General features: G+C 39.7%; 7 protein-coding genes and 2 non-coding genes across 14 annotated transcripts in view; 6 read left to right on the top strand and 3 right to left on the bottom strand.

Annotated features, from left to right (window-relative positions):
• The first annotated feature begins 939 nt into the window (after window positions 1-939).
• LOC121990548 (pectin acetylesterase 2-like) lies at window positions 940-6,281 on the top strand. The gene is made up of 12 exons (XM_042544665.1): window positions 940-955; window positions 4,432-4,514; window positions 4,585-4,714; window positions 4,804-4,877; window positions 4,949-5,035; window positions 5,103-5,227; window positions 5,319-5,379; window positions 5,454-5,507; window positions 5,585-5,662; window positions 5,742-5,847; window positions 5,929-6,074; window positions 6,180-6,281. Coding segments are annotated over exons 1-12 (1,047 nt in total). The 5' UTR covers window positions 940-954.
• Window positions 6,282-8,613: 2,332 nt separating this feature from the next.
• TRNAP-CGG lies at window positions 8,614-8,685 on the top strand. Its single transcript has one exon. It is a non-coding gene; the product is annotated as a tRNA-Pro (tRNA).
• A 516-nt stretch (window positions 8,686-9,201) lies between these two features.
• Window positions 9,202-9,804, top strand: LOC121991404. The gene has a single exon (XM_042545411.1). It carries the CDS (start codon window positions 9,202-9,204, stop codon window positions 9,802-9,804), a length of 603 nt encoding a protein of 200 aa, XP_042401345.1.
• Window positions 9,805-21,898: 12,094 nt separating this feature from the next.
• Window positions 21,899-28,577, top strand: LOC121989009 (kinesin-like protein KIN-14F). The gene is made up of 21 exons (XM_042542782.1): window positions 21,899-22,309; window positions 22,560-22,726; window positions 22,838-22,984; window positions 23,288-23,533; window positions 23,612-23,683; window positions 23,790-23,858; window positions 24,101-24,187; window positions 24,258-24,338; window positions 24,409-24,489; window positions 25,207-25,341; window positions 25,427-25,508; window positions 25,597-25,692; window positions 25,763-25,942; window positions 26,021-26,127; window positions 26,228-26,403; window positions 26,570-26,731; window positions 26,838-27,091; window positions 27,169-27,332; window positions 27,424-27,576; window positions 27,814-28,139; window positions 28,226-28,577. The coding sequence occupies exons 1-21, from the start codon at window positions 22,201-22,203 to the stop codon at window positions 28,374-28,376; spliced, it is 3,045 nt and encodes a 1,014-aa protein (XP_042398716.1). The 5' UTR covers window positions 21,899-22,200; the 3' UTR covers window positions 28,377-28,577.
• A 134-nt stretch (window positions 28,578-28,711) lies between these two features.
• LOC121989007 (wax ester synthase/diacylglycerol acyltransferase 11-like) lies at window positions 28,712-32,115 on the bottom strand. The gene is made up of 7 exons (XM_042542780.1): window positions 31,756-32,115; window positions 30,580-31,170; window positions 30,440-30,506; window positions 29,650-29,750; window positions 29,366-29,578; window positions 29,145-29,282; window positions 28,712-29,041 (listed from the first exon to the last, which is right to left on the bottom strand). The coding sequence occupies exons 1-7, from the start codon at window positions 32,008-32,010 to the stop codon at window positions 28,892-28,894; spliced, it is 1,515 nt and encodes a 504-aa protein (XP_042398714.1). The 5' UTR covers window positions 32,011-32,115; the 3' UTR covers window positions 28,712-28,891.
• A 489-nt stretch (window positions 32,116-32,604) lies between these two features.
• On the bottom strand, window positions 32,605-35,944 carry LOC121989008 (stem-specific protein TSJT1-like). Its single transcript, XM_042542781.1, has 4 exons — window positions 35,661-35,944; window positions 34,564-34,804; window positions 33,124-33,244; window positions 32,605-33,040 (listed from the first exon to the last, which is right to left on the bottom strand). The coding sequence occupies exons 1-4, from the start codon at window positions 35,852-35,854 to the stop codon at window positions 32,853-32,855; spliced, it is 744 nt and encodes a 247-aa protein (XP_042398715.1). The 5' UTR covers window positions 35,855-35,944; the 3' UTR covers window positions 32,605-32,852.
• A 1,833-nt stretch (window positions 35,945-37,777) lies between these two features.
• LOC121989006 lies at window positions 37,778-45,295 on the top strand. The gene is made up of 11 exons (XM_042542779.1): window positions 37,778-37,927; window positions 38,961-39,269; window positions 39,416-39,493; window positions 39,579-40,153; window positions 41,539-42,144; window positions 42,260-42,414; window positions 42,934-43,139; window positions 43,226-43,359; window positions 43,447-43,793; window positions 43,864-43,967; window positions 44,921-45,295. Exons 2-11 carry the CDS (start codon window positions 38,978-38,980, stop codon window positions 44,989-44,991), a joined length of 2,568 nt encoding a protein of 855 aa, XP_042398713.1. The 5' UTR covers window positions 37,778-37,927; window positions 38,961-38,977; the 3' UTR covers window positions 44,992-45,295.
• Window positions 45,296-61,853: 16,558 nt separating this feature from the next.
• Window positions 61,854-61,985, bottom strand: LOC121993468. Its single transcript, XR_006115310.1, has one exon. It is a non-coding gene; the product is annotated as a small nucleolar RNA snoR74 (small nucleolar RNA).
• Window positions 61,986-66,839: 4,854 nt separating this feature from the next.
• Window positions 66,840-70,385, top strand: part of LOC121989010 (AT-rich interactive domain-containing protein 4-like) — a 17,304-nt gene continuing 13,758 nt past the window's right edge. The window contains exons 1-4 of one of the 6 annotated variants that reach the window (XM_042542786.1): window positions 66,840-66,983; window positions 67,078-67,566; window positions 67,642-67,957; window positions 68,051-68,239. In XM_042542786.1, the coding sequence (XP_042398720.1) occupies window positions 67,820-67,957; window positions 68,051-68,239 (327 nt within the window). In that variant the 5' untranslated portion in view covers window positions 66,840-66,983; window positions 67,078-67,566; window positions 67,642-67,819. Of the gene's footprint in view, window positions 66,984-67,018; window positions 67,567-67,641; window positions 67,958-68,029; window positions 68,240-70,385 lie in introns of those variants that run through there. The other 5 variants (XM_042542783.1, XM_042542785.1, XM_042542787.1 and 2 more) reach the window with 5 other exon arrangements.

Consider the following 70,385-nt stretch of genomic DNA (forward strand, 5'->3'; position numbering starts at 1 on the left):
TGGATTCCGGCAGCTGCCGCCTACCCACCATCGAGCTGAGAGGAAGTCTCGGCGGCGAGGGGATCTAGTTGCGCTGGATTTCGGCCACGATTGTGCCGGAATCCTGTTGCTATCTCGCCAGAGTCTGGCGCGATCGCGTCCAGTCATGATAGCGTCTGGAATCCAGCCGCGATCGCACCAGATTGGGACGCGGCGAGAGAGAGATGCAGGCGCGCGAGGAGGATCGCGAGGCTTCGGCCGGGATGAGAAGAAATGAAAATAAGGAAAAATAGGATGACGCAATAAGAAATAATGAGAAAGAGTTTGTCCGTATGATTCCGTAGATAAAGGTCCGTAGGATAACAATTCTATATATATAATTTCCATTTATTTGCATTAAATTTTTTCATTTTGACAAAAGAAAAAATAATAATCATAATGCAGGTGATTTATTGGCAAAAAAACATTTAAAATTCATGTGTGAATAATCTAGATGTAACTTAATTGTTAAAAATCTAAATCTTAGTTGTTTAAAATTAATATGGCATGACAGTCTCAGATTGGAAAGCCATCAAACCATTTAACTACCTTCTTCAACCAATGCAACCCTAAAGGCAATGCATTTCGTGTACGTATCTTCTGTTTCCATCCATAAAAAATTGCAAAATTCTTGCAAGTTTTGACGTATATGTATTTATATACGGTTGTCTTCTCCTTCGATAATCTTCTCAATTCTCCTTCCTTTCACTTAGCAGCGCAGGAAGAAGACGCGGCAAGAGTGATGAAGAAGACAGCATGGAGCTCCTGTCGGAAATCTATCTCCTCGTGCTTTGCTCCCCACTAATGATCATCCGTGGTCAAGGTTTCGAGCTTTCGGACGGTTCATATCTCGACACAGAAGCCACAATTTCTGCCTCAGTCAATCCTCTTCTTGTTGATCTGACGCTCATTCCTTCTGCTGCTGCCCGAGGAGCAAGTAATCCGTCTACCAAAGTAATTAAACATGACTTTTCTTAATGGCTACGGCTACGCACTTGATTCCTTCACCATACCGAATTTTTCGGTATACCAAAAATTTTGATATATACCGTATTTTTCAATATGATTTTTCGGTATTTTGATATTTTGATATTTTTTTTTTCAACCCTACTGCCTCTAATCCCATAGGACAACAATTAGGGGGCACCTAAAAAATATATAGGTCTGTGTCTCCAAAAAGTACAACTCTCTTCCAGAGAGTCCTATCTATCAATCCTTAATGTAACTATATGTTTCGATTGAATATACAGCTTCCACACTACCATGTGCACTAAGCCTCCTTAAAACTATGATGCCTAAAAAAAGTTGTAGGCACGGCTTCTTGAACTTTTGTATATGAGTTTGGAGTAATTTATGAAAAAAAAAATAGGAATTAGAAATACAATTAAATATGGTTAGTCGACACATATTTTAGAAAGTAATGTAGTAAAAAAAATATCTACAAGCATATAGACTTCAATCCCTACTTAAAATACCATAAATTCATCCAAAAAACAAAAGCTAAAACTTAGCAGAAAATCGGACAAGAACTTGTGCAAGCACAACTCTTAGAATAGAGCTCGGTGATCAAATTTCTTCAGATTCAATGAAAGGAAAAATTATTAGGGTTGGAGAAGAAGTTTCTAAGTTGTTGTGCATCTTCTCCAGCGACTACGTGCGGTGGTCGACTGCGGAAGGAGAATAATCACGACGTGAGTGTCGGCTGTGCAAGGAGAGAATCGTGACGTGACGTGAGCGTCGACTGTACAAGGAGAAGAATCGCGACGTGAGCGTCGGCTGCACAAGGAGAGAATCACGAGTCGCGACGTGTGAGTCAGCTGCGCAAGGAGAGAACGTGGTTTGTGGAAGAATTTAACCGTTTAAGGTTTGGTTTAGGCTTTAGGGGAATCTAAATTAATCATTTAATATATGATTACTCGGTATTTCGGTATACCGAAATATTTTAAATCGTTATCGTTACCGTTACCGACAAATTCGGTACGGTATGATACTGTACCGAATTTTTCGATATATCGAAAATTTTGATATATATGATTATTTTTCGATACGATTTTTTGATATTTTGATATTTCAATTTTTTTTTTCAGCTCTACTGCTTCTAATATCATAAGACAACAATTAGGGGCACCTAAAGAATATATAGATCTATGTCTCCATTACTTATTTATAAAAAGTACAATCTCTCTTCCAGAGAGTCCTATCTATCAATTCTTAATGTAACTATATGTTTCGATTGAATATATAGCTTCCACGTCATGTGCACTAAGCCTTCTTAAAACTATGATGTCTAAAAAAAGTTGTATAGGTACGACTTCTTGAACTTTTGTATATGAGTTTGGAGTAATTTATGAAAAAAAAAAATAGAAATTAGAAATACAATTAAATATGTTTGTGGACACGTATTTTAGAAAGTAATGTAGTAAAAAAAATATCTACCTATATTCCATTTGAAATGTTTATGAAAGAAAGAATTATAAAAGGAGCATTTATTTAATCATGAAAATATTATCATTTTGGAAAAAATAATGAGTAATTTAAAAGAGCACCTCTTAGTGTCATTTTTATTAACAATTAAGAATACCTCAAATTTAAAAAATATTAAAACAATATTTCATCCTATTTTTCATCTTAAAATATCTTTATTCAACATTATTAGAACTAAAACTATGTGTAATAATTTTATTTAAAACTATCACAACATAAAACAATTTGATTTAAAAGTATTTGTAGTAGTTTTAGTCAAGATTATTATACATTATCATAATTTTAAGTAATAAAATGAATTTGATCCAGTCAAAAGTAATTTTGACCAAGTTAAAAAATATATATTTTGATATGATTGTGCTTTATCTTACTATCTAGAGTAATTTTATTTTATATTATAGTAGTTTTGGTAAAACTATGATAATAATATTAAAACAAAGATATTTTTAGATAAAAAAAATGGAAAAAATCTTTCGGCCGCTAACAGTGCAGTAGAGATTTTTTTAATAAAAAAATATTTTGGAAAAATATACTCTTTAATAATTTCCGAAACCTGTGTGCCCTTATATTAATTAGGGATGTCAATTCAGATGGATCGAATCGGATTGGGTCAGGTTGATTTTTTTTTAACCCAACCCCAATCCGACCCGAATCCAAGTTCAACCCAAAACACCTAAATCTGAATCCGAACCCGACCCATATAACCCGAAAATCCGATTTAAAACGATTTTTTTGGACTATTTTCCCTATAATTCTTCACTTTTATCTCAATACTCCATCATTATCATACAAACATGATATTAATATACATAAAAGCATCTAAATTTGTAAAATAAAATTTGATTTAACTTCAAAAAACTCACAAAACCCTATATTTAAATCAACCCGGGTCAACCTGAACCCGACCCGACCCAACCCGAAAATTTTTAACTCTCCAACCCTCCAACTCGAACCCGAAAATGCCCAATCCGAACCTGATTTTTTTCGGGTTGATTCGGATTGGGTCGTCGGGTCGGATTCATTTTTGATATCCCTATATTAATGTTATAGACTTTTAGTAAACTCATAACTAAAAGATATATTTTTTAATTAGTTAACTTATTGATAGTAAATATTTTTTAATTGCAATAAATGAAATCACTATATAGGTTATTTCCATTTAATTGCAAAAATATAACTATATATATATATATTATTTCCATTTATTTGCATTAAATGTTTTCATTTTGACAAAAGAAAAAATAATAATCATAATGCAGGTGATTTATTGGCAAAAAAACATTTAAAATTCACATTTGAATAATCTAGATGTAATTTAAAGCTTTTGCATAAATCTTAATTGTTTAAAATCTAAATCTTTTCCTTGTAATCCTTCTTATGGCATGACAGTCTCAGATTGTAAAGCCATCAAACCATTTAACTACCTTCTTCAACCAATGCAACCCTAAAGGCAATGCATTTCGTGTACGTATCTTCTGTTTCCATCCATAAAATATTGCAAAATTCTTGCAAGTTTTGACGTATATATACGGTTGTCTTCTCCTTGGATCATCTTCTCAATTCCCCTTCCTTTCACTTAGCAGGAAGAAGAGGCAGAAGACAGCATGGAGCTCTTGCCGGCGATCTATCTCCTCGTGCTTTGCTCTCCATTAATGATCATCCGTGGTCGAGGTTACGAGCTTTTGGACGGTTCATATCTCGACACAAAAGAAGTCATTTCTGCCTCAGGCAATCCTCTTCTTGTTGACCTGACGCTCATTCCTTCTGCTGCTGCCCGAGGAGCAGGTAATCCATCTACCAAAGTAATTAAACATGACTTTTCTTAATGGCTACGCACTTGATTCCTTCACCATCTCATAGTTTACAGTAATTGCCAAACGAGTTAGTAAGCATGCCTGTCACCATCTAGTTTTGTACTTTCATTTGCAGTGTGTTTGGATGGAACTGTTCCTGGATACCATTTCGATCCGGGATTTGGATCAGGTGCCAACAATTGGCTTGTGGACTTGGAGGTGAGATGGCTACTCTTAAGAAAAAGATGAACAAAATCTGTCAGTCTATCCGTAAATTAATTGATTGCAGGGTGGAGCTTGGTGCAACAACGTCCGGACTTGTGTCTATCGCAAGAAGACTAATCGCGGTTCCTCAAACTACATGGAGAAGCAAATTGAGTTTTCTGCCAAATTGAGCAATAAAGTCGAAGAAAATCCTGGTGATTTCTGATTTTATATATATATATCTTAAAAAATGTTTCTCTAGAATACTGTAAACTAATGGCGTCGTTCTTCGATTGATCAACAGACTTCTACAACTGGAACAGAGTTCGCGTCCGCTACTGCGACAGTGGATCCTTTGCTGGAGAGGGCTACGATGAGGTCAGCCGGATTACAACTAGTCACTTGAGACATTGTCATAAACTGGAGAATTAGTGTTGTAACAATTACAGGCGAATGGCCTTTACTTTCGAGGCCAAAGGATCTGGACAGTCGTTATGGAGGAGCTCATGTCCAAAGGAATGCGTTCTGCTGAGAAGGTTCCTCCTCAACTCTGTTTCTGTACGTAGTTTCTATATATTTACTAACTTAACTTGTAACCAATAGGCACTTCTTAGTGGCTGTTCAGCTGGAGGTTTATCGAGTCTATTACATTGCGATCAGTTCCGAGCACTTTTCCCATCTAGCACGGTGGTCAAGTGCTTTTCTGACGCTGGGTTCTTCCTTGACGCGTAAGTCAAATTCATGCACTAGATTAAAAAGTGTCTTCTTAATGGTGCGTTGAGTAACTCATGCATAACTGTCTTCTACTTGGGAATTCAGTGTCGATGTATCTGGTGGTCGTTCACTAAGATCTGTGTTCCAAGGAGTGGTGTCTATTCAGGTAAATTAGTAAGAATTAAGGTTAATTCTGAGGGAAGTTCTTAATGAACTTATTCTTGTTCTGTCGACGCAAAGGGGGTGACCAAGAACTTGCCTGCTTCCTGTACATCGAGAATGGAAGCCTCTTTGGTACGCTTGTTTTCTCGCAGCTTATATATTGTGTGTTTATTCGATATCTTTTTTGTTAAGTTTTTGTGCTCTTGCAGTGCTTCTTTCCACAGAACATTGTGGATGGCATCAAGACTCCAACTTTCATTCTGAATGCAGCATACGACGTGTGGCAGGTGAATGAATATGCTAATTTTGAAATGTTTTAGGTAGTTAAATCCATTTGATCAAGCCTGAATGCTGATTGTTACTTAGCTTCAAGAAAGCTTAGCTCCCAAGAATGCAGACCCACAAGGTTACTGGAAAGACTGTAAGTTCAACCATTCCAAGTGCAATGCAAGCCAAATCCAGTTCTTGCAAGGTATTCGATTGGATGAATCTTGAATGCGAAATTTTCACAAATAATAAATAATAAACAAAATGAAGCTTATGGTGCATATAGGATTCAGGGATGAAATGATTAATGACCTGCAAGGATTCTCTGCAATAAAACAGAGTGGATTGTTCATAAATTCATGTTTCGACCACTGTCAATCAGAGAGACAGGAAAGGTGGCTTGGAGACAATTCACCTGCTATTGGAAACAAGGTGAGTGATTCATACAAGTTTGTATTTGCTTGTATTTCAGAGAGTAAGAAAAATAATCAAACAATTGATGATTGTGGGAACTGAAATTCCTCTGTTTGCCTGTAGGGAATTGCAAAATCGGTCGGCGACTGGTACTTTGAACGATCAGAAGTGAAGGCCATAGATTGCCCATACCCTTGTGATAACACTTGCCATCATCTGTTTTAACTGGAGATCACAGCTACAAGATTGTGTTGGGAAATTGGTTTATGTAATCAATAAAATAAATAGAAACATGAATGGCTATTTTACAAGTAGACAATCATAAATTATTTTTTTAGTGAGTGAGAAAATAATATTTAAGATTACTTAGCAATGGATGATTATCTTGAGTTTTTTTTTTTTTTTAGTTTTAGATCTCTGAAAGTTTAAATTTTAAAATTTGGAGGGTTTTTATTTCAAATTTAGGAGACACGAATGTTAATAAACCATCAATACTTAGAATACATTTGGTTCAAGTTATCATGTATAATTTTAGTTATGTGATTATCAGTAATCACATAATCAAGATTATGAGGAATAAAACATAACCAAATGTTATTTGGTTTAATCTAAGTAATGCAACAACAGGTTTTAACGAATAACTTACTTTAATATTTTATTATATTACCCTTAGTTATAAAATCAACTATAATAATAATAATAATAATATATTATTATTATTATTGATCCTGCCCTGAAGCTGAATAGATGGCCATCGGGGAACAACGTTGAAGTGACTCTTCGTCTACACTGATGCTCCCTCGCTCCTGCAACCACAAGTCATTAGTGTCAAGCCGGGAGGGGGTTCCCGGCGACGGCCCTCCGATGCTCAAGTCACACACTGGCAAGTGAAGAGAATAGAGGAAACAAAGAAGTGAATGGTGGTACCAAAAGACGTATGCGCGTACCTCCGCGGATGGCTGCTTCCCTCCTTATATAGAGCTTTGATGGGCTGACTATACGCTTCCCGGGCGAATGCGCATCCCCAAACTTTCCCCAAAAGCTAACATCGAGAAAGGATCCCTGACATCTTACCATAACGGGACGAACGCATCTCTGCTAAGGCGGCGAAATCTTCTTCCGTACGATTTTCTATCCATCCGCGCCGTCAGCCGACAACATCGACTCCCAAAAGGATGTTGGCACGTATCCTCCATCTTAGTTGTCGATTGTTAGTTTGATTGGACTTCCCTTGATCGATGCGGCTGGCCAACTCTTTGACCTCTTACGAGTATATCTAGACCGATCGGCGTGAGTGCCCTTGGTCTCGAGGCATTGCAGGCTCAGCCAACCCTCTTCTTCTTCTGACCGATCGGGTTGTAGGCTTGGCCCACCTCCTCTGAACTCTTCCGACCGATCGGGTTGTGGGGAATTCGGCTCGGCTAGTCTCTTAGCTGACTACCTCTTGACTATAACGACCACCCAAGCATTAAACTTCCTTGGAGGTGGGCCCTCGTGGGTTATCACTGGATCAATTATTATTATTATTTAAACTATAAGTTTTTTTTACTTTTTCTTTTTTATGTTTTTCTTTATTTTTATATATATTTTTTATTTTATTTGTTTTTTTTATATTTTATATTTTTTTAAATTTTTTTTACTTTTTAAATTTCTAATTTTTTAAGTTTTTTTTCTTTTTTTATTTTTATTTTTATTTTTTAAATTTTTATGTTTTTTGTATTTTTTTTTTATTTTTTTATGGGTTTTTAACGTTTTTATTATTATTTTTTAATTTGTTTACGTTTTTTTTTTTTTTATGTTTTTTCAATTTTTCAATGTTTTTTTTATTTTTTTAAAGTTTTTTCTAATTTTTTTTTTTTTTTAAATTTTTTATTTTTTTAAAAAAATTTATGTTTTTAAAATTTTTAAATTTTATTTTTAAAATTTTTCATTTTTTCCCTTTACGTTTTTCTTTTTTGTCACATTTTTTTCTTATCCGAGGGTATTTTGGGTAAAATAAATTTGTTAACCCCGGAATCAAGAAAAACCTTAGTTTTTTGATTACTGGTTGCATGCTCCTTTTGCTGACTTATTGGGCATGGAACATTATTCGAGAATATCGATTACCTAAATTAAATAGTATTTTTGTTGATAATTTTAAATAAATAATTAAGATTATAAAAAATAATCCAAATTAAACTCACCGTATTAATATCTAGAGATAATAATTTAACAGCTGACGAGATTAAATGGATGATAATGCTGAGGATACTAAAAAGAATACATTTATTATCAGAAACGAGTGTCTTGATGCTACATCGTCATATTTATTTAAACCGTCGATTTATCAACAACTGGCCGAACCTAAGCCGTTGAATCAACACCGACAATGTTCAACAATAGATTACCCTTGTGACATTCCCAAGAAACTTTGTCAATGTTGTAATAGATAATAGATTTAAACTATAAAGGGCGGCGATGGTGTCAGGTGTCGTCCATAACTGCAACGTGTGTTTGGGTGTTTACCCCCTAGTTAGAAATTATTCTAGAAATATGGATCCAAAGATGGAATGTCACCGGGTGTTTGGTCTAGTGGTATGATTCTCGCTTCGGGTGCGAGAGGTCGCGAGTTCGATTCTCGCAACACCCCATTTTTTTAAAAATTATTTTTTAATAAAAGAACATATTAAAAATTAAAAGTTTAAAGAAAAAAATGATCGCTCCTTATTCAATAACTTCACTTTTGAACGAATTTGCGAGAGACCGGCGCAAATCAATGGACATCCACTCAGTTAGTTCTCCACGAATCGACCTACGCCCACAAGATCGCCACCATATTAAAATAGACCGCGCAACGCCTCTTCCCCAACGCACCTTCCTCTGTTTCCTGTTCAGGTTTACTCGATCGACCTTCCATTAATGGCAAAAAATTGACAGGTACCTCCGTACCTTTAGCTTTTCATTCCAACCACAGACGCACGCATCCATCTTTTTCTAGCCATTAGCGAGTCTTCGCGCGCGTATAAAGCTCTCTTTCTCCTTCAGAACCACAGGGCTGAAAGGACAAACAAGCCTCTGCGAGGTTGAGTACGCTACTCATACAGAGGGCGAGGATCTCCTCGCCCTTCAGCTATTTATATATATATATAGAGAGAGAGAGATCGATATGGAGAAGGATGGCGACAATGTTATGGTGGTGGTTGCTGCTGCCGCCGCCACTACCATCTCTCCGGCGAAATCTGAATTAGGGAAGAAGAATAAGAAGAAGGCGAAGAAGAAGTTTAGCATCATCCGCGCCACCTTCATCGCCGTCCGTCGTTTCTTCTCCAAGAACAAGCCCCGCATCGGCAAGGAGATTGCCATCCTGAAACCCAGCAACGGCGGCGACGGCGTGCTGAAGGGCCTCGGCTTCGTCGGGACGGTTCGCCCTCTGTGTCTCCAGGGTGATCATCGCAGCCAGAGTTTGCCGCCTCTTCTGCCCCCGCCGCCGCCCTCCGGGCACGAGGCGTTCCACGACGTGTGCTCCCCGCCGCACGCCGCTTCCCCCTCCAACGAAGATTGTATCAGCCGCTACGCGTCTGCGGAGGACCTGCACGCGCTTGACGATCCAGCGGTGGAGGAGGGAAGCGGCGGCGGAGGCGATGGGGCTCCGAAAGTGGTCGACGAGTGGGCTGAGGAGTTCATCGCCAAGTTCTACCACCAGATGTGTCTTCAGCGTCAGAATTCCGTGGATGATCGCGAAGAGGCCCAGGAAGACAAGACCATCTGATCATGATCGTTGTTCTATGCGTGCGCTGAATCAAAGAACGATCGAGAGCATAAATTGTTGAATGTGTCCCAATCTCTGATCCTCAACTTGAAATCAAAGAAGAACTTTCATTAACGTATGCATTCTTTAATTTGTTGTGCAGTGGTTAATTAAATCAAGAGAACGTATGCATTCTTTAATAATAAAAAAAGAAATTTATTTATTTATCGTAACTTAAACCTTCTTTACTACACGGAGTAATTAAGCTAGAGAATCACTATATGAAAACTGATTATATCTACAGAATTAGCGACGAATGAACATTATTTGCATCACTAATTCTGTCTCTAAATCATTCACGTAAATTAATTCCGTCTCTAAATTAGTGATAGAAATAAATATCAGATGCTAAATTAGTGATGAAATTAAATTTTCATCACTAATTTAACAACGAATATTTAATTTTTTCCTCTAATTTAGTAACAAAAATAATTATTCGTCGTTAGAATAATGACAGAATTAAATATTCATTGCTAAATAATAACGAAAATTTAATTCTGTCACCATTTAGGATCATATTAGGGTTTCTCGATTTTTTTATCTCCTGTCGCTCTGTCTATCCTCTTCTTCCAACCAATCCCTGATCTCTAGTGTCCAGTATGATCTCCTCTTCAGCACAATTCTTTCTCTAGCATGTAGATAAACCTTTCCCCTCTCCTCTCCGGTGCTGTTCTCTCAAGGCCGGTCATGACCTCGCCCTATGCTCATGATGATGGCCGCATGCTCAGCCATGACCTCTCACCCTTGGCCGATTGCAAGCTTTGCCCTAGCATGGGTGACTGAGAAGTTATGGGAGGTCGAGCAGTCATAGATGGCCAGGCGGCCCAATGGACGGGTGACCCAATAGTCGTGGGTGTTTACTATGTAACTTCTCTTTAAAGTGAAGAAGAAGCTACCTTTAATTTCAGACTATAAGGAAAGAAATTACTTGTTTATTTGAATTTAATGACAAACAATCCTAGTGTTCAGAAACAATCTAATTTGGTCCCTTTGAATAGGTCAAGTGGTTAGAGCATGGGGTGTTATCATCATAAGGTCTGAGGTTCGAATCTCGATAAAGTCGAGATAAATGCCTCCCTTGTTGGGATTTTCGGACCGCGAAAACCGCTTTTCGCGTCGCGGAAACCCTGAATCTCCCTAGCCAACGGATCCGTGCGAAGAATAAAATTTTTCGAAAAACTACGAGTACGAGTTTACCTAGATCTACACTTAGATCTACAAGGGAAAAAGGTTATACCTTTGAAGCGAAGCCCTTCGCGATCCCGCTCGTCCAAATGGTGCCGGATCTCGAAGTTGTCAACGTAGACAACTCTCTATATGTATCCACACAAACAACTCAATGGAGAGAGAGCCTTAGAGTGTGCTAGCACTCCAAAGGATCTCGGCAATGGTAGAGGAGGAGAGGGAGAGAGAGAGCTTGAGGAAGAGGATGAAGTGAATGTGCCTTGAATGAAAAATTCATTCCATCCCCTCACAATAGTGGCCGGCCACTTTCAAAAAAGTGTAACCCCCATTTCCACATTAAGTGCAATTAATGTGGAGCCATTAAAGTGAAGAATTATAACCTCCATGAGGTGGCATCTCACTTAAGTAACCATGATGATGTGGAGCATCATCATTGGTCCACATCTTGCCAACTCACTAATGATGTGGCAAAAAGTCAAGTCAAACTTGACTTTTCCTCTTCCTCTCAAGTCAAGTCAAACTTGACTTAATCTCTCTCATGGTTGATCTAATCCAACCATTTAATTCAAGCTAATTTAATATAATGAATCTAATTCATTTAATTAAATTGATTCAATGAGTCATAATCTAAATTAGACTCATTGAACACATGAATCAACTTGAGTCAAATTCAATTAGCCCAATTAGAATTACTCTTAATCCAATTTGATTCATCAAATGAATCTAATCCTCTTGGTTCATCATATGAACCTAATCTCCATCTAATTATCCTTAATGTGTGACCCTATAGGTTCTTGTAACGTTGGCAATGCCCTAAACCCATTTAGGAGCATAAGTAATGTCATTACTACCCAAGTTACAAGAATGTTGAGATCCAACATCACCTTGTGACTACTAATTGTGACTTCTCACAAAATATGACAAGTGTCCTTCTATCCTAGACATCTAGATTGATCAATGTGAGGCATAGACCGTGTAATCCTCTGATCAATCTAAATCCTGAACTCCAAGTAGACTCACTAAATCAAATGAGCTAAATATCTCATATTGACTCATTTGGGCATGACCATGCACTTCGTGGTCTCACTCTATCAAGAATACCGATGTCTCTCCCGTCATATAGGAGGGATAGATCTCATCTACATCACTCACATCCCTCCGCATAATTTGTTACATACTCAGTAATCGCCTTTATAGTCCACCCAGTTACGGGTGACATTTGACGAAACCAAAGTACATAACTCCTTATGTAGGGAACCATGGTGACTTCAGGTCTAAGGACTAGTAGTTATACTAATAGCCACATGAGAAAGTATATGACACTCATATAACGATCCATGATATTTTCTCATGGCGGGTCATTCAGTATACATTCTCCAATGCATACTCATGTGTCAACTTGATATCTCCATATCCATGACTTGTGAGATCGAGTCATCGAGTTGACCTACATGCTAGTCTTATTGCATTAACATTGTCCCTGAATGTTAATACTTGATTAGGAATGATTAAGAGTAGTGTTCCCTATATCATCTCACTATCGGTTCAACTAACTGATTGATATAGGTGAGAACCTTCTACTCAAGGACGTTATTATACTTAGTTTATTTGGCACCAATACAAGTAAGTATAATAACCAAAACAAATGCCTTTTATTTATATAGAATATGATACAATAAGTCCATAATACAATCATCAAATGATTGGCTCTAGGGCTCTAGCTAACAATCTCCCACTAGCACTAGTGCAATCAGTGTAGGCTCTAAGCCCCAATGACCTAGTGTGACCATCATGCTTCCTCTGTGCCAAAGCCTTGGTCAAGGGATCTGCGATGTTAGCCTCTGTGGGTACTCTGCAAATCTTCACATCTCCTCTCTCGATAATCTCTCGAATGAGATGGAAGCGCCGTAGTATGTGTTTGGTCCGCTGGTGTGAGCGAGGTCCTTCGCCTGTGCTATAGCTCCATTGTTGTCACAATAGAGCTCAATGGGGTCAGCGATACTGGGAACCACCCCAAGTTCAGTGATGAACTTGCGGATCCAATCGCCTTCCTTTGCGCCTCGATGCGGAATGTACTCGTCAGAATCACCATCGTGTCTCGCTTCGAACTCTTCCAGCTCACAGCACCACCATTAATGCAAAATACGAACCCTGACTGCGATCGATAATCATCCTGGTCGGTCTGGAAACTAGCATCACTGTAACCCTTTACAGCTAGCTCATCATTGCCTCCATATATCAAGAAATATTCTTTAGTCCTTCTTAAGTACTTAAGAATATTCTTGACCGCTATCTAGTGACTTTCACCTGGATCTGACTGGTATCTGCTCGTCATGCTCAAAGCATACGAGACATCAGGTCGAGTACATAGCATGGCGTACATGATAGATCCTATGACTGAGGCATAAGGGATCTGATCCATGCGGTCTCTCTCCTCTCTAGAAGAGGGACCTTGAGTCTTCGAAAGACTCACGCCATGTGGCATCGGCAGAAATCCCTTCTTGGAGTTCTGCATGGCAAACCGAAGGAGTACCTTGTCAATATATGTACTCTGACTTAGGCCAAGCAATCTCTTAGATTTATCTCTATATATCTGTATCCCTAGAATGCGGTATGCCTCACCTAAGTCCTTCATTGAGAAACATGTCCCTAGCCAAGTCTTAACAGACTGTAGCAAATGGATGTCTTTCCCAATGAGTAGTATGTCATCCACATACAATATGAGGAAGACAACTATGTCCCCTACAACCTTCTTGTAGACACAAGGTTCATCTTCGTTCTTGATGAAACCAAACTGTTTGATTGCATCATTGAATCGAAGATTCCAGCTCCGAGAAGCTTGCTTTAGTCCATAAATGGACCTATGCAGCTTGCATACTCTGCTAGTATGCTTTGGATCTACAAAACCCTCAGGTTATGTCATGTACACATCCTCGAGTAAGTTTCCATTCAGAAACACGGTTTTGACATCCATCTGCCAGATCTCGTAATCGTGGTAAGCTGCAATAGCAAGCATGATCCGAATGGACTTAAACATCGCTACTGGAGAAAAGGTTTCATCATAGTCAATACCATGAATCTGCTTGAAACCTTTAGCTACCAAGCGACCCTTATAGATAAGTCCATCCATGTCAGTCTTTCTCTTAAAGACCCATTTACACCCTATGGGTTTTACCCCTTCAGGTGGATCAACCAAAGTTCATACTTGGTTGGTGTACATGGATTCCATTTCGGATCTCATGGCCTCTAGCCATTTCTCGGAATCTGGTCTCATCACAGCTTCCTGATAGGTGATAGGCTCCTCCTCTATGAGCACAACGTCATCATGGTCAGACAAGAGAAATGAGTATCTCTCAGACTGACGACGTACCCTATCAGACCTGCGAAGAGGTAGGTCTACTTGAAATGGTTGTTGTTCCTCAACTCTTTGTGGAACAATATCATCCACAACACTTTGTGGTTCCAATTCAACTTCCATCGAGGCTTCAGTGCTATGGTCCGCATCTTGAACTTCTTCAAGATCGAATGTACTCCCACTAGTCTTTCTAGAAACAAAGTCCCTTTCTAGAAAGACTCCAGTCTTTGATTGACTGGGAATGTAGAAGTAATATCCCTTAGTTTCCTTGGGATATCTTATAAAGTAGCACTTGTCGGATTTGGGTCATAATTTATCTGAGACTTGACGTCTAACGTAAGCCTCACAACCCCAAATCCTCATGAAAGACACCTGGGCATCTCTCCCAGTCCATATCCTATATGGTGTCTTTATCACGGCCTTAGATGGAACTCGGTTGAGTACAAAAGCTGCCGTGTCTAGAGCATAGCCCCAAAGGAATGTCGGAAGATCTGTGTGACTCATCATAGACCATACTATATCTAATAAGGTACGATTCCTCCTTTCGGATACACCATTCCACTGTGGTGTTCCAAGAGGAGTGAGTTGGGATAAGATCTCACACTTAGCTAGATAGTCACGAAACTCATGGCTAAAGTATTCTCCACCTCGATCTGATCGAAGTATCTTAATACTTTTGCCAATCTGATTCTGTACTTCATTCTTGAATTCTTTGAACTTTTCAAAGGATTCAGACTTATGTGTCATCAAGTACACATAATCATATCTACTGAAGTCATCAGTAAATGTGATGAAGTACCTATAACCGCCTCTAGCAGCGACATTGAAAGGGCCACGTACATCACTATGTATAAGTCCTAACAAATCAGTGGCTCTTTCGCTGTGCCCACTAAAAGGTGTCTTGGTCATCTTGCCTAGTAGGCATGACTCGCACGTCTCATAAGATTCAAAATCAAATGAGTCCAGCAAACCATCCTTATGGAGCTGGGATAAGCGCTTGTCATTTATATGACCTAAGCGACAGTGCCATAGATAGGTTTGGTTCAGGTCATTTGACTTGAACCTCTTGGTATTTATGTTATAAATAGGGCTTTCAAGATCTAGAATATAGAGTCCGTTTATCAGAGGTGCACTACAATAGAACATATCGTTTAAATAAACGGAACAACATTTGTTCTTTATTGTAAACGAAAATCCTTTCTTGTCCAAACAAGAAACTGAAATTATATTCTTAGTCAAGGCAGACACATAACAACAATCATCTAATTCTAGTACAAGCCCAGAGGGTAGAGTTAGATGGTAAGTTCTTACAACAATAGCAGCAACCCGTGCTCCATTGCCTACTCGTAGGTCTATCTCACCCTTCATCAATGCCCTGCTATTTTTCAGCGCTTGTACATTAGTACAAATGTGCGAAGCACATCTGATATCTAATACCCACGATGAAGAAATAGAGAGGTTGACTTCTATAACATGTATACCTGAAGTAGAAATCTTATTTCTCTTCTTCTTAAGATCTTCCAGGTATTCTTTGGAGTTCCTCTTCCAATGCCTTGCTTGTCCTTGATATAGGTGACAAAGATGTTCAACCATATCATAAGCACTCATCAACTCATGTTGCTTCTGAAGCTCAGAGTTCATGGTCGCGAGCATGAGACAGGACACATCTAATGCGTCTTCTTGATGCTTCTTATAAGCATCTTGGTCAGCTCACGTGGCAGTGGCAGGAGGTGCCTCCGGAATGGGCTGCTCCAGAACGTACAGTTTACGTTCTTGAGTGAGAACTATTCTCAGGTTCCTGTACCAGTCCAGGAAATTTGCTCTGTTGAGCTTGTCCTTCTTAAGGACAGAACGCAGAGAGAAGTTGTTCGTGTTTGACGTCATGGAAATTCTACAACAGAAATAAATGTAGAAATAAATATCATATTCTTTCAAATTATTTAATTAGGCCTTCAACTAAATGATACTCTCACTAAATTCTATAATTCATGTGGGACAAGTTCCACATCATACTAACCCTTGAGTTAGCTTTGGCTAATACGCCCAAGATTTAGTATGATCGGTAGGTAACGATTACCAATTACATCTCTATGCAACTCTTGTTTATAGGATCATTATCCGCAGTTATATTAAAACTTGAGTTAGCTTTGGCTAATACGCCCAATAATTAATATAAACGTGATTTATGTCCTATCTTTCCAACCGTTGGAAGAATGTCTATAGTTGTACTCGATCCAACCGAGTTAACTAGTTACTCAATCTAATTGAGTTATACTCACCCATGCGTTGATAGGCGGGACCAAGATTGTCCCTCCGTACCCTACCAAGATAATATGTGTTGCTCTGCTTTGACAGATTCAACAACACATGTGATCGAGGTAGTGATAGGTATCACGGCACGGTAGGCATTAGAGTTGGCGTGATTTAGATATAATCTAAACGTCGATGTTGTATCATATACTCGATATAGATCTAATCTAATCGATAGGGTGCATCTTGTATACGATGTAGATCTAATCTAATCATAAGGGTGCATCTTGTGCATGATTTAGATCTAATCTTAATCATTAGGCACTAATTAATTACTTAATTAAACATGCATCACATACACAAGTAGTTAACTAAATTTTGTGATTATGTCATGGCCCTACTACGATCTTCTCAAGCCAATGAGAAGATCGGATGGTCAACCTAAGGTCAACAGCTTCTCAAGCTCCTTCCTTTGACCACCTCGTGTTGCTCGCGCCCTCCTCGTAACTCCGTCTCGAGTGAACCTTCCACCGCTTCAAAATTTACATTACAATTTTGAAACTCGAGTTACATTCGAGTCCAAATCTAATTTACAACCAGGATATAAATAGGGAGGCACGACGCGCAGGTCGCGTATCAAATACAGCACACACAAACACATGACGGCACGCAGGCCGTACTATAAATTACAACACAAATCCAATCATATTGGGTCTTTTTGGGCCATGACTATCACAAAAATAATATATAATTCAAAATTATATATTTTCATAATTTTCTGTAATTTTTCATATTTTTTTTTTTTTACAATTTTACGAGTAAATTTTTCCCGGCGGTCCCGATTAGCGATTTCGGGCGCAATCGCTGAGCAAATCCCCTTGCGGGGTTAGGGGCAGTACCCCTACCCGCGATCTAACCATCGCGAGTTGCTCCTAAGTGATCCTACAGCGCCTTAGCCCGCTGTCCCAAAAGGTTTTGGGTCGAAACATTGCCGTTACGGAAAAATCTTCTCGGTAGTCGAAGCCTACAAGTGTCTAAACACTTGTGCTTCGTTTCTACGAGAAAAATGCCCTTTAAAACTATAAAAATCATGAAATTACAGAAATTCACAGAATGTTTATTTTTCATAAAAACCAAAATAAACTCGTACACGCCTTCGCACGTGGCTCTGATACCACTATTGGGATTTTCGGGCCGCGAAAACCGCTTTTCGCGTCGCGGAAACCCCGAATCTCCCTAGCCAACGGATCCGTGCGAAGAATAAAATTTTTCAAAAAACTATGAGAACGAGTTTACCTAGATCTACACTTAGATCTACAAGGGAAAAAGGTTATACCTTTGAAGCGAAGCCCTTCGCGTTCCCGCTCATCCAAATGGTGCCAGATCTCGAAGTTGTCAACGTAGACAACTCTCTATATATATCCACACAAACAACTCAATGGAGAGAGAGCCTTAGAGTGTGCTAGCACTCCAAAGGGTCTCGGCAATGGTAGAGGAGGAGAGGGAGAGAGAGAGCTTGAGGAAGAGGATGAAGTGAATGTGCCTTGAATGAAAAATGCATTCCATCCCCTCACAATAGTGGCCGACCACTTTCAAAAAAGTGTAACCCCTATTTCCACATTAAGTGCAATTAATGTGGAGCCATTAAAGTGAAGAATTGTAACCTCCATGAGGTGGCATCTCACTTAAGTAATCATGATGATGTGGAGCATTATCATTGGTCCACATCTTGCCAACTCACTAATGATGTGACAAAAAATCAAGTCAAACTTGACTTTTCCTCTTCCTCTCAAGTCAAGTCAAACTTGACTTAATCTCTCTCATGGTTGATCTAATCCAACCATTTAATTCAAGCTAATTTAATATAATGAATCTAATTCATTTAATTAAATTGATTCAATGAGTCATAATCTAAATTAGACTCATTGAACACATGAATCAACTTGAGTCAAATTCAATTAGCCCAATTAGAATTACTCTTAATCCAATTTGATTCATCAAATGAATCTAATCCTCTTGGTTCATCATATGAACCTAATCTCCATCTAATTGTCCTTAGTGTGTGACCCTATAGGTTCTTGTAACATTGGCAATGCCCTAAACCCATTTAGGAGCATAAGTAATGAGCGGTATCTAGCAACACATCATTACTACCCAAGTTACAAGAATGTTGAGATCCAACATCACCTTGTGACTACTAATTGTGACTCCTCACAAAATATGACAAGTGTCCTTCTATCCTAGACATCTAGATTGATCAATGTGAGGCATAGACCGTGTAATCCTCTGATCAATCTAAATCCTGAACTCCAAGTAGACTCACTAAATCAAATGAGCTCAATATCTCATATTGACTCATTTGGGCATGGCGATGCACTTCGTGGTCTCACTCTATCAAGAATACCGATGTCTCTCCCGTCATATAGGAGGGATAGATCCCATCTACATCACTCACATCCCTCCGCATAATTTATTACATACCCAGTAATCGCCTTTATAGTCCACCCAGTTACGGGTGACGTTTGACGAAATCAAAGTACATAACTCCTTATGTAGGAAACCATGGTGACTTCATGTCTAAGGACTAGTAGTCATACTAATAGCCACATGAGAAAGTATATGACACTCATATAACGATCCATGATACTTTCTCATGGCGAGTCATTCAGTATACATTATCCAATGCATACCCATGTGTCAACTTGATATCTACATATCCATGACTTGTGAGATCGAGTCATCGAGTTGACCTACATACTAGTCTTATTGCATTAACATTGTCGCTGAATGTTAATACTCGACTAGGAATGATTAAGAGTAGTCTTCTCTATATCATCTCACTATCGGTTCAACTAATCGATTGATATAGGTGAGAACCTTCTACTCAAGGACGTTATTATACTTAGTTTATTTGACACCAATACAAGTAAATATAATAACTAAAACAAATGCCTTTTATTTATATAGAATATGATACAATAAGTTCATAATACAATCATCAAATGATTGGCTCTAGGGCTCTAGCTAACATCCCTTATGTGTTAATCACTATTCCAAAGGCTAGTAACCGTCCGTGATTTATCTCCTCCGTGTTGACCCTGAAATAGATTGACGGGAGCGCTGGGGACAAACGTATTCATCTGTTGCCATTAGGAACAATCTAATTTGTTTATTTTATTAGTGGTGGATCACAGTCACAATTGCTTCTTGACTTGTGTTTACGAATGTTAGATATAATGGCTATGGAGTAAGGAATGCTTCAAACCAAGTATACTTTAGCTACCAAAAGTCTAAGAAAAGTGTCAGATGATACAAACTCTTGGTGGACAATTCTTGATCACTTTTCGTTAGAATCTCATTCTAATTTGATGTCTTAGTAAATTTGACTTGATGAACACTTGTGCCGAAAAGAATTAAGGTGTTAAGAATTCTGTGATGGTGATTATGAAAAGCATTTGTAGAGATGAGTTGAAACTTAGTAGTAGCTTTCTCACATGGGAAACAATTGGTACCAAAGCATGAGAAGTTGGACAAAGTGGTATAGGGATTTCATTCATGAAATGCTTTTGTGGTGGCAAAAATTGTATATGATTGTGTGATAACTCTTGAGCTCAGGACGTTCTTCATCTACTCAAGTATAAATATTAATATAATAAAATTAAAAATTGAGGGATCATGTTATAACATTAAAACAATCTCGGGTCAGTGAGCAGTCAATTGAAGATTGAGTCAATACGGTAATAGAGCAACAAATGTAAAAATTCATATCTCACTTTTCATTAACCAGCCTTTCTACTTTCTCAACGTCCCATGATTTTGACTCACATGAAATTTAAGACTCTAACACTACAGTTCTTATGAAATATGTTGACCTTCAAATGGTAAGAAAAAAGAAGACAAAAAATGATGAATGTATTTATTTTTTAACCGAATGTAATATGTTGAAATTAGACTTATCCGATTGTTTTGTTTAAGGATAAGTGTATTTGATGATGTTTTTTGTTGAACGTATGTTGAATGGTGTGGATGTTGAATGTTGGATGTTGTTTTGTTTTGTTGGATGAATGTTGTTTTGTTATAAATATTGAATGTTGTGATTAATATATTAATGAATTTGAATTAATTTCAAGGGGATTTATATAAAATTTTTTGTTAAAATTAGCGATGAAAAATTGAATTCTGTCGTGAATTTAGCAACGGCATTTGAGTTAGTGACAGCCTATTAATTTTCATTGATGAATTAATAATGTATTTTAATTTTTATTACTAAATTAGCGATAGAATTCAAAATTCCATTTGAATTCAGTCGTTAATTGGATTTCGGGACAAAATTTGTAGTGACTGAAAATTTTCAGTCGCAGAGAAGAATTTTGTGTCATGTGCTTCTTAGCGAGCATTTAGACTACTATATAGACACCCTCCATAGAATTAATTAGTTTCTCAATAAAACAATGAGATTATGGTTGAGAAGCTTATTATAAAATACTTTACTCTCACTTGCCTGAATAAAAAAATAATAATAATTCTAGTTAATCTCATTGAATATTTTTAGGAGGATCAATTTAGTCCTATGAAAATTTTTATTGGTTACTAGGATAAATCAGGAAACGTATCTGATGGTCAAGTCCAATTACATTTCTATTTGGAGTAAAATTTTTTACAAATATATTATAATTAGAAATCAAACTATGAATATTTGGATGACAATTTAAATGTTTGTTCCTTGAATATAATATAGGATCAAAAAGAATAATTTAGATATCTCCACAATTAGTATGATATTGTCTATTTTAGGACTAAGTCCTCATAGTTTTGCTCTTGAGCTCTCTCAAAAAAACCTCATACCAATGAAGATATCTTTTCGTTTGATAAATCATGATCTTTCTCGTGTGTTTTATAATGTGAGATTATATTTATAATCTTACGAATTCAACATATAAAGTAACTTGAGATGTACTTATCTGGGCGAGTAGTGAATTATTTTTTTACTAAAATTAAATTTTTTATTACTATTATTTTTAAAAAATGATTTTAGACTTACAAGCCTCGGTGAGTAGGAGGCCATGTCATGTCTTACTCAGCACAACCCGCACAACTATTGAATTGGCAGCAATCAGAGCATACAAATTTTGCCACGTCAGCTCGTTGATTACAAGTGTCACCATCTCAACGGTTTATAATCTGAGGGGAAGTACCCGCCATCTCGAACTTTAAGTACTGCGAGTCCCAAGTCCGTTGGGCTATTTCAAACCTGCGGCCTGAATCAAGAGAGGAGGAGAGAGAGAGAGGGTGAAAGAGAGAAGGCGCGCAAAGCTCTCTCCATCTCTTCCTTTTTCACCTTCCCCCTCTCTTCCCTTCTCCTTCCTCGCCCCCCTTACCACCCTTGAGGCGGGCGATGTGCAGCTGCATCATCTCTTCCCCCCCTTTCCCCCTTCCGATCGAAATCCAACTTGATCTTTCTGCCGCCTTGGTTGGATGATTTACCCTATCTGAAATCGGCTCAAGGTCAGTGAATTCGCGCGCGATTAGGAATTGGAACCGTTCTGTCTTGCCATTCTCATCAGGAAATGGCGTTGGAAGGGTCCATTTCGGTGCCGGTGGTGGAGGATGCGCTGAAGCAGCACGGGGCCAGGATGTGCTACATTGACTTGGCCTCGAGGAAGGAGGAGCAAGCAGGTGATCTGATTTTACTGATTGATCTACTTTTATATCGATCTGCATCCGTTGCAGTGTCTTTAATACATCTTTGATTCCTGAACTTCTGTTGGCTGACACAATGCACAAGGGCAATTAATCTTCATGGATCAGTACATCCATATACACAGAATATTCTCAAAATTCAGGATTTGAATTCTATTTCTTCAAATGAAGTGTTGGATCGATTCAATCATGCATAAGATGTATCTGGTTATACTTGCCATGGCAGCAATGAGAAGGTATGAGGCAGCTGCATGGCTTAGGAGAATGGTTGGAGTTGTTGGTGCGAAGGACTTGCCGGAAGAGCCTACTGAGGAGGAATTCCGGCTAGCACTGAGGAATGGAATTGTTCTCTGCAACGTACTCAACAAGGTTAAGCCTGGAGCAGTGCCCAAGGTTAGCACTTGTTGAATAATTCTGGTAGGATTTTTATTTTCTTTCTAGCAGCACTGAGATCATGTGCGCGTAGGCTAATATTGGGAATCTAATTATTCCTTTTTATTTAAGGTGATCGAAGCTCCTGTGGTTTCAGCTTCCCAGCCAGATGGTGCTGCCGTTCTGTCAGCATTTCAGTACTTCGAGAATTTGAGGAACTTCCTTGATGCCCTAGAAGAATTGGGTCTCCCCACATTTGAGGCATCTGATCTAGAGCAGGCATGCCATCTTGTCTTGCTAAACTTTCCGAGTTATTGCTCCATTGTATTAGAGCTACTCTAGGAAACTGCTATTCGACAGTTTTCAGATGCAAAATACCTTATTTTTCTTTGACAAACGCATCAACTATATTCTCCTTTTTTTTTTTCCAATGCTCATGGACTTAGTTATATTTAATAGCACACACTGACAAAATTTATCACTTGTTTCTGGTTATTAATTAAAAACCTGCTTTATCTCCAAGAAAATTGTCTCGAATTGGGTCTGTCCTTGGGTATTTAAATTTTGTATATTTCGGTACAGGGTGGTAAAGGCTCCAGGGTTGTTAATTCTATCCTTGCTCTTAAATCCTTTGATGAGAAACAAGTATGCAGGAGCGGTTCCTCCAAATCTGGTGGAACTATGAAACCTTCAAGCACTGGAAAACACTTTGTGAGGAGAAACTCAGAACCTTTCATGAATTCCATCATTCGAAGTCAAACAATTCAGGATGGTGGGTCATTGGAGCAGAACTTGAGCATTGATTTTTCAATAGAATCCTCTGAAATGGTTGGTAAGCTGAATGTTATGATACATTGAAAGATCCAGTAATCCTGTGTTGGCTAAAATGACTTGTATGATTAACAGATGACATCACCTTCAGTGAGCATGCTTGTGCGCAACCTTTTATCAGACAAAAAGGCTGAAGAAGTCCCATTGGTACATCAAAACTGCTTATGAGTTTAGGAGAAAATTTTGTCAATTTGCTTTGTCAATCATCAGCACAAAACACATAGTAGTTAAATTTGTTAATGGACCTTTGCAGATAGTTGAATCAATGCTAACCAAAGTACTACAAGAATTTGAGCACCGGCTCGCCAGGCAACAGGAGATGGTAGGCCATCTTAACTTGGTGTTTTATATGCTGCTTCATAATCTAAACATGACCACTTCCTTTCTTCTTTTACATGGTAATTTTGTCCTCTGCACTTGAAACTACTATCTACAACTATTAATCAATCATATTGTCCATCTGCACCTAGCTTAAATTTCTTCCTTCTGATGCTACTCCACTAGAGTACAATATTTCTGTAGATCCTCTTGGATGACACAAATTTATATCACAAAACTTGATAGATGGATAAAAACGAGACAATTGAAACCAGTTTGTTCAATGGAGCAAGCAATTCCAAAGAGTTTCAATCCACTTGCTGTGAGAATAAGGTACCATATTTAATCTTGTTCGAATTTGTTCCTCGGAGCAATGATAAATAAACACTGCAAAACTTCATAGATGAAGGTGATTGATGAAATGGGTTCCCTCTATGAAGCAAGCAATTCGACAGAGATTCAGTCCACTGCCTGTGAGAATAAGGTACCATGTTTTATTTTGTTAGAATTTTTTCCTTGAAGCAACAATAAATTGATACTTGAAATCTTCGTAGGTGAAAGTGATTGATAAAATTGGTTCCCTCTATGATGCAAGCAATTCGCCTCAGGTTCAGAACACTTGGTCTGAGAATAAGGTGCATCCTCTCAACAATGATAGATATTGAATTGTTCATTGTTAGATCCTCAGATTGACAAATTGGCAAATCCTATTTGGTCCCTATACAACAATGGAGGTAACTTCCCTCAGTAGATGTCATGAGTAAAACATCCTCTCAAATTGCCAGTGAAAGAAATCACAAAACTTGCGGCAATCATATCATATAAAACTACATAATTATTACACAACTTAGTTACTCAAAACTCCATGTAGAAAGGACAATTTTCTTTCAAGTGGAAGACTTCACCCAAAAGTTTCTGATGTAGCATGAAGTTGCTTTGGTGCCAAATTGGGGCAACACCCAAAATGATCCCAAAGTCACACAAAAGATTGGAATGAAATTGGCACAGTTCAAGAGAAATATCTCATGCAAAGATTAAACGAGAGAAATTCAATTACTTGAAAGAGGATAGATATAAAAAATTAAGCCTCCTTAATAGATCTCAACCTAAACAAACTAGGAATATAATTAAATTGTAAACTAAGAAATAAGCCAATCTTAATGATACTTTTATTAAAGCATCATAAGAAATAAGACAACCTACTTGTGAACCTAAATAATAATTTTCAATTTAATGTGGTTCCCAGGAAAGACATACAACGTGGGTTATATTTTCATATCATCATTATATATGATTATTGTTGTCCATTAGGCTTCCGTGATAATAATGTTTTGATCTTTACTATGTTTTAGATGCTAGAATCAGAGAGTACTTATACGTGTTTAAGAGGTGAAGATTTTACCATGAGCTTGAGGGATCAAGAAAAAACAAAAGAAAAGCTTCTAAAGCAGGGTTTACTTGTTGAGAAGCAAAAAAGAGAAATTCATGTATGCTTTCCTATGCTTTTTTTTTTTTTAAAAAAAAAGGATGAGATATTGTATTCTTCAGACTATTTTTTCATAACCTCTGTAGGAACTGAAAAATAGTCTCCTGTCAACCAGAGAGAGTGTAGAGTTGATTAAGACACAGTACTCAGAAGAAGTTAGCAAACTAGGTACGACAATAAAAAAAGGAAAGTTTGTCTAGTTATATGCCAGCAACTATTAGATGTGCTCAAAAAACCCTTGTTCATGTCATTTTAGGAAAGCATATGCAAATTATAACTCATGCAGCTTCTGGATATCAGAAGGTTCTTGAAGAAAACAGGAAGTTGTACAATCAAGTGCAGGATCTTAAAGGTAATCCTATTATTAGATTCTAAGCTAATTATTTTTTTTTCTTTTGCTAATTCCATATGCCCTCTAATAGGAAACATTAGGGTGTACTGCCGAGTGAGGCCTTTCTTACCTGGAAAATCTAGTAATAATTTGACCACTGTTGATCATATTGATGATGGAAACATTACAATTAGCACCCCAGCCAAGTATGGAAAAGAAGGCCATAAATCGTTTAGCTTCAACAAAACTTTTGGCCCATCTGTTACTCAAGGTTGTTAAAGCTCCATCTTAGATACTTTCAGTATGTTCTGACCTGTAGAAACAAAATTAACTTCCTTAATCAATGCAGAGGAGGTTTTTTCTGACACAAAACCTTTGATTCGGTCAATTCTTGATGGTTTTAATGTCTGCATCTTTGCATATGGTCAAACAGGATCTGGAAAAACTTATACCATGGTAACAACGTTGACATCTAAATTTTGTTGATGTTTTGATTACAAAGGTTCATTTACAATCACAAATACTGTTTATTTAAGATCCCTTGAATTCCATGTAGAGTGGACCCAAAGAGCTCACGGAAGAGGGCTATGGAGTAAACTATAGGGCACTAAATGACTTGTTTCAGATCTCAAGACAGAGGAGGGATTCATTTTGCTATGAAATTGCTGTTCAGATGATGGAGATATACAATGAGCAAGTCAGAGATCTCCTTAATGATGGTCCTAACAAAAAATATCCTTCTAATTGTGATCCCTTTTATTGATAATATATATCCTGTTAATATGTATCTATCGTTTCTGTGTACCTGAAATTGAATTTACTTTAATTAACAAACTAGTTGTTATCTCAATATTACACACATCTTGTTTAACATTTTGAGTACCTTAACTTTTAAAACATTGGACATTCGTAATAGTTCTCAGAGCGGGATGGCAGTGCCTGATGCAAACTTGGTTCCTGTCACATCAACAGATGAGGTAGTTGAGCTAATGAACCTTGGTCAGAGGAATCGCGCTGTTTGTTCAACTTCCATGAATGAGCGTAGCAGTCGCTCTCACAGGTCTGGTTGCTTTTGTGAAGCGTTGATTTTAGATTTTTTTCCCCCTTTTTTTTTTCAAAAGTTGTTTTACACTTGTTGCATTTAACTGATAAATCCTAGTTTGCAGTTGCCTAACAATTCATGTTCATGGAAAAGAGTTGGCATCTGGGACTGTTCTTAGAGGATGCCTGCATCTTGTTGATTTAGCAGGCAGTGAAAGGGTCAATAAATCAGAGGTTAAAGGAGACAGGCTCAAAGAAGCACAACACATAAATAAATCTTTAGCAGCTCTAGGGGATGTAATTTATGCCCTTGCTCAAAAGAATTCACATGTTCCTTACAGGAACAGCAAACTTACACAACTCCTACAGGACTCTCTTGGTAAGAACAAGCATTGTATGTGCGTTTCTAGCATGGGGATCAGTGCGTGCTTCAATATATCTGTTTCATTTTGTCAGGGGGGCAAGCTAAGACATTGATGTTCGTACACATAAGCCCTGAGGTTGATGCGCTAAGTGAGACTTTAAGCACTCTCAAGTTCGCAGAGCGAGTTGCAACAATTGAGCTTGGTGCGGCAAAGATGAACAAGGATACTGGGGAACTGAAAGAACTCAGACAACAGGTTTTCCCCTATTACTTAAGAAGTTTGGATAATTTTCTCTAATGGTCTGGATGAGTCTCATTCAGCGCCCTTCTTTCTCTCACCAATTTAGGTAGCTAGTCTCAGAGCGGCATTAGCTAAGAAAGAGGAAGAGACCCTTGGAAGTACAACGTCCAGTTCTGACAGTTACAGAATGAAATCTAATCCCACGTCTCCTGGGCATCCAAACCAGATGCAGACAATGGACGATTTCGGGAACATTGTGGTGGGTATTCTTCTTTTTTGCACGTTGATTTATAATCATTCAACTCCTTACTTTCTCTCTTGGAAGACTTGATTTACAGTATGGTGGATTCTTAGAGAAATATATGATCTGTGATTCTGAATCAGAGCTCTTTTGAAACTTATGTCAGTGTAGACATCTATTAGACCTGTGTAATAATTTCATTGCATTACAACTTTCACTTCAGTTCTGCATTGTTTGGTAACCTTTCTCGTGCAGAGCTGTTCAGCATTGATGGAGAGGGAAGACATTGATGCGGTCAACGATGAGGATCCACTGAGGGCCTGGGTTGGAGATAGCGTGCATCTTCCCGACTCCCTCGACCAGGGATACATTCCCGATGTGAGAGTCTTCAGAGATCGGCGCACAAGCCGGCCTAATTCTTTCACAACTGATGATTACGATGATTTAGATTTCGCAACTAGTGATTCCTCAGAGCAAGAAGTGATGTTGCAGTCTAGCAATGCAAAATCCAGTGCTGCAGTCAATGGTGGCTCCAGAATCAAGCAGCTTCAGTCGGGTTCAACTAAAAACCCCGACTTGAGGTAAGTAGATTCTTGTGAATTTACTGGATCCACTAGAACATCTTTCTAACCTTTTCAGTTTTGTTTTTTGGTTGTGTTAAATTCAGGAATCCTACTCGCTCCCACATGCCATCTCCGTCGAGGAAGACATCAACTGCAACATCTAGCCAAACAGCGAAAGGCCAGCCCACCAGGCAACGAGCATCTGACGGAAAACGAAAGCCAAATGTTAATGGTAGGATGGCGGCCTCAAAGTAGACATCAATCTCTCGCATTAATGGCGAGAGATTTTGTTGCTTTTCCCTTAAGAATGCATCAAAGAGGGACTTGACTAGTTTCGTCTCTCATAGTTGTGAGTAGCAGTAACAAAACAACTGCTATTTGTTTCCAACCAAGTTTTTATGCACGAAAAGGGAAGGTGCCGGAGGAGAAAAACAAAACATATAAAAATTTGCTAAATATCTGTACCAGAAACAAATTACTTCAAACATCAGCAATTTCAAATCTGGATTTTGTTCATCCCTTTATTTTTCTGTTTATTGGTTCTGTGCTCGAGAACTGTCGACATGACAAGTTGAAGCAACAGGGTAACATAAAGAAAACATCCATCAAGAAGATGCTCTTTTTATTATCTATATCTATAGAATAAAAATGATATGTGATACATTGACACAGTAGTATATGGTTTTTAAAATAATAATAATAATAGTGAAAGAAACTGAAATACATTGACACATGGAGCAGTTCCAGGGCACCTTGCTTGATATCGTGTCTCATGACATCGGAAAAATTTCTGCCTTGATGAGTTTGAGAGATTCAACAAGATCATCCAAGAGCTGGTGTGGGTTCTCTATCACTGTATCATCAACCGTCACAACTATTTCCATTGTGTTCTTGTAACTTTGGAAGTGCAGTGTGAGGGCCTGTTAATTTCCCAGACAAACGATTCAACCTTCTGGTAAATGGTAAATGATGGATCGCACTACAATGTGGTATGAGTAATCAAATTAAGGAGGAAGCACTTGCCTGTGGATGTCCGTAGACAGTAGGAGCTAAGAAGACAAGTGGATGATCGAAGAATGCTATTTCTTCAATTGGCCCCATCATATTAGACAAGGAAAATGTTGTGTGTTGGAGCACTCTGTGGCACAGGAATGCAGCAGCCTGTCACATGTAATTTCACAAGCTGAAATTCCAAAGAACAATGAACTAGAGTAACTGATTATTAAGCACAATAAGCCACAAACCTTAATTCCAAACAATTTGACAATGAGATCTGCACTTTTATAGGTGAAGATAGCTTCCAAGGAATTCTTCTTCCTATCTGCAATCGCTTTCCCTTTGCGGATATAATCTAAGGGATCGATATAGTTTCCGATTGGAATGGGTAAGATGAGGTAACCAAGCAAGTTCCCCCACTTTGTGCCACCATCCCTGCCTTCCATTAGCTCTGCCAGAGCCTGCCCAATTCAAATATATGTAAAGAAAAACTCATCTAAGACGAGCAACTATAGAGAAGAGAAATGCTAACGTGAATCCCAGGTGTCGGTCTAATGTTCACGAGGAGGGTTGATCGGAGTCGAATTTTTGATGGGAACTGAACCTTCTTACCATCCTCATGAGCGGTTTGACCTGATATATAAAAATTGCATGAGAAATTATTCCTTTAAGATTTTGAAAGTTAATAGCAGATTGCTTGACAAAGGTGAAGTTATATTACTATTATGGACAATCACTCCTGAACAGAATTAAATGCAAAACATTAAATGACTTACTTCCATGAAACAGGATATCAACAAATCATACTACTTTCAAGGAACTAGAAGTCGAGTCCATATGTACTTTCAAAGAAAGTCTAAATGAGGTTGAGTTGATCAAGGTGTCAAATTTCTTGATTTCCTAGCTACAAACTCCCCCCGACCAAGATCATCAAGTCCATCAAGCTCTAGAGACTCCAATATCAAATTGAATGAGGTAAGACTGTAGAGAGCTCTTCTACTGCTACTTCACCGCAAGTTTGTTATTTAGAAGTTCTAGAGCCTCACGTCCATTTAGTGGACATTCTAACATCTGAAATATTTGGAAGAATCTAAACAACACTTGCAGTTAGCCCTAAGAGAAAATAACCCTTAGGCTTCCATACGAAATGCTAGAGCAACAAGATAGTTTTCTATTTCTTGAGAAAATTGAAAGCACAGTCCCTATTTATATAGAGACTCTCATGAAGAGAATTACATGGTAAACGATACTTTCAAGAAAACTAGATAACCAGAAACCAGGGAGTTTATATCTACTGCCAAAAAGTCTAGTTGATTACTCACAGTATCTCCTGTTGAGGTAACGAGACAAGCCTGCAGATGTCACGCCCACTAATACATCATTGATGGTCTGCAATCAGCGTGTATGGAATGTTAGGAAATCGATTGAAGTGCAGATCGAGGAGGAGCACAAGAAGGCGTACGCAATGCATGGCGTTCTTGATGTCCTTTATGTCACGGAGGCTGACTGCCCGATGCACGATTCGCTTCGGACGATTCTCCACCCCTTCAGATCCGACGAGCGGTGTGGGGGTGTCCTTGAAGAAAAGTGCCGTCGCAATGAATAACAGGACATCAACGAGGGTGTTCCACGCGAGGATGAGGAAGGCCCGCAGCAAGAGGAAGATCGTGAGAATGCCAACGGTGCGAGACCCGGACGGAGAAGGGCGGGCGAACCGTTGGGGGAGATCGGGAAGGGAAGCGGGGTCAGAGGCCTTGCGAGTGCAGGCGAGGAGGAGGGACATGAGGGAGATGCCGTCGCCGAGGGAGTGGTGGAGGCGGAGCACGGCGACGGCGGCGGCATTGGAGACGGGGAAGTTGAGGATGTGGAGCTCCCACAAGGGGCGGGAGGCGTCCATCGGGGTGGAGGTGAGGGAAGCCACGTAGTCCTCCACCGTCCGATCAGGCGACCTGGAGATGCTGCCAGGATCGAGGTTTGGGACCACGATGTGGTCCTCCACCGACACCTCGGCGGCCACCCAGCGGGGCTTCTTATTGCTGCTTTCCTCGAACACCTGCAGCTTTGAAAAAAAAACCCCAAGTTAATGAATCAAAATTGTGAGTTTCAGAGATCAACCGAACCACGCAGTTTTCTCGTACATACATCACAAGATTTCCTAATATACAACAAAAATAATTCAGGGGAAGGGATGAGACCTTAATCGACACGAAGCGATGGAGACGTGTTTCGATCACAATCCGGCCCTATGAACACGCAAAATAAAGCAAAGCCATGGACGGTCGCTGTGGTCAGAATTCAGCAATGTATCCACTGCCCTCGCGTTTCAGCTAGCTACACCGAGGCAGTAGTAACATTCCTGAGGTCGAATCATGAATAATTTTTTTTGGAGAGAAGACGTCTTCGTATATATCGATAGTCAATGAAAGGGAAAGTCATCAATGGCAAGTGGACGACGGACATGTGAAACACTGAAAGTACAAAATTCATAGTAGCGATTGTGAGGCTGTGCCAATAATCACGTCTTGTGGTCTTTGCGAGTTCATAATTCCAAATAGAATATAGTCAAGTCAACCTCCATATATTTTTTTAAAATAATAATAAAAAAATGGAAGATAATAGAGAGGGTGGATGTGGTCACCGGGATGCTGCAGAATCGCGGGTGTCGAGCGAGGGTGTTCTGGAGGCCGGACTTGATGACTCCGACGTCGAGGGGCTTCCCCACGCCCATCACCATCACGATGTAGCAGTTGAAGCCGTCTTGGCCGAACAGCCGAGCAGCTGGACTCATAGGCTGCTCCTCCTCCTCTATCTCCTCGCCCGTTCCTTCGAATCTCCTCCTCTCCCCTGTCTTTATCGACAGTCGCCTCGTCTCCGCCTTCCACTCTCCCTCCATCTCCAGACTACAAAATCAGTTGGCGATGTGCGAGAGAGGAAGACTCTTCTGCCTGTTTTATCGCTGGCTTCTTTGCTATACCTCATTTTTCAAACCTTGCAAAGGACGATAACACCCTTTGATGTTTTCCGCTATTGTATATTAAAAGCAACGCCGGCGTACCAATCAACAAACCGAACTTTGATTTCCAGACGAATCCCCTGTTTTTCCACTGATTTGAAAGCCCTATTAATTTATTCCCCATTAAGTTATTCGGTATACAATGAGCGCACAAAATCTTTATTCGGTGGACCGGCGCCTCATCTCATCCGGTTCGTTGAACTTGTAAAATTTCAGAACGCTAATTTAGCTGAAGATGCAGGATTTCAGATTCGGTCAAAGTTTGACTTTTGGTCAATAAACTTTTAAATTAAATTATTGTAAAAAGAAAAGAAAAACAAATAGTAAGACTTTGATTTGTAGTATTCTGTTAATATTAATCTGAAGTTAATTTTTGACATTATAAACTGTCCGAAAGTGCTTTCCGATCACCGATCACTTGATAATATTTCGAGACGTGGTGACTCTGTTTCATCATAAAATATAACACAAGACTTAGGAAGCCTTATTGTTTAGAAATTTTTATTTCCCTTCGAACATGGGAGAACAGTAGTAGTAGACAACAGATTGGAGTTGCATCGAAACACTGACAATGCCACAGACGAGTCTTCAAAAGTACAGTAAAGGTTCAAATAACACTTCGCATCCGGGGAAATTTGCAATTTCCAAATCTAGGGAAATCAGATGCTTTAAATCATGCTAAAAATTTAGTGCAAATGCATACATGAGTAATATCTGAAAGATTAGTAATGGGACGACCAGTTTGCGGCGCTACCTACTCGAGGCATCCCGGTTTCCTTTTTGGCTTGATCATCAACCTTATAGGTAGCACTGCAGACCTGGCCTTGGCTGTCAACCCTTGGCATCACTTTGAGTTCATTAAGAGGATGCTCAAAACTCTGTAATCCCTTGGAAGTAGTAAAGAAGCAACCTACAAAATCGGTTGTTAAAAACAAAGAAATAAATAACGAAGGCATACGTCCATAAACGTACAAAGAGCAACAAAACTTATACCTTTAGGAAAAGGAGCAAATGATTTCCCACACCCCTTTTTGACAATGTCAGCATCATCAGAGAGTACAAGATGGCCTTCAGGATCAGCACCCCAGAAGAAGGGTACGCCACCATCAGCATCCTAATTGAGGAGGAAAGGATTTAACAAAAGAATGTTTCTGATAAATAGAAAAGAAGCACATGCTCACTTACTTCCGAATGATAGCTAAACTTTCTAAAAATGTCCATTTTATTCCAATGTTGCAATTGACTCCTGACTTTCTAAATTATTTAAATTTTAGCCTTTTTAATCATTTTCAAATTATAAAACAATCTTATAAACCTTTTACTTGTAAAACAACCTTGAAAGAAAATGAGGCATAAATTTGAGAATTGAAGGAACATAAAAGAGTAACTTATGATTTAGAGTTCAACATATATTTTGGGTAACGGATATGATTATACAAGAGTTATCCTTTTCAGTAATCATGTCAAACAATATCATCCTGACATGAGACTATCATTGTTTCTCACGAGACATAACTAAAGCCTAACACCTCGCATCATCATAAAGTTCGGTAGCTTGTACCATAACCAATGAAGCAGAGTAATGAGATCAGCAGTGACAAAAAAAAAGTAGAAAAAAAGTAAACTGTGACCTTGACTATCATATTAAGGTTGGAATAAATTACCCTTACTAAATAAAGCATAACCTCTGCAACGCATGGTAGAATTTAGGGTTTTTTCTCTTGCAAGTGAAAACATATTATAAAAACAATAAACATGCATGTCATATCATAGATTTCATTATCACCATCAAAACTGAGATAATCAATATTCCACTTTTGAGGATCATTAGTCTTGCTATAACATTGATATTGGAAAATATTACTAAATGGTGGATATTTACATTCGGAACTCATAAATTTAAATTTGTTCCAATAACAATTATGTTAATTCAAAAAGGAAGAAAAGTACTAATACTTCCATTGGGTACATAATACCAATAACTACACTTAATAAAGTAACAACATTTAATATTTCAATAAAATGCTCAAAGGTATAATTGAAAATGGAAACTTCACATTACATCTGTTCTATACAGACTACATAGTTGCTGGAAACAAATGCACAAACTGCACAGATTTCTTAGCCAGCACTATGGTACTTAACTAGTTTAAGTAAAGGTCACACATCTTGTGGGGGAAGTTGATTAATTGAAATTGAATCAAGATAGTAATACAGATCACATGGTCAGAGCACGCTAGAATAGCCATGCCTACCCAGTTTGCGTGTGAGAGAAATTAGATGCAACCATGGTCTCATAACTCACATGGCCTCTGTACTAGGATATTTCAAATTTTAGGTTTCATATTGTTATACAATAGCACTATGACTTGATATATAAAAGAAAAGATGAAAGTAATAAGCAGGAAAACAAGCTACGAAAAGAATACTTACAGCTGCAAAGAAGGTGGAGTTTGATGAACTATCATAGAGAATAAAAGCAAATCTCCCAATGATATCTCTGACAACTTGGCTAGCAGGGAATGGTCCTCTATCCCTTAGGGTCTTATACGCTTCAATTACAATGATCACTTCATTGGCAGTCTTACCCAATCCATATTGTTGCTTCAGTGAAGTTATATTCTCAATATGGCCTTGGAACAAGCAAAACACATTATCCACAACACCAAATAATCTGCAGCGAGGTGAAAATGATCAGCTTATGATGTCGGTGAAAACTAAAAACAGAAAGTCATTGATATGAATGAGACGATTTGAAGAAGGATAACAGATTTTGTATCTTGAGGTGCGTTAAATATATTATTTATTCAGAAGCAAGAGCCAATAGAGAGATGCAAAAGTCCAGTGTTTCGTTCCAATTACTAAAGGAATAACGAGATTGATTGAGGTTCATAAAAGAACTATTGATTATTTCCAGGCCCAATAAATAAAAGCCCAAGATCATAAAAAGAGGTTGTTCCTGTTAACAGAAAAAAAAAATCAAGAAAAATGCATAAATGGGAATATTAAATCCAGAAGTGATCGACTAGACAAGAAAGAATCAAATCAAATAATCAATTATTTCTGTTGAACAAATAAATGTAAACTATCTAAATAGTCTAGATCTGTTTGAATTGAGCATCAGTTCCTTATGGTTCATAACTTATTTCCCCCTTTTAATAGGATGAAATATATGAAAGAGTACTTGATAAATTACAAACTATTTAAAGAAAGAACCTAACAGGTAATTATCTTTGATTTTTTTCGTATATAACATTCAAGAATAACAGGCTCAAGCATCTTCAAAGTTTACATATCCAACTAGGGTAGGATACAAATAGTTGAATAACAACAATTACAAGTCAAATTAATCAAAAGACGAACACGATCTGGAATATCTGCGTCGTGGATCAAACAAGGCTGACTTGCTGTCACTTCGAAAATCATTTTTCGTGAATGACACCGAAACAAGAGGGGGAAATGAGGATAAATTGAATACGAAACATTGAGCAAAGGAACGGAGATCGGATTTCAATCTTGATCCCTCTCACCTCGGAAGCAAAGGGTTCTGATTCTGTTTCGAGTAACCGATGGCGCCACCGGTGCCGAGGCTAACGACCACTGCGCCCGCCTGCGACTCCGCAAAGTAGCTCACCAGGCAGCTACTGCCCTCGCCGCCCTCCACCGAGGGAGCTCTAAGACCCTCGGGGCTCTTCGCAACTGTCGGATCGAACACCGCCAACATCCTCACCGCCTCCGCGAACTTTCCACCCTCACGCGATCGGGTCCTTGATTTCGTTGCAGTGTGCTACAGAGGAACGGTAGAAATGCAAGGCGAAGTTGCCTAAATAGTCCAAGCGCACCGACAAGCATTGAATTTTACTCTAAATAGTCCATCCTTATCCATTCTTTGGTGCGGACGTGGAGCCGAGCTAGTTTAACGTGAGATCGAAGGTTTGGACCCACAGTTATTATTATAATGAAACATGATGAAGAAGTGACTAGTACGGTCGCATAGGGCTGCTAGTTTGCCGATGGGTTGGTGGCCAATGAGAAAGACGCGTGTAAAAGGCGTCCATGTGAAAGGATTGTCGTTGGCGACGTCGTGCATCTGTGTGATCGCGGGAGAGCTTCACTGCCTTACTGATGCTTTTTCGCAGGGAAGAGTCACAGGCCAACATGCTATGAGAGATCACGCCGGGTAATTAGACCGTAAATAAATAGAATTTGATTCGAATCGGGCTGAGTTTAAAATGAATTAAATTTTTGAAATGAAATTTAAATTTTGTTTGATTTATTTTTTTATGAGTTTGAGTTTATTTAAAGTTTGATTTGAGTTTGGTTGATTTATATGTTATCAAGTTCTCAATTCAAATTTGACTTGAGCTTGGTTCGAGCTTGATTCATTTAGATGTTATTAAGCTCTCAATTCAATCTTCTTTGATTGTTTGAAACTTTTAATTGTTTGATTGGTTATTGAGTTAGATAATTTAAATTTATTTATTTATTTTATTTTATATTTATTTAGCATATTGAAAAGAATTTTATTAATGAATATGGTTCGTGAATATTATTTATGAACGTTATTCACGAATATTATTTATAAAAATTAACGAACTGAGCACATATGTGTTCAAACTTGTTTGTTTAACTTAACGAACTATTCAAGTTTGTTTGTTTAATTAATTTTATGTATATTGAACGAACATAAATAAACTCTTATCAACCTGAACATTAACTTTGTTCACAAACGTTTGATTCATTTATAGTTCTGCTGACAACAAGACGAATCACAAACTTATCCCGTGGGTGGCATATCACAAATGCATCAGCCAGCCATCCGAGGAGAAAGTGCGCGCATGCGGCGAGTTCTCGAGTACCATTGTAGAGAGGAACGAAAATGAAGGCCAATAAGTAAGATTTTTTTCCTCTGGGCTCTCCTCTTCCTCAACGAATGTATGACAAAGAAGTCGTGCCGATTTTCCCTTCTCTGCCCCCCTTCAGCTCTCTCTTCTCCGCTTCTAACGATTCATTTGTTCATGTGTAAGTGCAAGAAAAGTCAAATCTTTTTATTTACATTTCTATTCATGGGAGAACAATCCAATACTTGTCGAATTGAATCTTCCTTTACAAAGCGCCAATGAAGTGCACTGTCACACTACTAATGCCCACATACTCGGGAAAGAGTGGACACAACTCTTTTACCTAACAGATGTATTTATTATTGTTTCTTCTACATACGCCTCGATCAGTGCTTGGATAAATTTCTACTTATTTCAAAAGGACGTTCGTTCTCTCATAAAATTTTAAATTTATAGGGCCTTCCATATAATCACTAGTATTTTTTTAAATGATTATTTATTTTATAATATAAATTACACTACTTAAATATATTTTTTTTAATGACTACAGTTCGATTTGCATATTGAACTCATTGAACGGACTCGTTTTTCACCCAAATGCTCAATGAACTTAGTAATGAACTAGTAACCTTACTAACCTAATCAAGTAGAACTAGCTTCCAATTAAAACCTCTGAAAAATAGTTTGCGTTGGCGCTCTATTTACCAATTTATTAACCTGCTCTACGAGTGGAGAGCAAGTGGACCCTACAGGGAAAGCAAGTTGTAACTTTGATAAAAGGATGATGTAAAAAAGCTAGTACGTTCTGGTCTTCGATCGCCCTTCTTAGTCTTCGCGTCCGGACCTACGCACCCAAAACAGATCCCTCGTCCCTCGCCTGCCGCCCTCTCCTCCCTCACTCGGATCTCACCTTCGCGGAGTTCTCATCCCAGATCTTCGCTCGCCAAGAGCACCAGGTTCGAATTGCATATTCTATTCCTCATCTTCGTTCCCAATTCGATGGGAACTCTAGATGGATCTGTAGGAATTTCAGGCGGTAGTCAGGAATTGACTCATTTGTACATTTTTTTTGTTCCTTTCTTGATCTCGGTTCTTGTTTTTCGTTTTGTAGTAGTCTCAGTTACTATATGGTTTCAGATAGATAAAAGTTTGATATGGTTCGCTCAACTGCTTGCTGAGTAGATTCTCGCTGAATAATCTTTGTGGTTAAATTAATTAGTTATAACTGGTGGTTCGATGTTGATTCTTGTTGCGTTAGTCGACGTCTTCCATGTTGTTGATTGACTGAAATCTGGCAAACGGAATTAGAGTTCTTGCTTGTGAGCATTTTGATCACATGTAATCATTTGATAAGTAAAACACCATTTTTTATTTTTGATATCACTGTACTTAATCTTCTAATCTTTTCCATTTCAACATGAGTTTATTTTAACCTACTAGTGAAACTATTATTTTTTTTTTTTGTGTGCATAATATCAGGATAAATAATCCAATTATTGGGCGGTGATTAAAAAAGGCAGTATTCTAGATCTCTTGGATTCTTGCTGATAGAACTACCCAACATTCATTTTATGGATTACTTTATGAGAAGGCACATATCTTTGTATTGACTAATACAGATTTCAGGGCCTAGTAGAACGTTTAAATTTCTTCTGAAGTCAAATAGTCTCTTCATAAGGAATATCAGAATTGGACAAGGAACTTATGTTATTATTACCAATGTTTCTCTGTTTGTTTGTATTCTGAGCATAACTTTCTCGAGTGCAACATTCACTATTTCAATTTCACAGTGAGGACATTTTTTGTATAGTTTCTTGAATTTTTTAAATGTATTTATACTTTCATTCAGGACCACTCCAATAAATATATTATGCAAATGTTTAAGCTATTATATATATTTTATTTTGGAAATGACTGAATCCTCATAGAGAATTGGTTACAAATTATAAATGTCACTACGTTGTCATATCTACCAATCTTACCTTCCAGGTGCTTTGGATATAGCAATGAATTTTCTTATACGAACTGCCCAACCAATTATTCCAGAGGTATCCAAGGTTGTGGAGCCAGAACAAAACAAGGTTTTGCAACCTACTATTAAGCGAACCACCACTTTGGAGGGCCTTATAGCAGAAGAACCATATCCAGGTCATTCTGTAGGGGATGACATCAATTCAGACAATATTGGATCTGGTTTTATGGGTAGCTCAATGGCAAGTTCAACTTTCAAAAATCAAGTTCCTATTGGAGACTACACTGATGTCTCAAAAGATAATGGGTGGATTACAATTCCATACAGTAAAGTTTTCAAATTTTCTATGTTTTCTTTGTTCTATGTTCAATAGAGGTTTTCTTCGACACAACTGTTCATGACATGCTATATCGAGTCTGGATCAAAAGCTATCACATTGTTTTATCAATTTTCATCACTTTTATACCTGCAGAAGAGCTTCTGGATAACTGGCATGAGGCAGCAGATATACAACAGATGAGGTCCTTAGACCGTTCTTTTGTTTTTCCAGGTGCTTATTCTTCCTAGGCAGTTTGTTTTCTTTTAATAATAAAGATGCACCTTGCCTATGATTGACACTGCTCTTTAATTTGCAGGGGAACATATTCATATACTCGTTTGCCTATCTGCACATAAAAGGGAGCCAGAAATCATCACTCCATTTAGAGTTGCTGCTGTAATGGCTAAAAATGGCAAATCCAACCCAAACAAAGTGAAACCTGTTGAAACTAATGAAAAAATATCTAGCTCAATCAGTTTGAATGGGGTGGTAAGTAACACTGCTGGAGAAACTTCTGATCAAAATGCAGAAAATAATGGTCATAGTTCAGGTGTCTCTAGTCCTAAAGATGATATCTCAGCAGCTGAGAATCTGCGCATGGAGTTCCATAAACAACAAACTGAGGATATACTTGAAAGTTTTAGAAATTCAAATTTCTTGGTAAGAATTGCTGAGGCAGATGAACAACTATGGTCTAGAAAGAATACCTCTTCTTCGATGATTCCTGAGCTAGTAGGGGGGAGAAGCTATCCTGATGGAGGATTAAAAAGCATTCCAAAGTCAAATTTTTTCAGTGTGGTTGTTGATAAGGGTAGGTTTGATGGCAACACATCTGGAGGAGTGGCTAGAGATACTGCCCGATGCTACTCTCTGTCCAATGGCGACATAGTAGTAAGTTCACAATACATCCAATAAACTTTGTTATAAGATCCAAGCATGAAATGCTCCATTATTCTCGATAACGTTTGCCTATAACTCATCTTGTTTACCATTCTTTAATTTCCAGATTGTCCTTTTTTTCTGCTCGACCAGAAGGACTGTCTTTTTTGGTCTTGACTATAGAGATATCAAACATGAAAATTATCTGACATTGCCTAGCATTACTGGATAGGGACTAGCTTATTCTGTTCCAAAACTTGACAAGTAATGCTAAAGGACTACATATCTAAGAATATTAACATGGAATTGCATCAAATAGCTTTGGTATTACATTCAGAAAAATTCAAACTTTGTTATCTAACAACTTTGTATACAGTGGGAACCATTTTAAGTCACCGATGATTGGGATGCTATAAAGGTCAACAAAATTATATATAATTCAATGGATCTTATATTGCCTTAATGGATGGACTTTTGAAAATTTTAAATGACGTTTCTTTATACTCTTGGTATCATATTATTTGTTGGCTACTCCTTGAATCTTTCAAATAGCTGCCAGTGCATGGTGAGGATCTCTAAACTATGTTGTAAAGTTGTGAATGCATTGTTGATGTCTAACCTATTGGGGGAAAAAATCATAGAGACGCCTATATTTTGCTGCATTGTAAATGGAGCACCCCTTTAGATTAAATCTTAAAAGTCGACCACTCCACAGTTTTTTAAAAATCGTTTGTAGTTACTCCACGTCAAACCAAATGTTGTATAACAGCTGTTGGCCACTACTATAATTCAGAAATAAGTCTTGTTGCAATTTGGAGTTAATATTTCAAAATGTGCATTTTTAAATTTTGCCTCCAATTTGAATTAAATTTAATTTTTGATTTCTGCAATGTCCAACAACTTTATACAAAATTTAAATTTACTTGAAATTGATCTGAATTTCTGCAAACTTTTTATGCAAAATGCTTGATATTTTTATTTTTTTTTAATAGTTTGACATCCAGATTGATTCAGACTTTCTTTTTGACTTCTTGCAATGATCTATAATTAATAATATATTTAGTTTGAATATATCTTTCAATATTCAAGCAAAAATGGTGCCCCTAGATGAATCAGAAAAATAAGAGTTCTCCTATGATTTTTGCCTATTTTTTTCTGTGCTAGATATACAGTGACCTATAATGTTGAATGCTACCGTATTTTATCAGCATATAGGATGGCTACAATCCCTTCTACTTTCTTTATTAAAAGTTTTCTTTTTGTTGATGTTCAACTATCAAAGATTCTTACAGTTTGCTTCTACTTTTTCCTTAATATCCTTTTTTCACGATTAATTGCCAAGTATACCAGTAGACACTGATTTATCATGCAGTGTGGTGTATTCTTGATGAATGCAGGTTTATTTAGAAGTAAATGTTGGAATTAAGAATTTAAAAGATCCTGTCCTTGAGGTTATTCAATTTGAAAAATATAGATCTGATACTTCTATTGAGGATCATAGCAATTCCTTGGTTGCAAGCCATAATGATCCTTGTCGGGAACTTCTTAATTGGCTGCTACCGCTGGATTCCACACTGCCCCCTCATTTACTATCATCTCCTTCAAGCTCAAGTATATCAAAAAAGCCAACAAATCCTGCCACTGGGTCACAAATTTTTTCTCTAGGTCATTTCAGAAGCTATTCTATGCCTTCACTTCCCCAAGTCTCTGGATCTCCTTCTGTTGGCTCACTTTCGAATCCAAATCCTTCTATTGACCTTGAAGATTTTAGCCACATTTCTACTGAGAAGCTAATAAAGAGTCAGGATTCAGGAAATGTGGGTCTTTTATCATTTCGAGGTGTTCCACTGGAGCCAGAACGTTTTTCTGCACATTGTGGCTTGGAAGGCATTTATTTACCTGGCTGGAGATGGCGAAGGAAACTTGAAATTATTCAACCAGTTGAAATACATTCATTTGCTGCAGATTGCAACACAGAGGATCTCCTTTGTGTTCAAATAAAGGTACTAGTGTCATTCTCACTATATAGTTTCTTTTGTCCATTCTTTAATTTGCATGTAATTTTTATCTCTTGGTATTTTATTCATTCAGTATTAATGGTTATGTTTCCATTTGCAGAATGTTTCTCCAGCTCATATACCAGATTTAATTATCTTCCTGGATGCAATAAGCATTGTCTCTGAGGAGGCATCAAAAGGAGGTTCACTGATATCTGTACCTATTGCTAGTATTGAGACAGGAAATGCTCACAACTTACCAAACCTTTCGATCAGGTTTCTTTGGTTGATCCTACTTTGTTGTTTGCTTACCATCTTGTGTTTGTTAGACAACATGGTTGATATGCAGCTGGAAACTTGTCTCCTAGACCTTGCTATTATTTTGGTCAGTTTTGGTTAACTAGAGTAGCTATCCTTATTTAGAATTATATAAGTCAATATGATGATGAAATGAGAAAAATATGGTGTAGTTCTAAAATAGATGATAAATTAAGATGAAATAAGTTGAAATGGTATGAATATTTAAAGGTTATACAATCGATTATGTGGGACAAATATTACTAGATGATGGTGATGATTTGGAATCATACAAGTTATTATCTATTCAATACAAGAGACAAAAAAATGGAAGTCTCTTAAAAAATCAATGTTCTGGCTTAGCTACTACATAATTTATTTACAACAATGCACACGGATGTTCCATTTTTTCATTTCTAGTCAATATCAGATTAATCAATTTTGTTATAATGATGATGCCTCAAGAAACATCTTAATTTGAATTGATCCCTCGTACAGGAGAGGTGAGCAACATTCATTTATTCTCAAATTGGCAACTATACCATGTAGAGATCAAAAGGAGGACGTGGAGATGATTCCATATTCAAGAAAAGGTTCAGCTGGATCAAAAACAAAAAAAAAATCAAGTACTAGTGATGGGATGTTGGTTTCTTCTACTGCAAATCAGTTTGCCATTTTGGTATCTTGCCGTTGTAATTTTACTGGTACTACGGGACCCTTGATGACATATTTGCTTTGTTAAAATTTTTTGGTTAATTTTCTGACTTCAATTTTATCTTTTTGGCTACAGAGTCAAAGTTGTTCTTCAAGCAGGTAACAAATTGGCAGCCACGAATTTCAAGAGATCTTATGATTTCAGTGGCATCAGAGACTAATAAGAGAACTGGTACCCAAAGTTTTGGGGCACCTCAACTTCCTGTTAAGGTAGTAAAAACACTTTTTGGATGATTTAGACCTTTATTTTAGCAATACTCTCAAGTGATATAACAATTCAACTGTCACTTTTTTCAGGTGTTAACACTGAAAGCTTCGAATTTAACACATAAAGATCTTACTTTTACTGTTCTTGCTCCAGAATCAGCTATTTCTCCTTCAGTTATATCATTAACTTCTACACCAAAAACCCTAAAGGAGTCATATGCTGCTATTCATGATTATGCTAGAAAATTGGGTGGGGATAAAAGTGGAAGTGGGCTTCAGAGTTTGAGTTCAGTGTATAATTCAAGCACACAACAAACAAATACATTTGAAGGTGGAAAGGTAGCAGATTCTCCGGAGCGAACATCTATAATATCTGATGTCATTTCAAACAACTCAGGCTTTACTCATCTATGGTTACAGAGTGCTGTTCCACTTGGGTAAAATCTTGAACAAACACACTTGCATTCAAATCTTAAAATAAACTAATCTTTTTGTTGTATATGCCAGATGTATTCCTGCACTATCAAGTGCTACAGTCAAACTTGAGCTTCTCCCCTTAACTGACGGGATAATATCACTTGACACTTTGCAGATAGCTGTTAAGGAGAAAGGTATGGCTCTTCTTAATGCATGTTAACATTCAATTCACTAATAACTTCCATCATTTTGATGCATGTGTAAAAGTTCTGGGAAAATATTTTGGGTAAATTTGCAAGTTAAGGAATAGATACATTTTGCTGATATTTCCTTAACATCTTATGGAAAAATGGCGAAAGGCAGGCAAAGATTTTGATTCAACAAATACATATTGCTAATGTTTCTGTAATTCTGTTCTTAAAACCTGGATATAGGATAAATACTTGAAAGGTTAACTGGTTTACAATTTCATGATTCAATTGGAAGACCCTTGTGGTATTAGTATAACAAAGGTGATTCATCAACTTCCATCTTAAAAGTAGTGGATTTAGTGATCGTGAGTTTCCCGGAGATTGTAATAAATATAAATACAACAACAAACTGTTGCAATCTAATTAATTATTAAACAAATACCTAATTATAATAAAATAGTTAATTATCCTTGTAATTTTAGGAGAAGTTTAGTTTTTTTCCTTCTAAATTTAATTTAATAATTAAATGACTAAAATATCCTTTTTTCTTTGTTTAGAAAAGAGGTACGTTTTGGGTATTTAAATGTAAAAATACATCAGACCGAGCAGACCTTATCAACATGTCAGGCACAAGAAACTAAATTTGGACTAGGTTGAGCCTGTATGCTTACCTTGGCTTAGAATCGTGCTGTGCTAGACTTGCCTGATATGCTAGCCATGTTGACACACTGCCTAGCTTAGTCTGAGCCAAATTTGTGCCTAACCCGACGTGCATGCCTTGCTCGAGTCAAATCAGGCTAGTCCAGGCCCTCATGTCCGTTGCTAGTTTGACTCCGGCAACAATTTTGTAGATATATAAAAGAAATCGTCTTCAGTTGCTGTTGGCTTTTTAACTAAAAGGCATCCATTTTGAATATTGCTATTAAAATTTTCTGGGTGGTTTTCCAATATGGCAGGTTTGACATTTGTGCCAGAGCATTCTATAAAGATCCATGCAACTTCCAGCATTTCAACCGGCATCTTATAATACATTTGAACCTTCAAACACGAAATCGGTGGCATCATTTTTACGTTGTGATGCATCAATTTGCCCCGATGGTTCACTACGAGATGGCTCATCAAAAGCGTCACTTTTAGGTTGACTGCTGAAGCAGAAGGCATATTTATGATTTTGGTATGCCTTCAGTCCATTTCTTGGGATCAATGGTCAAGGTTCTTTCACTGTTTCATGCATGTTGTAAACTCCTTTAAAAAACACCTGCTTCTTGATTCAGGTTGTAAAATGAAACCTCAGGATTTTTTTTTATAGCAGCCATTCATTTTGTTATTAACCGCGCGAATGAGGTTATTTGGTTGAAATCCACGGAAATGATTGTCTAAAACACTTAAAATTTTCTTGAGAATGATCTGCTCTGTTGAGGAGTCTATCCGCCCCCTATAACTCTATGTTGTGATGCATTGGGATAATGCTGCACTGTAAAATTATTATTATTATTATTAGTAGTAGTAGTAGTAGTAGTAGGAAGACAATCACTTGTTGAAGACGTCAATAACTAATGGAATCAAATTAAATAGGAGGGGAACAGGAGAGGGAAAGAGGAGGAATTTTGCTCAACCACTCGATAAATTAGAATTTAAATTTTAAATAAAATAAGTATTTTACAGATTAACTTTTAAATATATATAAATTGTATTTTAAATTTATTTAATAGATAAAATTAAATGTGATGAAACTTGAACATTTAAATTATTTTTTAAAAAAACAAATACGATAGAAACCAAGGCCTTAGCACGTTCTTCGCAGCCTCCAATCAGGGAAACCAAAACCAAGGAGTCATCACGTGCTTCGCTGTCTCCCTCAATGAGATCAACCTGATAAGAGATAATTCGCTAATATGAAAAAGATAAGTTATAAATACCTATTAGCCATTGGTGTAATTGTCAAGGCACGAGGGAGGCATGTTTAGACGCGTTAAATTTCAACTCATGATCTCATGTAATAACACCTTAGATTTTAATCATTATATCGTCCCAAAAGGATCTCCTTCAATGAGATCAAGAATATTATCTAGATCGACCTCACGGGTCATATGAGATGATAAATGGTGACATGCTTACCACAGGAAGGCACGGGGTCAAATCGTAGGATTGTCGAGGTGTAAATTTTCGAACCATGTGCAACTCACCACACCACCACTTACCTTCTCGGTTACCGTGATTTATCTCCCTCGTGATGGCCCGAGGTCTGTGTGACGGGAGCATTGGAGGCGAGTGATTTCGTCTTTTTGTCACAAGAACGTTATCTAGATCTTTCAGTAAAACTGAGGTAAATATCTTTCTTATGTGCTAGTCATTATTCCAAAAAACGAGCATATTCATCTTTTATCATAAAAAAATTACTTAGATAGTCCACACTGTTTTTAATAGATCTAGGTCAAGTTTCAGTGAATGTGAAATCTCCCATCGATTGTTTCGATTCTTCTTGTATCCACTGTTGTTATTGTTATTAATAGGTCTAGTGTCAATGTCCAATGAGTATAAAATATCCCATTGGTTATCTCAATTTTTCTTTAAATGCGCGGTTATTAATTATTATTGGGTGGTTAGGTGAAGATACCATGATTTATCTCTATCACTTCGGGCAATGGACTATCGAGGTGACGATTTTAGGATTTACCTCTCTAACATTTTACTGCTAAAGAACATTCCCAAGAGCATCAGTCACTCCAGCGATCCAAGTCGAAGCCCACATCAAATTGATCATCGTCCGCTCGATTCCGATGTCCAAGCCCTTCGTTATTATAATTTGAATTGAATTAAAAGTTTCTATTTTTTGTTTTTGTTTTTGTTCCGTGCGGTCGAAGTCACAATAATACTGTAATATCAGCCGTCGTGAATCGTGAATCGTGAATCGTGAATCGTGAATCGATTGAAGAAAGTTAAAATAATAATAATAATAATAATAATAATAAATAAATAAAAGGAAAAAGAAAAATTCAGACGTTGATTGCAATCCAGCCATCGACACTCTCGCCTTATCTTTAACAATTTATTCTGTTTAATTCTGAGTCTTTTGTTTTTTTTTTGTTTTTTTTAGTTCAAATCTGATGTCCCTAATATTATCTGTTTCCATATTTCACTCATCGTCCTTGCCCACCATTGGTGGTCGTCCCAATCAACACTATAACCTTTCGGAAAGATGAACCCAAGGGAATCGTCATCGGCACGATCGGCACCGAAATCCGACTGGATCTGAGCATACTTTCCTTTCCGTCAATCTGAGCCCCTGCTCAGATCCGACTGAATTTCGTGTTGATCGTGCCGATGGCGACCCCCTTGGGTTCACCTTCCCCCAAAAGTTATAGCGTTGATTGGGGCGACGACCGAGGCTGCCGGTGATGGGCTGGGACGATGAGTGGGACACAGAGACAGATAAAATTGGGGACAGAAGATCAATCAATATTTTTTTCTCTTAAGGGTGGGACAGTGTCCTGTCCCTAATATCATCTGTCCCCGTGTTTTATTCATCGTTCCAGCCTACCATCGACGATCGTCCCAATCAACACTATTACCGTTAGGAGATTTTGTTTGATTCCGAGATTGGGGATTATTAGGGTTCCGATTTGGACGTGGGTTTGAATTTCTTTAGGTTTTGTCGAACTTACTCTTCGTTTCGGCGTGGCTGATCTCCTTTCCCTTCGTGAATTTTTACGATTTGGTTAATTTACTGTCCTTGAGTTGTTTTCTACTTATCTACAGCTACTGCCCTCATTAAAAGGAACTCGTTGAGAGGAATCAGCTAGTTCATTCTCTTCTAGATTTTCACAAAAGCAAGTTGTATCCAACAGAGCCTATGACTTATATGTATGTTGCTTGTCTAGTTTCTGTTTGTTAGACATAAATAATCTAATATCGGAGATTTATGGATACTTAGTTAAATTTAAAATGTATACAGAATTTAAATTCAATTTACAGTCGAAATGACCTGAGCAAATAATCTCAGGCTGCCAGCAGGGACTAGTTTCCGTAACGCAGCAGAGCTGAGCGACAGGGCAGGTCTGCAAAGCGGTAGAGCAAGTCTGTAGGGCGGTATACCAGAGCGGAAGACTAAGTCTGCAGAGTGGAAGAGCAGGTCTGCAAAGCGGCAGACCAAAGCGGAAGACCAAGACAGGTCTACAGAGTAGCAGACCAGAGCGACAGGGCAGGTATGCAGAGCGGTAGGGCAGAGCAGCAGACCAGCGCTGCAGTGCGGAAGACCAGAGTGGCAGAGCAGGTCTGCAGAGCGGTAAACCAAAGCAGCAGGTCTGCAGAAAGGAAGACCAGGTCTGCAGAGCAGAATGACCAGGTCTATTTGAGTAAGTCTACAGAAAAGGAAGACCAGGTCTGCAAAGCAGAATGACCAGGTTTGTTTGAGCAGGTCTATAGAAAAGGAAGAGCGGCAGACCAGAACAGTAGAACAGATCTGCAGACCGGAGCAGCAAACAGATCTGCAGAGCGGTAGACCAGAGCAGCAGGTCTGCAGAAAGGAAGACCAAGTCTGCAGAGCAAAATGACCAGGTATGTTTGAGCAGGTCTACAGAAAAGGATGACCAGGTATGCAAAGCAGAATGACCAGGTCTGTTTGAGCAGGTCTACAGAAAAGGGAGACCAGGTCTGCAGAGTAGAATGACCAGGTCTGTTTGAGTAGGTCTGCAGAAAAGGAAGACCAGGTCTGCAGATCAGAATGACCAGGTCTGCAGAAAAGGAAGACCAGGTCTGCAGATCAGAATGACCAGGTCTGTTTGAGCAGGTCTGCAGAAAAGGTAGACCAGGTTTGCAGAAAGGGAGACCAGGTCAGACAGTAAGGTCGGGCGAAAATTTCGATCGGGCAAGCTGATCGAGGCCTGCGAGTAACAGTTTCCTTGAAACAGATTCGCCCACCTCCGGCTGTGCTTCGAGGTTTACTCGGGTCGTCTGTTTCCCAGGATACAACGATCGACCGTGAACTCCACCAAGCACTGGTGGTCAAGGCGAACTGAGTGGCACCCGAATGCTATCACGGGCACTCTAGCGAGCAAGAGTTGCACGACAAAGGAGGGGAATGAGGAGGAGAGCTCCTGCCTTCTTTGCTGTGTTATCTGCGTAACCTTTTGTCTGTGGTCTCAGCCTTCTTATATAGGAGCTCAAGACCAAAGGACGACAGTAATGATCAATTAATGATCATTACTCAACGCCAGCTTTTCACTTGGCCGTTTGATTCTGCATTAATCTTTCTTTAATGCATCCGTTACACAAACGGCAAAAAGATATATGTGGCAAAATGTTGGTTGTTCGTAGGTCGCGCACGAGTCAACTTGGTTCAGTACAATCCGGGCCTTGGATTTGCACCCCCCCCCCCCTGCTCACCCACGCGTGAGAGAGAGACTCTCCCCATGCATTTATTAACATCCTCAATGTATGTGAATATTATATAAACCAACAAAGATGACAAGAAACTCCCAATGTGGGACTAAAATCTCATACACAATAGAGCATCTTCTCTTCCTCCTCTTCTCCATTCACACTTATTCAACACTGTTGTTTGAAGTTTGGATGAAAATTCCATCGTGGGTTGCTCAGGTTGTTTACTTTCGGTGGAGGAGAAGTACAAGAAAAATTATTACTTTTTAGTATTAATCTTAGAACTAATTATGATATGGTTAATAAGGAATTTTTTATCTATAATAAAATCAATCACTATGTATGCAATAAGTTATGCAGAGGGATATGAGTGATATAGATAAAATTTATTTTTTTCATATGACGAAAATGATATCTGTGGGTCCTTTGATTAAATAGGACTACTAAAATACATGATCTCATTCTCGAATAAGTCAATATGAGATATTGAGCTTATTTGGTTAAGTGAGTCTACTTAAAGATCAAGAAACATAAAGATTGATAATAGAATGACACAGTTTATGTATCATGGATCAATCTAAATATCAAAGATATAGAAAGGCCAAGTTATACAAGATAATAGACACAAAAAAGTTAAGTCGGATCTCAACATTTTCATCACTTGGGTAGCAATGATACATTGTTAGATGTTACTCATTATATCTAAAATATTATTTTAGAGAATTGTTAACATTACGAGAACCAATTGTATCACATACAAAGAACATGTTGATTTGAAGTTAGGTTTATTTTAATTTGTATAAAATATTATGAATCTTAATTACGATTAGTTGGTGTCCATATGAATATGGATTAGACTCAAATGAATCCGGATTATACTTGATCCGGCGGTAAGAATGGGGGACCCACTTCCTGAAGGGTCTCAGCTTGAGGACCGATGAAGGGCTGACTAAGTGGTTAATGGCCGCGCCGAGAGGCTTAGTAGGTCCGAGCGGAGCTAGAGATAACCCGTCCATGGGCTTGGGTTTCCGACGCCAAGGCAGGAGGATCGAAGGGCCGAGCGGGAGTCCGCTCGGCTGGGACCAAAGGGCCGAGCGGGTTGTCCGTTTGGCCCAAATAAGGGCGAGGGTACAAAGGTGGCCGAGCGGCCTATGCGCTCGGCTCGGGATATGGGATATCAGCAGAAGCATGTCTGATGATTAGGTCGTACACAAGATTGCACGATGGAGGATCTTGCCGTCACATCATGAAAAGATTGATACAGTAGCAGTATGGCCTCATGGACGTCTTTCTGACGGATCCATATCTGGGCATGGCCCTTCTGACAGACTCATACTTGGGCATGGTCAAATGCAGGTGGTTACTTTGATTGGCGCGCCCAGGCTTCTTCGAGGGGTCTATATAAGGTCTCCATTTCTTCACCGGAGGTATGCAAATCTTCATCTTGAGGCCACCTATTCGATATTCCTCGCCTGACTTGAGCGTCGGAGGGCCGTCGCCGGGACACCCCCCCCCCCCCGGCTTGGTTTTACTGCAGGTTCGCTGGAGCGCTCAAGGACCCAGCAAGGAGCGCCACGTGCCCAGTGTCCGTTGACTCCTGGTTCGGACAGGATCAAATTGGCGGCGTCTGTGGGAACGCTCCTGCATTCGAACAAGAACAATGGATGAGGCTGGACGACAACACACGGTGGCGCTTTCAACAGAAGAACTCGACGCTCTGGTCGAGATGAGGGCCGCCAGACTTGTGGAGCAAAAACAGAAAGCCGCGGCTGAGCGGCCGGAGCAACAAGCAACATCTGCATCGGGTGGTCGAGCGGAAGCACCTCAGGCCACCGTCGCATTCCACCGGGCCTTATTTCGCACCCCTGAAGCCATACCAGCTCGGAGAGATAGAAGCTCTTCTTCAGACGAAATGCCAAGGCGGGATGACAGAAAAGGGAAAGCTCCCCGGGCGGACACATCTCCCGAGCGGATCAATCGCCAATTCTCAGAGGCTATTCTACGAGACCCCCTACCCAAGCATTACGTACCTCCGACGATCGGCGAGTATAATGGAACAACAGACCCGGATGATCATCTGGGTAAGTTTAATAACACAGCTACACTCCATCAATATACAGATGGAGTAAAGTGCCGCGTCTTCCTTACAACCCTCTCGGGATCGGTTCAACGGTGGTTTCGGAGGTTGTCGGACGGATCCATCACTAGCTTCAAGGACTTCCGAACGGCCTTCCTCCACCAGTCGGCGGTATCAGAAGACAAGTGTCAGCTTGTTCGCCATCAAGCAAGAGCCGAGAGAATTGCTTCGAGCTTACATTCAGCGGTTCAACCAAGTGGCGATGGATATCCCAACGGCCACATCAGAGACGATGATGAATGCCTTCACGCAAGGCCTTGTAGATGGGGACTTCTTCCGGTCGCTCATCCGAAAGCCGCCCCGAGATTATGATCACATGCTGTATCGGGCCAACGAATACATAAATGTGGAAGAAGCGCAAGCCGCTCGAAAAAAGGAAACTCCAACCGAGCGGGCACCTGTTCAGGCCGAGCGGAAACAGCATGCCGCTCAGCAGCCACCAAGAGGACCGAGGGCCGAAGCAATCCGATCCCCCCACGCCAGGTCGCACGTACAAGAAGTGGCTGCCGCTCGGCCCAAGCCAAAGAAGAGGTGGACCCCTATGTTCTGCTCCTTCCATCAGACGGATACGCATAACACGAGGGATTGTCGAAGTCTTCCCTTCGTGGCCAATCCCGTTCCCAGGAAAGCCGAACGACTGTCGACTCCCATCGACAGGAGACAAAGGACCCATGAAGCCGACCGGACCCGCACCGAAAGGCGACATCAACAGACACCCGATCGGCACCGGTCTCCAAGACAGGAGAATCACCGGGCGTCCAGAGAACGGTCACGACCGTCCGCTCGGGAAGAGGAAAACAGGAGCAATACTTCCCGGGGCGAGATCAACGTCATTGCTGGCGGGCCAACCGGAGGAGACTCCAACCGGGCCAGAAAGGCGGGCGTTCGGCAGCTACAGATCCACGCAGTCGGCTGTAGTCAAGAGCGGGCAAGTGGACCGGAAATCACTTTCGGCCCCGGAGACTTGGAAGGAGTAGAAGTGCCCCACGACGACGCTCTGCTCATTAAAGCGGTAATAGCAAATTATACTGTTCACCGCCTATTTGTTGACACAGGGAGCTCGGTCAACATCATATTCAAGAATTGATCGTGCCGAGCTGCTGCCCATGACGACCCCGCTATACGGGTTTACTGGCAACGAAGTTCAGCCGGTCGAACAAATTCGGCTAGCTACCTCACTGGGAGAGGAGCCGCTCAGGAGGACCAGGACAATAAACTTCGTGGTGGTCGACTCTCCTTCGTCCTACAACGTCATTTTGGGACGACCGGCGCTTAGCGAATTCTGAGCCGTCGTCTCAACCTTCCACCAGAAGATGAAGTTCCCCGTCGAAGACAAAGTGGGAGAAGTACGGGGGGGTCAGTTAGCAGCTCCGCGATGCTATATCGAGATGGTCCGAGCAGAATCCAACTCTGCTCGGAAGGCGCCTCGAATCGAGGTAAATGTCATCACCGAGAAACCTCCTGCTTTAATTTATGATGAAAAGGAGGAGGTTCAGATCCATCCGAACCGATCGGAGGCCACAACTTTTATCGCCTCCGATCTGGAGAAAGATCAGAAGGAGGAGCTGATCCAGTGCCTCCAACGAAATCATGATGTCTTAGTCTGGTCGACACATGAGTTGCCCGGGGTTTCGCCAAGCCTGGCGCAGCATGAATTGCATGTCCGACCGGACGCTCGGCCAGTGAAGCAGAGGAAAAGGGATTTCAGTGCCGAGCAGAACGCCATCATCCGGGCGGAAGTAGAGAAACTTCTGGAGACCGGCCACATACGAGAAGTGCAGTTCCCTAGCTGGCTGGCCAACGTGGTATTGGTCTCCAAGCCGGGCGGCAAGTGGAGAGTCTGCATCGACTTTCGGGACTTAAACAAAGCATGTCCCAAAGATTTTTATCCCTTGCCCCGGATAGATCAGCTGGTGGACTCTACGGCCGGTTGTGAATTGATTTGCATGCTCGACGCATACCAAGGCTATCATCAGGTGCCGCTCGCCCGTGAAGATCAAGAAAAGGTTAGCTTTGTGACTGCCGACGGCACGTATTGTTACAATGTGATGTCGTTCGGACTGAAGAATGCTGGAGCCACCTATCAACGCTTGATGAACAAAGTGTTCAGGGAGCAGATCGGGCGGAATCTGGAAGTCTATGTGGACGACATTCTCATTAAGTCTGTCCGAGCGGCCGATCTTTTCAAGGACATAGAAGAAACCTTCCGAACGCTGCGCAAATATGGAGTCAAGCTAAATCCCCAGAAGTGCTTGTTCGGAGCAAAAGGAGGGCGTTTCTTGGGGTACATAGTGACCGAACGGGGAATCGAAGCAAATCCTAGCAAGGTGAGAGCTCTGCAAGACATGCCGCCCCCAAGAAATACAAGAGAAGTGCAGAGGTTGACCGGTCGGATAACTGCTTTGTCCAGATTCATCTCCAAAACCGCCGACCGGAGCCTTCCATTCTTCAAGATCCTGCGCAAGGCTACTAAGTTCCAGTGGGACGAAGAATGTGACCGAGCGTTCGGAGAATTGAAGACGTATCTTAATTCTCTGCCAGTGTTAGCCAAGCCGATCGGGGGTGAGTCACTTTATATTTATTTGTCATCGACTGAGCATGCTGTAGGCTCAGCACTTGTGAGAGCAAGCGACGAAGAGCAGCCGGTGTATTTTCTAAGCCACATTTTAAAGGATGCTGAATCTCGTTACACCGGGCTCGAGAAGTTGGCCTTTGCTTTGGTTCTAGCCGCTCGGCGCCTTCGACCGTATTTCTTGGCTCACACCATCATTGTCCGGACGAACAGTCCACTCGGAAGAGTACTGTTGAATCCCGAAGCGTCCGGACGACTCATCAAGTGGACGACAGAATTAAGTGAATTTGACATCCAATATCAGCCCCGCTCGGCGATCAAAGCCCAATCCTTGGCTGATTTTGTGACCGAAGTGCAAAGGCCAGAGCCGGAATATATGTGGACGGGTCCTCCACTCGGCTCGGAAGTGGGATCGGAATATTGCTGCTCTCACCTCAAGAAGAGAAGATGCACCTATCTGTCCGGCTGGATTACAAAGCTACCAACAACGAAGCAGAATATGAGGCCCTCATAGCCGGATTGCAGGCAGCCCGGCATGTGGGTGCCGGTCGGGTGACTCTCTATTCGGATTCACAGTTGGCCGCTCAACAACTTTCTGGCACCTTTGAAATCAATAGTGTTCGGCTTAAACTCTACGTTGAGGCCTTTGAGAAGCTCAAAGCTACTTTCCGAGAGGTTCTTATACAGAAGATCCCCCGAACGGAGAACCAGGCAGCAGACGAGTTAGCCAAACTCGCGAGTTCAATAACACAAGTTGCCATTCAGCAACCAATTGAAAAAGTACTGCTGGTGGCGCACGTCGATCGGATGCAAGGCCTCACGTTTCCAAGCGACTGGAGGACACCTATTATAGAATTTCTCCGTTCGGGCACTCATCGGAGATCAGCTTTACAAGAAAGCTTTCTCGCGCCCGTTGCTGAAATGTGTAAGCTTGGAGGACTCAGCTTACATCCTCCAAGAAGTACATCAAGGATCATGCGGGGGTCATCCAGGCGGGCGCTCATTGGCCAAGAAGATCCTCTTGGCCGGATACTTTTGGCCAACTTTACAAACAGATGCCGCTCGGACAGTATCTACCTGCCTTTCATGCCAGAAGTATCACAACTTCTCCCACCGACCGGCCGAAGAAATGAAGGCGTCAAGCGTTTCATGCCCGTTCGACCAATGGAGAATGGATATTGTCGGTCCATTTCCGATGGCGGCCGAGCAGAGGAAATTCTTACTAGTGGCGGTAGACTATTTCTCCAAGTGGGTGGAGGCCGAGCCGCTAGCAAAGATCACTGAACAAATGGTTAAAAAATTCATCTGGCAACACATCATTTGTCGGTTCGGCATCCCTCGCCGACTAGTGTCCGACAACGGGCGGCAGTTCACAGGGAAGATGTTAGAGGATTGGTGCAAGAGCTACGGCATTGAGCAACATTTCACGTCCGTGGCCTATCCTCAGAACAACGGTCAAGCTGAAGTGGCCAACCGGAAAATTCTCGGTATTCTGCGCGCTCGGCTCGACCATTTGGGAGGAAGTTGGCCGGATGAAGTGTCGAACGTCTTGTGGGCCATCCGAACAACGCCAAAAGAAGGGACAGGAGTCACACCGTTCCATTTGGTATATGGTGGTGAGGCCGTCATTCCGGTTGAAGTCGGCGTGGAGTCCGCCCGGATCCAGAGCTACGATGAGGACAACGCCGAACGGAGAAACATGGAGCTGGATTTGGTAGAAGAGGAGAGGGCAAAGGCGTCCGTTCGGCTGATGGCGTACCGACAACGAATGAAGCAAAACTATAACCGGCGCGTCATTCCCCGATCATTCTAGATCGGCGACCTTGTCTGGAAGAAAGTCAAGCCAGTCGGCGACGTCGGCAAGCTTGAAGCTCCATGGGCAGGTCCCTTCAGAATCATCGAAAAGCTCCGCTCGGGCGCGTATTATCTGGAGGATGAGGAAGGTCGACAGCTAGATAGGCCGTGGAGCACGAACCACCTCCAGCCTTACCGGGCAGGGTGAAAGGTGTGCCTATGTAAATCATCTTGTGTACTTTTTTTCGACTGAATACTTGAAATGCAGAAACGAAAAATCAAGAGAACAAATAAGACATCGCCAACAAAAGAACGAAGGCCCCGAGCCGCTCGGCCGGAGGTAAATGGGTCGGGCCAAGCGCTCTAAAATTGAAGGCCCCGTACCATTCGGACGGAGGTATATTATCCTAGCCCAGATGCTCGACGAAGCAGACCCTGAGCCATTCGGCCAAGAGTACGTTATCCGAGCTGGGTGAAAGGAACCAAAAGTGATAAAAAGGAGGGCAAAAAGCTTCGCCGAACGGAAGCGTCAAAATTAGCCAGAGTCGTCTAGCCCAGACGTTAAACCGTAGAGCCGCACCGACCGGGTATAAAAACCAAGCGGAAAACCGACGAGCACCGTCGTTAAAAATCGAGAGCCGCGCCGATCGGCTATAAACATCCGCGCCGACGAGCACCGTCGTTAAAAATCGAGAGCCGCGCCGATCGGCTATAAACATCCGCGCCGACGAGCACCGTCGTTAAAAATCGAGAGCCGCGCCGATCGGCTATAAATATACCGAGCGGAAGAACGAATATCAGAGTAAGATACCGCGGAAGCTACAAATATTAAAACATTCAGGCCCGATTGGGGGTTGGTCCTTCGATACTCGGCGTTTGTTGACTTCACGCAAGCAGGATACGTGCAGAGCGAGTAGGTCTTCTCGCTCAAACTTTATGCAATGAGCCAAGCCGATCGGACGCGTGAGGGAGAAAGCTTAAGAGCATGACTGGTAGAAATTTTACAAGCATCAATGTTAAGCAAACAGAAGAATATTATGGACAATGAGTAGGAAGACAGGAAAAGGGGCATCGTTTCATTAGAAGAAAAATTATGCCGAACGGCACGTACAAAAATTTTACATCCGCCGAGCGGATGAAGTACAGAAAGTGCTTGAAATAACCCGCATCACTCCGGATCCTCAAAATTAAAAAAGGTGTCCGGGATGTCGTCAATCATGGCCGCCAGTTCGGGAGGGGAAATGCTCAGGTCAGCAGGAAGATGCCCCCCCTTCTTGAAGTACGCCGTGGTGACCTTGACCGCCTCGAGGAAGGTTGAGGAGACGTTGCCACCAAACTTTTCGCCAAACCGCTCCGAGCGGATGTATTCCTGGCTTGCTGCTGCTAGCCGACTTGGCTCGCCCTCCTTATATTTTTTGAGTACCGCTCGGGAAGCGGTTAAGGTATCTTGGACTGCCTTCAAGTCCATCTCAGCTTTTGTGCGTTCGGCCGAACGGATCTCCCGCTCGGCATCCAGCTCGGCCCCTAGCTTCTTAGACTGCTGATCTAGGGCCCGGACTTCGACTTTCATTTTATCTAGATCAGCAATTGCCCGCCTCTTCCGACCATTGGCGCGCTTCACGTCCCCGTCCCGCTTCTTCACCAAGTCTTCGAGTCGTGCCACCTCTGCAGCCAGATCGGCAGCCTTCTTCTGTTCGGCCTCAAGAGCTTGTTTCTCCCGCTCGGCCGTGGGACCTCCCGACACTTGGAGTTTTTCTAGGAGATCCTCCAACTCGGCTAGCCGATGGCTCGTGGCGATTTGCTCAGCCCAGAGCTGTAAGGGAAATAATAATGTCAGGAATCAAACAATAGCATGACACGGGAATGAAGATAGGTTTACCTGAGTGGCCTGCTGCATATTGTTATCGCCGAGCTGCTTGGGCGTCATAAGGGCCACCTGAATCTGGGCGTCCTCGAAGAGCTTGGCGAGCGGACCAGTCAGGGTTATTTCGTGAACGGGGCTCGATGGTCGATCGGCAGATAGTAAATATTCCTCTGACGGGAATCGGAGGGTAGTCTTGATGGTAGGGTGGCCGGACGACGCTTCTTCAGTCGCGGCCGCCTGATGCGAGGACTCCCCTATGGTGGAAGTTTCGCCCAACCGACGTAAGCGGCGGCGAGTTCGGGGAGGAGAGCCGGAGGGCTGTGCGATAGGCGAGGCCACAGGGGTCCCGATCTGCGGGGGCGTGCGGTCAGGCGAAGTTACACTGATCGGCGCCTGTGGTTCCCCCTCTTGGGTCGGCGGAAGGCTGGGGTCTCTTCGACGTTTCCGCCGAACCTCCAATGGTGGATCTCCAACCTGGGGAACGCCCAGCTCGGCGGGGGCCGAGGAAACAGGATCCGCCTCAACCTCCGTTGAAGCGGATGGGGCAGTTTCTGTTTCAGGGGCGGACTGCGCCCCCCCTGCGGCTGGGGATGAGTCCCCGCTCGGCGAGCTCTTTTTTCGTAGCCGCTTCAATCTCCACGGACTTCAATTTCAGGTTAGCGGTAGCCTTGGAACGCCACATGACTTCAGCTGCAGTAAACGAAATTAAAATCAATTAGACAAAAAAGGACTAAGAGAGTAAAGAATCCTTACTCATGCGGAAGGGGAGATTTGCCCGAACGGGAGACAATCCGAAAATATACAACACCCCCTTGAGCAGCAACTGGTCGATCTTGTATCGCTGACCAGACAACCAGTTCGCCGCGTGAAGATAGGCTGGATTGCTTCTGAACTTGCCGAGCTCCGGCTGAGTCGGCACAGCGGTCTGCCATTTGGTTCGGAATGCTGGCCGCTCGGGGAGTCGAATATAGAAGAAAAACTCCTTCCAGTGTTTGTTGGAGGTCGGCATATTATCAAAAAATTTAAAGCCTATTCTACTTTGGAAGATAAAAGTGCCCGGCTCGGATTGTTTGGGGTAGAAGAAGAAGTGTAATATTTTGGGGTCAAGAGGGATACTGTGCAGCTTAAAGAGGACGACCACCCCGCTCAGCAGCCTAAAGGAGTTCGGCACAAGTTGGCCGAGCGGGATGCGAAAATAGTTACAAACCTCTAAGATAAAAGGATGGGTAGGAAATCTAAGGCCACCCTGGAATTGGTCTAAAAAGAAACAGATTGAGCCGATCGGCGGGTCATGTGGTCGGTCAGTCGGGTCGGCTATAACTATTTCATGGTTATCGGGAATCCCATACGTCCAAACTAGGCGCCGAGCACCCTCCTCATCAAACCGACTCTCCATGGTCACATACCAGGGACCGTGAACGCTGGTGGCGGGTTCAGAGGAACTTGCCATCTCGGAGAGGCAAGAGGATAGCAAGAAATCGAAAGAAGGGGAGCGAAAGAGGCGAAATGAGCAGGGAAAACCTAGTAAGTGAAGGAAGAAGACTCACTGAGGAGGAAACGGGCGGAAAAGATCACCGGGGAAAAGGTAGCAGCCGAAAAGTGGGATTGGATCGCCGAAGGCTACAGCGGCAGAGGAGGCAGAAGGAGGAAGCACGAGCGAGCGTGCGGCAGAGGAGGAGAACTGAGACTTTATACAGCCGGGGCCCGTCGGCCTCCGCCGTCCGATCCAGGTCACGAAGGACAAGGACGCCATCGGGCCGTCCATTTTAAACGAGGGCGTCCCATCGTGAGTGACGTCGCCGCCGCACAATGGTCGACAAGTGGCGCTCTGTCGCCAAACATAATTAATGCGCCCATACCGCGCATGCTTCGACTTAATGGAGAGGATTTGTGTGATTTTCAAGAAGATCTAGACAAGCAAATATCCACATTAAGCGACAAGGCAACCGAAATGAAGAGCCGAACGGCTGAATTTGGCAGAAGGGCCGAACGGCCCCAAGAATATTATGAGCCATGGAAAGGCGGCGACCGCCCGCTTGGGCACGTATAGTCCAGTCAGTCGGACTCACTGCCTCCTTCGACTAGACTTGAAGGGAAGGCAAGTGATCCGGCGGTAAGAATGGGGGACCCACTTCCTGAAGGGTCTCAGCTTGAGGACCGATGAAGGGCTGACTAAGTGGTTAATGGCCGCGCCGAGAGGCTTAGGAGGTCCGAGCGGAGCTAGAGATAACCCGTCCATGGGCTTGGGTTTCCGACGCCAAGGCAGGAGGATCGAAGGGCCGAGCGGGAGTCCGCTCGGCTGGGACCAAAGGGCCGAGCGGGTTGTCCGTTTGGCCCAGATAAGGGCGAGGGTACAAAGGTGGCCGAGCGGCCTATGCGCTCGGCTCGGGATATGGGATATCAGCAGAAGCATGTCTGATGATTAGGTCGTACACAAGATCGCACGATGGAGGATCTTGCCGTCACATCATGGAAAGGTTGATACAGTAGCAGTATGGCCTCATGGACGTCTTTCTGATGGATCCATATCTGGGCATGGCCCTTCTGACAGACCCATACTTGGGCATGGTCAAATGCAGGTGGTTACTTTGATTGGCGCGCCCAGACTTTTTCGAGGGGTCTATATAAGGTCTCCATTTCTTCACCGGAGGTATGCAAATCTTCATCTTGAGGCCACCTATTCGATATTCCTCGCCTGACTTGAGCGTCGGAGGGTCGTCGCCGGGACCCCCCCCCCCCCCCCCCGGCTCGGTTTTACTGCAGGTTCGCCGGAGCGCTCGAGGACCCAGCAGGGAGCGCCACGTGCCAGTGTCCGTTGACTCCTGGTTCGGACAGGATCAAAACTCATTGGATTAATGGATTAGATTCGTTGGGTTATTGGATTAATGGTTAATCCAAATATACTAAAATCTAACCCATTAAGAATATTAATGGAGATTAATTCATCATTAATGGAAGAAGACCAAAAGACAAACCCTTGGTATTCATTGGATGAATATAAAAAAACTTTTTGAGTGAAATTTTCGTGTGAGATACTTGATCTTCTTCTTCTTCCCTTGGCCGAGCACCCTTGTTGTTGCTAGCATAACGAAGGTGGTTCTTCTTAGAAGGCTGAGTTTGTAAGATGAATGAAAGACGTGTTCGTGTGGATATCGAAGAGACGTGACCACTCTGATCATGCTAAGATATATTGAATCAAAGTTACTGTCAGGATTATACCGTTCACACAACAAAGATAACAACTCGATCAAATTTTGTATATTATATTCGTATGAATATCTAGAGGGATCAACTTTTTTTGCTATGTACAATTATTCTTTTATGTCAAATATCCCTGCAACTTTTACTTTTTAAAAATCTTTTTTTTTTTTTTTTAAGTAATTGAGGAAGAAGGAATTATATATAATTATTACACTTCTAGCTTCACACTACATGTGCTTCAACATAAAAGGGATGACATAGTATCATCATATATTATCCTTAAATTACTTAGCTTGTAGATTATGCTCGGATATAACACATTAAAAATAGATTGCAATTTAGGAAATTATTCAGCAACTAAGGCATCAACTTAGTTTCCTTCTTTGAATGTGTTTCATACTTAAGCTAATAGATAAATGATAATCTATTTTCAAAAAATTGGTTAATGTTTATTCTTATTATGTCACCTTTAATTAAACTACTATATCTATGGTCATACTTACTTTTCTTTTGCATGATGACCTTGGGTCGGGTGCAACAAAAACACTGGGGGCGAGTAATTTCATCTTACCACATACTTACTTTTCTTTTGGACATATGTCTTCAGACAAAAATAAATTCCTTCTATTCTTTAGTTAATTTGAGACTATAAATTTATCATTTACTTTTCTTCATATAATCTAGAACAAACTATGACAACCACATATAAATATGATTATTTTTTATTATCATACTTGCTTTCTGTTTTTTCCCCTTATCTTTCTTGAATAGGTAATCATTTGAAAGAGATACCAATAGTGCTCTAACCATATATTGATTATTAATTTTGAATTTCATATTAAAAAAAAATTATAAAACAATCATCATATTCACTCTTATTAGTAAATGTTTCAAATTCAGTAAAAAGTTGTAAGTGAAATGTTTCAAATAATTTACCAAAATTAATGTCTCATTGTTTTGTGAACCTTATGCAATGAAAAAAAATAATTTGCTAAGGTTCATCCAATAACAATTAGTATGATATAACTAAAGTAAACGTGAAACTTGTTTAAGAGAATACCAATCAGCATTTTTTTTTTCTCTTAAGGGTTTTAAGATTTTATCTTCAATATATTTGTCTAAAATTTTTATGAACTGGAATAATATTAAAAATAAATTAAATTTGATGGCAAATTCATAATAAAATAAACAAAAAATAAATTAAAGAGCACATAAATGGAGCAACAGGTCTCGGAAGTAAACTTAAATTAAACAACACAAACTAATGATTCAAACAACAAAAACAGAAGATAGATCAAGGAAGGATGTTAGGATCGAATAAAAAAAATCAGAAAATAAACTACAAGAGAAAGGTAAATTACGAATAATATTCAGACACTAATTAATCACCGAACTTAAAATTTTAATCATTAATTAGCAATCAAAAACAACCAAAATAAAATTCAATTGCTAAATTAGCGATCCCACGTTCCTATCCTACTGTCGAATCATCCGGTGTACCTTCCGATCCTCCCACTGGCGAACCATATGGAGGGTTGTCCATGTGGGCAGGTAAACACATTTTGTTTGCTGATGACGGATGACTTAGCAAATTAAAGAAGAAGAGCCGTCTTTGAACTTAGGAAGATTAAAGAAGAAGGCGTCTCCTTTTTTTTAATTAAGAACTTCGATTTTAAATTTCTGTTGGATGATTGCTACTTTTATAGATTGATCTTAAATTTGTGGGCCGATTCATGGAATTACATTATCATCACGAGTGGACATGGGCATAATCTTATATCTATTTCCTCTTATTTCAGGTCTGATTTATTGTTTCTCTCATTTGTTTGATCGGCAACTTTTGATAGAATTTTTCAATTTTACTTATATTCTGTCTTTATTTTTTATTTGTTGTTTTTCTTTTTGCATATCTAATTAAGTTTTTTATGACCATTAATCACTGTCCTTTTCCCTAAATTTGAAAGATTTATGGAATAAGAGTGAATATGAAGATTATTTTATAATTTTTTTAATTCGAAATTGATAACCAATATGATGATTACATTATCTCTTTGTTTTAATATGAATATTATTTATTAGCTTGTATTTTCTTTCTCTTGGATCACTTATGTGTTGAGATTATGATGAATTTTTTTCTTATAATTTGATAACCGGCATGATGGCTATATTGACATTAGGTCAATCTGATCTCTTCTACCCTGCTTTGTTTATATTGACATTTGGTATTCTCCTAACATTTGCTTGATTTGTTTATAAGATTTATACTGTTGTGGTAATCTAAGATAGATTTATGATTGACCCAATTAACAAAAAAAAGTTTAATAGATAATTTGGTTAGAAATGTAAGATCTTTTTTATTGTGATTAGAGCTTATTTTTTAAGTTTCAAAATGGATTATGGATCTCTCTTAATAATGAGGATGTGCTGAGAAAATCTCATTCATTTGTGCTGGTACTTGCCTGAATTGGAGTATGGGTGATCAGTGTTGGTACAATATCTCCTGGGTCAAAATTGATCAGGTTGACTAAATTTGAGTTGACTCAAGTTTGAGTCTTAATATTTGGGTTTCGATGTTTGACAATATAGGGAGATTGCAGATGCGATTGTCCGATTGGGGAGTTTGTTGATGTAATTCCCCTCTGGTCAAGGGATGACCAGTTTGATGTGAAGAAGAATCAAGTATGTCAAGGTTGACTAGATACTTGACTTACAAGTCCTGGTGAGTGAAACCAGCCAGTTGAAAAATCCTGATGAATGAAGTTGGGTGAAAGACCTAGTGAGTGAAGCTAGGCAGGTGAAAGCCTCGGTGAGTGAAGTAGGCAGTGAGAAAATCCTAGTGAGTGAACCTAGGTGAAAGTCCTAGTAAATGAAGCTAGACAGATAGAAAGTTCTGGTGAGTGAAACTAGACAAATGAAAAGTCCTAGTGAGTGAAGCTAGACAGATGGAAAGACATGGTGAATGAAACTAGGCATGTGGAGATCCATGTGGGTCAAGGTTGACCAAACATCTGGTGTTGGTAAGCCAAAGTAGGTCAAAGGATTGACCGAATACTTGGCACGAGGATTGGGCACTCGACACGAGATGACAAGTTCAAGTGGGTCAAGGTTGACTGGACACTTAACACGAGGAGAAAAGTCCAAGTGGGTCAAAGAATTGACCAGACACTTGGTAAAGAAGTCCCAGCAGGTTAAGGTTGACCGGATGCTAGGCATGAGGAGTTCCAACATGTCACAGTTGACTGGAGATTGGAATTTGAGATCCTATACTTGATTTAAGTAAGTCAAAGGGAGGCCAATCGATCAACCAATCGATTGGACCGTAGTCCAATCGATTAGTCGATCAATTGGTTGTGTGTGCGAGTGAAGGATGACCCAATCGATCAACCAATCGATTGGGAAGTAAAATCGCGACCATAGAGGAGCTCCCAATCGATTAGCCGATCGATCAGGCACCGCCAATCGATTGACCAATCAATTGGGGAGATGGAAATCGCGTGAGTCGCGATAAAGGATGAATCGATCAGCTTATCGATTAAGGCCTTTTCCAGCAGAGCACAGAGGCGCTCTAAATCGATCAACCGATCGATTCAAGTCTTCCCAATCGATTGTGATGTGACCGTTACGAAGGAAATACTCAAAAGCCTTCTTCCTCACAGCAATTCGATAACCCTTCTTTCTCCACTTCTTCTTGCTATTGTTCTCACAGGTTCACGCTAGTTCTTGAAGCTTTCTTGGAGCAAAGTGTTGCTGCACTTCCAATGTCAAGAGGCGTTCCATACAAGAATAAGAAGTAAACTAGGGTTTTGCATATCTTGTAAGATTTGATATTGTATTAACTTGTATTTCATTCCTCTTGTATATTTGTGTGTGTGAGCTTGTACAAGGCTTCTATGCCTTCGGCAGTTACCGAGAATGAGTTATTTCATAGTGGATGAGTGAGGGTCGGATTCTTGAATTAGTTACCTTTTTTTGAGATGAATACCAAATAAATCCCTTATATTAGTGTTGTGAGAGTTACTTCAGTATTTTTCGCTTTAACAACTTTATCAAAACAAGCAATCGAAGCGCGACATAAAATAAGATATTATTTTATTAATTTAAAATTTTAATATTTATGCAACTTTAATTAAGGTGAGCAAAAATTTAGTTAAACAAAATAGACTGACCAAATTTAAAAATTCAGTTTAATTATTTTAAAATTTTATTTAAAAAATTAGTTTATTTGGGTAATTAGGTTTAATTTTAAAATTTACTATTCATTAAATAAAAAATCAAAATAAAAAATGAACGGGTAAAAAAATCAATTATGATAAATTTGATTTAAGCACTATAATGTTTTATAATGAATTTTCAATTTTAATTAGAAAATTTTGATTAAGTTAATTTTTGATCCAATTAATTGTTATTTTATCGATTTATTCCGTGTTTATTAGAAAATTCAATTGGTTCGATTAGTTTGGAAAAAAATAATTCAATTTGTTCATTTTAATTAATTTAGATTTTAATTTAATACTCACCTTATTATTGTCACATAATATAAAATATTATATTTTATATTAGTGAAAAAATATCGAGTAAAAATTATAAGGATATTAAGTATATTTAAAAAAAAATATTAAAATAACATTATATTGTATTTTTTATTTTAAAAATATATTTATTTTAATATCGGTATAGTAATTTTTTCTTCTATAATATAAAAGTAAAATTATTTTATTTTATCAAAATACTGTTTATCAATTTGATAAAATTAATTTAATTGTATTAAAATCATTTTAAAATAGTTATAATCATAATTAATATAAGTGTGATATAATGTTACGATGGTATAGTAATTATAATATAGTTACTATAACAATGGTGAAGTTATTTTGATCCCATAAAAATAATTTTGATCAATTTAAAAATTTTAATTTAATTAAATTTATTTATATTTGTGATAATAATAATAATAATATATAAATTTTTACTTAAATATTTATATTTGATTTAAATAAGTTATTAATATGGAGATTGGGTAACAAAAATGATTCTATTCTTTCTAAACGTCTTGGTTCATATTTAAGTTATGAGAAATATTATAGTATAAAAGTAATTATGCTTATATCAAACTTCCTGTCTCTCATTATAAAAAAATATAGAATGGTCACATTAGCGATCTTTTGGAGTCGATCTCACAGATATGGAGGGAGGTAAATACAGGTATATAACTGAAAGTACATGACACGGACGCTAACCTCAGACAATGACACCCCGATGATCGAACCCTGGACCTCTCGACCATGAAACCATGTGTCCCAGCTGTGCTACGCCCTGGGGATAAAATCCTGTCTCTCATTACAAGCTTATACATATGCTTCTAAAGTCACCCTATTAGCTACTGTACTAAAGTTCTCCAGGGATGTTCTAAAGTTCCTCCAAATTATAGTACAAAATCATCCCTAAAGATTTCGATTAACACATGCATATGCAAAACATGAATACTCTTGAAGCCAGAAGTATAACATCTGATATAGAAACCTAATCTTGAGTGAAAGATTTCGATTAACGCATGCATATGTGATATGTTGCCATATGAATACTCTTGAAGCCAGAAGTATAACATCTGATATAGAAACCTAATCTTGAGTGAAAAAAATATCATGACTTCAATTTTTTCAATAAAATTTTTTCAATAAAATTATCATGTAATAAATCAACAAAATCTAAAATCATTTTGCATGTGTCGTCTTCTGATTAGGTTAAAGTAGATAAATCATAAAATTAATTTATATTCAACTCTCAAAGTAATTAGAGGGTGTGAGAATTTTGTTTTTTATAACATATACTCACTAAAAATTAATCTTTTATTTTATTATAGTAAAATTGTCGCCTTTTAACGTAATGAATACCTCCCCGTGGGAACTCAGTTATGAGAAACATGCCAGTAGACTGTGTATTCTGATTAAAATCCTCATTTGTTTGGTCCAAGATCATCAGCACGTGCTTCGCAGCCTCCATCAATGAGACCAAGAACATTCCCCGTAACATCATCCACTCCAGCGATCCATGTCGAAGCCCAAATTTATCATCGTACGCTCGATTCCGATGTCCAAGTCCTCATTATTATAATTTGAATTGAATTAAAAGTTTCTATTTTTTTTTGTTTTTGTTCTGTTCCGTGCAGTCGGAGCCGCAATAATACTGCAACATCAAGCAGTCATGAATCGGATTGGGAAAAGCCAAAAAAAGAAGAGAAAGAAAAAGAAAGATCCAGACCTTGATTGCAATCCAGCCATCGAAACTCCCACCTCCTCTTTAACAATTTATTCTGTTTAATTCTGAGTCTTTTATTACCCTTTTTTGTTCCCTCCGGTACCTGTTTCTAATTCATTATTTACTCTTTTTTTTCAACGATCCATTTTAGTCATTTATTTTTTTTCGCTAAAGTCGACACAAACATGGATTTTGTTTGACTCCGACATTGGAGATTATTAGGGTTCCGATTTGGGCGTGGGTTTGAATATCTTTAATTTTTGTCGACTTTACTCTTCGTTTCGGCGTGGCTGATCTCCTTTCCCTTCCCGAATGTTTTTGGAAGTCGCCAATCCTTTTGGATGAGCCTATGATCTAGATTCTGCTGGAGGAGGACTTGCCGAGATTGCAAGTAGAAAAGGTAGGATTTTGATAAGGATTTACTCGATTTTGGGTCTTGTATTTAGGATCTCGCTTTTTGTACTTTTGCGAGGAGAATACAAAGGAGTACCAGTGGATTCATAAAGGATTTAGGGTTTTCACTTGCAATTTTCACTGCTAAGTATTCGTGTTTTCTCCTTGTCGCCGTCAGTTAGCTTGGGCGTAAGGAGGTTTGTAGTGAGAGAAAGACGAGCTTGCTTGAATCGTGAATCCTTTCATCATACATAGGAAGGATGTATCAATCTCGAGGATCCTCGAAGCAATCTTGTAGGCTCATTGCGGTTTTATGCGGGAAGTTCGCTGACAGGCAGGAGGTGAAGTGTCAGCGTCTCTACCCGTTTCCTGAACTTCTTTCGTCAGGGCGAATTGAGGTTTGTACTTCTGTTCAATTTCATGAAAGCTTGTTTTCGTGCTTCTTTTTTTCTTACTTTTTTTTTTGTTAGTGATTAACTTGTATAATGCAGGTCCATACACTTTTTAATCCGACACCAGATAGTTTTCGTGATGCTCAGAAATCATTGGAGCCAAATATCCTGTTCTTCCAGGGGCAGCAACTTGAAAATGAGGAAGAAATTGGGCATCTTGTTTGGGCAGACCTTGATGTTTCAGAGCCTGAGATGTTCGCTTCTCTCATCGCTCCTCCACCCACAATAGTGAGTAGTTCTTATAGCATCAGAACTTATGCTAATTTTATCTACACGTTTAACTTAATTGTTTAAGGAGCCATTTGTTAGGTTCCTGCCTGGACTGAATACTGCTTCAGTCTTCACCTTTAAGGTTGCTACCTTAGACCTTCTCTATCCCTTGTTTAGTTCTTCCAATGCTCCTACTTCTTCCCCTTCTTGCACCTTCTTCCTTCTATCCTTCTTCCTGTGCTTCATTTCTATTTTCTCTTTCATTTGCTGCCTCCTTTCTTTTGTTTGTATATAGCTGTCTAGCCAAATGGAGAGAGGAGCAAACCTACAAGCTGCTTTGTGTCGTTGTCACTGCTGCTCTTTGCCGGTGGATCTTCATCTGTTGCATATTCAATCCCACATCAAACATGATGCAACATTGGGGAGCATCTAGGGCTGCATCTAATTGCATATGGTGTATCAGGATGGGCCATATCCTAACAATGTTTCAGAATGGGACATGATTGGATATGGTGACACATACCTAGATCTAAATCATTGACTATTATCCAACCTGAACTTGAAAGTTTTTTGTATACATCTCTTACAAATTTCTAACTACTAGTGCAATCGATGCATAAACGAAACAAGTGCAATTCATAGGGATTATACTAGTTATTTTCTCATTATTTCTTGGATCATATTGGGAGGGCATTGGTTTTGTTGTCTCCTTATGTTGTATGCTCCTGCTCCTTGATGAGGTTGATTACCTGTAAATAAAAATCTGTAAGGTTATGTGAATGTTTTTAAATATGAAATCATGTTCAATTTCTATCACTGGACATACATCTTCATTGCTAAACTTTGGTGTTATTGTACAGAAATTTTGTGGCATTGCTAATTGTATGCGTCTTGGTCCTCTAGTGGAACAAGAAATTTTCATTGTGCTGGCTGGCATGGCTTGATACTTTAAATCATGATTAGTACCCCTTATATTCTGATGCATCCTATTCAACGTCTGGCATTCCTTTGAGCATCCATTATTTTGCCTCTACCCTGCACATGCACACTGATTTTGTTTAGGATGCACAAGTCTTATGGGTGCATAATATATGATTATCATTGTTCTAAACATCGGCCTAGGCGGCTGTCTAGGTGCTAGGCGCCAACCAACCTCATTGAAAATATATTAGTCGGCCAGCCTAGGTGGCCTTGACGCCTAGGCAGGATTAGGCGACCCTAGGCATCGACTAATCGGCCAAATTGTCTAGGTGCTGTAGAAATAGTCCAAGGTTTTCATATTTTTTTTAGTTTGGGCTTTTAAATTTAAAGCCCAATTAAAAAAACAAATTGAAATGTAATCTTTTTTTTTGTGTCGGGCTTAAGTTTTGTAAGCCCTAAACTTTGGTCCAACAAGAAAATCGATTTGTTAGTTTGTCCTAGCGGCTAGCACTAAACTTCATCTTTATCTTACTGTTTCTGTTTAAGCATCTTGTTCTGTTATTTATTTTGGCTGATAATATTGGAGATTGAGACAAAAAATAAATTTTAAAGTGATTTATGAATTCAATTAAAGTTGGAGCAGAGTCTTTTACTTGTTAAATATCGAAGGTTCAATAAATTTGTGAGAAAAATGGTGGATAAGATGAATCAGATGATTAAATCACGTAGCTTCAAAGTTGTTAATTTTATTCTTAAATCTCTTTTTGGGTTATTACAATTAACTGATGAAGTGATTAACAATAGGTAACAATGTCAAGCAATTCATTTTCAACGGCATCCGTCACTCAACCTGAATATGAGATTCTTAAGAGAAAAGTCAACAGACATCGGATGAGAGTTCAGGGTTTTGAATGATCCTAAGAACCTCGACAAAGTTAAATGCAAGTTGTGTGGGAAAATAATGTCAGGTGGAGTTTATAGGATCAAGGAGCACATTGGAAATATGCCTGGGAATGTATCTGGTTGTCAAAAAAACATCTCAAGAAGATTGCAATAAGTGCAAACGGACTAATTTAGAAAGAAGGAACAGAAAGAAGAACAAAAGAATAGAAGAAGAGAGTTGTAGAGCAGAGGTGAATATTCCTCTAGATGAAGAAGAAGGTAATAGAATTGAAGGGATAGATGGACTTAAAAAACTTTTTTCATTTGACCCCATGGATAGATATGCATCGATGATTTCTCC

This window comes from Zingiber officinale, chromosome 6B (assembly GCF_018446385.1).
Source record: "Zingiber officinale cultivar Zhangliang chromosome 6B, Zo_v1.1, whole genome shotgun sequence".
Lineage (NCBI taxonomy): Eukaryota > Viridiplantae > Streptophyta > Magnoliopsida > Zingiberales > Zingiberaceae > Zingiber > Zingiber officinale.

Bases quoted from the DNA above. Each gene is read 5' to 3' on its own strand.
- LOC121990548 (XM_042544665.1), top strand. The intron at 4,878-4,948 runs GTCAGCCGGATT...TAACAATTACAG, and splicing joins CTGGAGAGGGCTACGATGAG to GCGAATGGCCTTTACTTTCG. The intron at 5,380-5,453 runs GTAAATTAGTAA...GTCGACGCAAAG, and splicing joins AAGGAGTGGTGTCTATTCAG to GGGGTGACCAAGAACTTGCC.
- LOC121991404 (XM_042545411.1), top strand. From the start codon at position 9,202: ATGGAGAAGGATGGCGACAATGTTATGGTGGTGGTTGCTGCTGCCGCC.
- LOC121989009 (XM_042542782.1), top strand. From the start codon at position 22,201: ATGGCGTTGGAAGGGTCCATTTCGGTGCCGGTGGTGGAGGATGCGCTG. The intron at 22,727-22,837 runs GTTAGCACTTGT...TTTTTATTTAAG, and splicing joins AGCCTGGAGCAGTGCCCAAG to GTGATCGAAGCTCCTGTGGT. The intron at 25,943-26,020 runs GTTGTTAAAGCT...TAATCAATGCAG, and splicing joins TGGCCCATCTGTTACTCAAG to AGGAGGTTTTTTCTGACACA.
- LOC121989007 (XM_042542780.1), bottom strand. From the start codon at position 32,010: ATGGAGGGAGAGTGGAAGGCGGAGACGAGGCGACTGTCGATAAAGACA. The intron at 31,171-31,755 runs GTGACCACATCC...TCAAAGCTGCAG, and splicing joins CGCGATTCTGCAGCATCCCG to GTGTTCGAGGAAAGCAGCAA. The intron at 29,283-29,365 runs GTTTGTGGCTTA...TACATGTGACAG, and splicing joins TCAAATTGTTTGGAATTAAG to GCTGCTGCATTCCTGTGCCA.
- LOC121989008 (XM_042542781.1), bottom strand. From the start codon at position 35,854: ATGTTGGCGGTGTTCGATCCGACAGTTGCGAAGAGCCCCGAGGGTCTT. The intron at 34,805-35,660 runs GTGAGAGGGATC...ACCTCGCTGCAG, and splicing joins CAGAACCCTTTGCTTCCGAG to ATTATTTGGTGTTGTGGATA. The intron at 33,041-33,123 runs GTATAAGTTTTG...CCGATTTTGTAG, and splicing joins ATTTGCTCCTTTTCCTAAAG to GTTGCTTCTTTACTACTTCC.
- LOC121989006 (XM_042542779.1), top strand. From the start codon at position 38,978: ATGAATTTTCTTATACGAACTGCCCAACCAATTATTCCAGAGGTATCC. The intron at 39,270-39,415 runs GTAAAGTTTTCA...TTATACCTGCAG, and splicing joins GTGGATTACAATTCCATACA to AAGAGCTTCTGGATAACTGG. The intron at 42,145-42,259 runs GTACTAGTGTCA...TTCCATTTGCAG, and splicing joins TCCTTTGTGTTCAAATAAAG to AATGTTTCTCCAGCTCATAT.